The 72089-nt window shown below is 40.7% G+C and overlaps 1 protein-coding gene and 1 pseudogene across 2 annotated transcripts; both read right to left on the reverse strand.

Moving 5' to 3' along the window:
* Nucleotides 1-9490: 9490 nt before the first annotated feature.
* Nucleotides 9491-29405, reverse strand: LOC146681037 (major facilitator superfamily domain-containing protein 6-like). Its single transcript, XM_085448120.1, has 7 exons — nt 29112-29405; nt 25593-27096; nt 20255-20352; nt 17943-18104; nt 17680-17778; nt 16627-16913; nt 9491-10381 (listed from the first exon to the last, which is right to left on the reverse strand). Exons 2-7 carry the CDS (start codon nt 27092-27094, stop codon nt 10157-10159), a joined length of 2373 nt encoding a protein of 790 aa, XP_085304246.1. The 5' UTR covers nt 27095-27096; nt 29112-29405; the 3' UTR covers nt 9491-10156.
* Nucleotides 29406-30445: 1040 nt separating this feature from the next.
* LOC146681038 (uncharacterized) lies at nt 30446-38116 on the reverse strand (annotated as a pseudogene). Its single transcript, XR_014918236.1, has 2 exons — nt 38059-38116; nt 30446-33718 (listed from the first exon to the last, which is right to left on the reverse strand). The product of XR_014918236.1 is annotated as an uncharacterized LOC146681038 (transcript).
* Nucleotides 38117-72089: the final 33973 nt, after the last annotated feature.

Raw genomic sequence — 72089 nt, forward strand, 5'->3', positions numbered from 1 at the left:
GATTTTGGTCCATATCGACATGACAGACAACATGTTGCTGCATAGTTACCTACAGTTTGCTGATTTTAGCTTACAGGAGTGGCATTTGGTGTGGACTTCTGAGGCTGTAGCCCATTGGCTTCAAGGCTGCTAATAATGTGTCATGAGTGTAAATAATATAATATATAATAAGCGACTTCTCTAATTCATGTCACTTTCATTGACACGTATCAGTGCAATATTTACTTTTTTCTTTTGGACTAGACTTTCTCGATTGTTGTTCTAACTTAAGAAGGGATTGATGTAAATTTTATCAGCTGTGAACTCATTTTTCTAGTTTATTCCAACACCGCATAAACGCAAAATAAGCCAACCTGTGTCTTTTATTGATTAGCTGATTGGCCAAGCCGCAGGATGAGGGAAAAATCCCTTTGGGATTGTGTCAGAAAGGGCATCTCAGTTAGCACTGGATAAAATTAGCTCTATAAGCTAATACAGAAAAAAAGTGCTGCTGCCTCAGGGAATCCCATGTTAAGCTAGCAGATAATGACTAAAAATACTGAGTTAATTAACATTTCTATAATAGTTAGGTTTTAATAATACATGAATATGATAAATGTTTAACTTTATTTTCAACATTTGACAAATGAATGGTGACACGTGTTTAACCTCCTAGGACCTGACGTCCACATATGGCGACATCACATTTTGGGTTGTCTAGACCACAATACTAAATTTGCTCTTTCAAATGAGCCACATTGCTTAAAGGGGCACAATTGTTTTTTCCCATTTTGCTTTTTGTACTCAGGAAAAATGCTGCTGTGTTCAGACACCCAATAAAGAGGTTTTCACATCATTACTCAATTTTTTTTCCAAATGTTTTACTGAATTTCATAAACATTTTCCATATAAAATACTGCAAAATTTCAAACATATAAAGCTGACTGAAGCAGACAGCCTCTGCTAAGTGTTAGCTAGTTTATTACCCAGCCAGTAGTTAAAGCAAAAGCAGATAAAGTAAAATAATAATTACAAATAATAGATTTAATATTTATACAACATTTAGCTATTAATAGTACATAAAATTGATGAATTGAAGAATCAGAATTTAATTTCAATGACTAACAAATGATGGTAAATATATATGACAATATAAAAGAGACCGATGGCTAGCTGAGCTAATTCTATTACAAATTACTGTTTACATTAGTATAAATTAATGATTCTATTACTTTAATATAGACACATCTTTGAAGGAAATGAATTTAAAATTAATCCTTAAAAGAGTCAGAAGCACAATAAAAAAAAAGTAAAACACACAAAAATGTGATTTAAATTACACATGTAAGATTTTTGATGCTCATCTTTTTAGTTTTAGTTTTAGTACAGTCATCATCTTTATATTTAAGTGTTTAGAGAAAAGGAAGAGAGTCAAGGTGGACTTTTTAAAAGAAACTGTACTGCGTTTGATCAAATGAGCTCCAAACATAAAGACTATAGAGGTGCTGCTTTGCATTGAAAGAGTTTTCTTTTTTTATTTATTTACTTTTGCTGGAGATTGGTCGTCGTTTGTTTTCTGTGTAGCATCACATGGCAAACACAAACAGAAACTGGGATTTTCTTGTTATGAAATTTTCTCACGATAAAGAACTGTGGTGCAAACTATACGGAAATTCACCACCTCATGGGACTTCTTTTTGTGTGTAGCACTAAAATGAGCCTGTGTTCTAAAATAGGCACAAATTTCTCAGTCTAAAAAGAGAACAAGAGGCATGCAGCCATGTGATATTTTGTCTGCAACATCCTGCCAATAACATGACTGGCTGTGGTCTTCAGTCTGACTCAGACTTGACTCAGGTGGTCCCGATCACATCGCTGCATGAGGTCTAACCGGGGGTCGTCTGGGGGGTTTTGGAACGGAGTCAGCGCCGGGCTCATCTTTAACCCGTGACCTACTCTTCTGTCTGCTCAGTTACACTTCACAGTTTAGTCATTTAGCTCGGTGGTCTCCAGCAGTTTGCCTCGCAGGGCCAAGAGTCTGCAGGTTTCTGTTGTGAGCAAACACTGTAGCAGAAGCAGCAGCAACAGCAGCTAGTTTCACTACCTGGTACAACTCAGAGAGCCTCAAATAGTCAAAACAAGACGTGATGGTGTAGCTGTGGCTTTGGCTTGGAATAAATGAGTGCAGTTACTCATTATATGTTTAAGTATCATTAAACCACATTAAAATGTGAAAATTATGAGCATATTTTATAACTGGTAAGGATATTGTCTTCTTCTATTATCTCAACAACATTCAGTCATTACTAATTTTTAGACTTTTCCTTAAATGCCAAAACCTGTTCCCTTATCAGGCCTAAAAAGTCCTTCAAATTATGCTAAATTTTGTCAAAAGACGTATTTAATGAGCAGATCTTACTTTACTTTAAAAGGTCATGGACTAAAAATATGCTACTTTCAGCACATTGTACAGTAGGTACTGAAATAGGGTTTCAGCTCAAGATTCCCTTAGAGGATTCCCAAACAATTTATTTCTTCTCTTCGCCCTTCAAAGTTTGCTTATTATCGTTCTCTTACATACCTCTAAAATTTATATATATATACTGTGTGTGTGGAAATTTGATGAGGAGTTAGGAGCAGATCTTGCTTTATTTTAAAAGGCCACAGGGTTTAAAAGGACCTGGTGCCTCACAGAGGTCGAATGCAAATATAATCTAATTTCCTCAGGTTTCAGTGCATCAAAGTCTGCATTTCTGAAGTCTAATGTTTACTGTGTTCATCAGCAGTGTGCTTGTTTAGGCATGTAAATACTGTTGTAGTGAATCTTTGTGCTACGACCCCGGTTGGATGGCTTGATGAATGGATTTTTGGATGAATCGTCACTCTTTGATCACTTTTGGGGAACTTTGATGCGTCTGATACAAAAATGCGCTGCTGATGGTTTCTAGCTACAAAAATCAAGAGTGACTGGAAGAATAAAGCATGATCAAACACACTCCAGTTCAACGCTGTAGCTTGGTGTCAAGCTTGAGTTGATTTAACTGAAATATTTTAGGGTCTTTTTTGGGGAGGGGATTACTTTCAGGTGTTTACTGTCGTCACTGTTAATGAGAAGCAACCCTACCGCAGTACTTCTATGTTTTAAAAAGATGTTTTTTGGAAAATCCAGAACCTGCATGTTCTGATAGCATACGGATACAGAGACCTGGTATTTGTCCTTGACCCTTCTAAGGCAGGAGTGTCAAACACAAGGCCTGGAGGCCTGTATGCCCTACAAAGACACTAGTCTGGTCTCTTGGACAGCTTTGGAAAATGTGAAGGATGGCATAAATATTGGACTTAACTATATTTTCATGAGTTCTACAGCTTCCTCTACCATTAAAGTCCTCCCCCATGGTCATTTGACACCAAAGCAACATTTTCTGTCTGTAATTATAAAACTCTCTGTTTTATAATTACAGAACAATCTGAGCAATGAGCTTCCAGAACTTCTTCTGTAATTTTACACGTTTATTTATGTTTATAACTATTAAACCCAAAGTCATGCAAACAGATTTCTTTCATTTTCTATTCTGAAGAAAAACTGAGACGTACTGTTGAAATTGCACTTGTTCGTTTATAATTATATATCTCTGATATCTAATTGATCAAAATGATCAAAGTGGACCTTATGTGGAAGAAGGGTATGCCTCTCTCTTTACTAACCTGTGTAATCAATACTCTTCAGCTGTGAACAGCTGTGCAATCGATAATGCTACAACACACACAAACGCACGCACTCAAATTTATTTATATTTTTATACTGTTTTTTGTTAGAAATTCTCTTGTTTTATTTTTGTACTAAGAAAAAAGTTTTAATAAGATAATGAGACTGCTTACTCACACTGATTGGGACTCCACACTGGTTTGTACTTTTTGTATAATGACAATAAAGATTGTGATTCAGATTTTTCTGACGTGGCCCATGATGTATAATCAGTTTGAGAGACTGAAACTAGCCAATTAGAAAGCGATAACAGTAAAGGTGACTCAGCATTCGATCACTTTCTTCATTTTGATTTTCAAAGCCTTTGATGCATCTACGATGCCTCTCTAGTGAATTGCACCACTGATGGTTTACAACCACTAAAAAGAAGAAAATCAAGGGACTGAAATAGAAATAGTTTGGGAATAACTCAGATCTGTTTTAGCACCTTTCTATGGGGGTCTTAAAACCACTTTCGAGAGCCTGGTAAGCTTCCTTGGTAAAATCATCATAATGATGAGAAGCAACGCTCACCCAAACACTAAACCATAAATTCTGATAGCTCAGGGTTAGAGGCACTAAATGTATTTGCAACCCTCAAATTTCAGGACTGGGTATTTGTCCATGGTCTCTTAAAGAGGCTGGGAGGACACTGGCTGCACACACTTCAGATTTTAAAATGCTGGAAACTAGAATATGAGAGCAGAAAAAGGGGAGAAAAAGAAACCTAAATTAAAGCAATGACAGCCAGCGTGACTCATCCTCTCATTACTTTCTTCACTGCGATTTTCAAAACAGTATTCAGTCTCTGATGACATCATATGATGCATGTCTCACAAATCAAACTGCTGATGGTTTCCAACCACAAAAATCAAGAAAGTCAAGGGACTGGAACAACAAAGATTATGGGTTAATGTGTTCATGCTTAATCCCATGAGGTCTAAGTCACCATCTTTTCTAACCCTGACATGATTTTATTTATTTATGGTTCTTTTAAAATTGCTTGGCAATCAGGGGACACATAACCTTTTCTCTCTTTTTTTTGCTTCTCACCAACACTCAGGGTTAGGGATAGACTGCACTTTGATCTCGTTTTTAAACTCGGGTTTATTTAAGCCAGAACTTTTCAGAAGATTTTGAGGCTCAAAACTCGATTCATGTGTCCGGGAAACCTCCTTTAACCCTCTGGAGTCGTCATAATAATGAGACGCAACAGTAATCCTAACCCCTACCTCTGTGTTTTACAGAAAAATAAAATAAAATAAAAAGAAGGACAATATTTTTACTACTATTGTACTGATAGCACAGGGTTAGGGTTACTGAAGGCTTGTAGCTGTATTTGCAACCCTCGACCATGCACTTGTCCCTGATCCCTCAAGGAGTCTCGGTGGACATCGGGCGCCGTCGTCACCTTGACTCAACAGTTCCTCCTCAGGGTGTCTGTCTCGCCTCTCTGTCACGGCACAGTGAGGCGAGGGAACTAAAAATAGCTTCAGGTTGTATCTGGGCAGCAGCTGGCCAGGACTGAATGCTCTTTAATATCAATGGTAATTGGTACAATTAAGAAAATAGGCTCTGGATGAGGCTCTGTAGCATGTACATTAACATTAGCTTTTGTTCTTCAGCTTAAAGGGAACAAAGCAAGAGCAAAGGAGCAGGTTAGGGGAAAAAGAAAGATGCTAAGATGGTGAGGCGGTGAAAAATGACCTTCGGGGTGTGAGGGCCTTATTTGACTCCTGAAAATTAGGAGAAAGCTGTTAGTTTACAGCAAAATGTGTTTTAATGTGGCTTTTGGGGACCAAAACTAAAAACTGGCAGCATTTATTTGCATTTTTACCCCCTCCTCCCATTAGTCAAATAATCAAGTTGCAAGATGCAGTAATGACCAACATGCACGACTCTCTTTGTTCAACTAATTGGAAACGTCTGCAGGTCAGCGCTGCAGTAATTCCCTGCAATTTCCAGAGACATGTCAGGGAACAGAAAAGCCGGCCTCTTCTCGACCTTCCGCGCCATTTGAATTAAAATGTGTGGCATTGTTCTGCAGCTCGCGGTCATGACACCTCAGAAGAAAAACAACACCATTATACTGTTCATTATTAAGGACCACGCAAGACAAAACAACAACAACAGCATCAACAGCACCGGGGCTGATGAAATTTCTCCACGGATATCAGACAGGCTGAGCGTGCCAAGACGGGTTTTGATTTTATTATTTCTTTTTTTCTTCCTTTCCTTTCCTTTCCTTTTTTTTTTAACAACAGCACATAGTCTAGTTTTTGAGGAAGCCTATTACTGTCCTCCCACACACACCCATCAGTAGCAGGCGCACCACGACCTCAATAACCCTCCACACACATATAGAGGCTGGCAGAGTCCATTTAAGACTCTGTAAATGCACCAGAGCACTACTGCCATCAAGTGGCTGCTTTAGCACACAAACGCTGAGCACCAGTGCAGAAATACCTCAGTGTGAATGCTGCACACTTGCACAGATGAACTATGAAACATTAAAGTATTTAAATCAATCACAACACCCCTCATTTCAATAGAAAAATAGTCATATAGATTACACTGGAATCATGTGGCCTTTTACCTTTGGGGTACTTTTTACTGGAGTAGATTTCTGAATAAACGTTTCTACTTTTACTTACGTGAAACCTACTGCAATAAAAATTGCACTAATTTTAGCCACATTAAGGCATGCTCCTTAGAGGAATGTTTGGTTTTTCAGGTGATGTGGTCTTTCTGGCTTCATCAAAATGTAGATCATCTCTAACTCACTCAGGGCGTCAGGTCAGCAGCAGATGTTGAGGTGATGGTTTTCAGCCGGATTGAGTGTGGCGTATCCACTCTAGGTTGGGATTAGTTGCTTTCGCAAGACGAGGAGTTTTTGTATCGTTGGGTCTTGTTCATGAGCAAAGGGGAGGTGTAAGCTTTGATTTACTGGTGGAGTTATAGTGCTGTGCAAAAGTCTTGAGCCACCCCTCATTTCTTTATACTCTGACTTTCCTGTCATTGTTTTTTTTAAAGCGGCCTTGAGCAATGGCTCTCGAGACTTTCCGGTGGTCTTTTAAAGTTATTCTTTGGACATTGGCTGCTTTTCACTTATTTTCAGTCCAGTCCTTTTACCCGACCAGTTTCAGAGAAATGACTTGTTGATTGTTAAGCCGTTTAACACTGACCTATGAGTCATTTAAGTATTTTTTAAAAGGCTCCTAACTTAACAGACATTCACAATTTGACTCACTCTCCAGTTTGTGTCTTTAGAGAAATTTGGGGCTTATTCTCATATCTGGTTTTTGATTCAGTGCAGTTCATATACATTAAAAATACCCCAGAATATTTCAAATTACTCAACACCAAACACACCTGTGAAAGAAAAGCAATATAAGGCTACTCATTTACACACTCATTTACATCAAGTTAATTAAAACTGGATGATTACTGTAATAAAGGAGTGATATTGGCCATTTCCAAAAGTCCTTTAATTGACCGCACATCATTACAGTACATCGAATAGCTTCGTCTTTAAGGCTTTCCTACACATACGGCACAAAAACACTCAATACTGAAAACTATTTGGCACGAAAATAAAAGACAGGAAGCAGAGAGCGTGTCAGCTGTTGGCAGTGTAGTGTAGCACAGTAAAGGGGTCTTTGCTCAACATCGCATCATAAGAAGTTAGAATAATAATGATGATTAAGAAGAGGCACTTCTTCATCACAGCTCCTTCAGTGAGCTCTGACGAGAATTAACACTCAGCAGTTCCTCCCACGAGACTTCAACAATCTGATTTGTCAAGGAGCAACAAAGGTAGAGGATGTAACGTCTTTATGTGGACCAAATCTGCTTTTCCTACATTTTTGCATCCATCTTCTGTTCCAGTGGCCAAAACCCACGTTAAACATGGACAAAACGTATGTACAAGCAACCCTTTTGAGCCGCAAACTCCAAACGCCATCTTATCAGTTCTTTTGCTCTTTATGATATCAGTAAGAGCAGACGTCCTTACATATTATCATCCCTACTGGGGATACACTAGGTTTGAGTGTGGGATGCTGCAATGCCTTCAAATCACATCAGGAGTGTTTTAGAAATGTAATCTTCTGGGTCTTTTATTTTGAAACTTTATCTGATTTCTACGCCCGAGCATAGAGACACTTCTGAAACACGTCTGCTGGAATCAAAGCGCTTAAGTGAGTGCAGTGTATTCCCAGGCTGGTCAAAGGGATGAAGTGAGACCCATTTTAAGATAAATACGGATTATTTTGAACTGTGAATCATACAAAGCTACTCTAGTAGAGTCCAAGAATGAAAATATTCTTCCCATTTCCAGCTCTGTCCATTTTTAAGGTACCCACAACCTGAAACGGCACTGAAAAAAATAAATTAAATGTATTTAAGGAATTTGAAAAATACAGTTTTAAGTATTACAGCGATTCCCAACAGACAGACCACAGATGTAACCAAATTATTGTAAGCTTATGTAAAAAATACATTAACAACCAACAGTACTTGTTTTTGTAATAAACAGTTTTTCAGATAGTTCTTCTAACCACATTATAGCTATATCAATGTCAACTGTCATATGAGGGGCAAACTAATTTACCATCCCCCTGAACGTGACGGAGCTCGTTCTGGTTTTCTTTTATGTCTCGGTTATTCGCTTTATTCCCGCGACATTTGAGACATGAAATATGGAGATTGTGTTAACACCACACATGATAATCTTGCGAATAATACGGTGCCATTAACTACCTGAACTGTAATTATATTTCATGTGGTTGCCTTTGCATTAACCTGAATCATTCTCATTGTACAGTTATGGTTACAGACTGTCTACACTCATTTTATGCTTGAATGAATTAAACCCAATTTTAATAAGCACCAGTTTATTATTTGCATGTCAGAATCAGAGAAGTTCTCACAGGAGAAATCATCTATATCTTCAAGAAATTTCACAAATTAATTTTTACTCACGCACTGTGAAGGTGTGCCGTCACAGGCTGTGCGTATTATTATTATTATTTCAAATTTTTATCACCAAAGTATTAGAAAATCAGTAAAAATCTAATTTATTTATTCTCTTTAATAAACTTTATTTTTACTGCAACTAGATTTGCCTGATTTTTATGCACTTTTTCACCAATATATTTGCAGTATTTGCAATTTGATTCATTATTTTATGCAACTGTTTTATTTCAGTTTCCTTTTTTTGTGCAACAGTGGAAACGTAGGGGAAGAACACAAAAAAAAAAAAAAGACAAAACTTTGGTGAAAGTGTGCACATGTAATGTATAATTTACTGTTTGTTATTTACCTCTAAATTTACATTGTTGTGCCTCATCATGACTCTACAAAGAAAAGGAGAAAGGAGAGGTCATTTCTATGAGGAGGGAAGAGAAAGGTGACATTTTTTTAAATTACAGAAATCTTTGGGGATCGTAGAAAGAGCTCCAGAACAACAGACATTAGTTAACTTTTAGAGAAACATTAAAATGATACATTAACTTAAATGGGTTAAACTTCCCCAAGAAAAAAATAAACACTGATTTTTAGAAAAGCAGGCCCTCAGTAGAAAAGATAGTCTCCGTTTTATGTGCATTAAAAAAAATGTTTCTGATTTCATTTGTATACTAAGTAATCACAGGTTGAATTTAAACTTGTTGTAAAGCTTTTCTGTTTGCTGTATTTCTCATTCAGTATGTGGTAGTTTTCACGGTTAGTTACTTATGCTGCTGCTTCAAATTAAAAGCACTCAGCCAGACACAACTGAGAGGCTTTTATTGTGAATTTAGCTCCACACATTCGAAGCGTGGCCATGAAAATGATCTACGGCACATTCAGATTGAGAACTCTTGTATTACAGTAGAATTAACAAAACAAAACAAAAAAAAAATCCCTGCCACAAGTTAAAATCCCATGAAGTCATTTGTGCTGTCGTCCAGTCAAAGCTGCACGTTGTATCATTACTTCTTTTAAAAACACTTCAACAGTTTTCTTCCCATTTTAAACGTAAATTAAGTTAAATAACATATCAAGAGGCACATTTACAAATGAAGGAATTTCCTTCACAGTCCACTGGAAGGTGTTGCAGTGCGCAGAGATCAGTTTCAAACCTGCTGCAAAAACCATCCATTAATGAAGTTTAGAAACCACTCCACCTCTAGAATTAAACCATTCCCAGCTTGCTTCCAGTATTCAAGGATAATCCCCCATTTCACAATCATATGTACACACTACACTAGCTTTTAGAATAATCTGGACACAGTGTTTATAAACTGCAGAGGAATCACTTCACCACACAATAGGATTTTAACACTGAACTAGAGGACAGATGAACTTGTTTAGACAGGTCACTTTGCAGTAATGAAACACACTGGGGTTAAAGCCCTCTGTGTGTGCATTCAATAGTTTTTAAATGAACACTCAATGTGGGTTTTCTTCTGTGAAGACCGTATTGTCTTTGGGCGCTCCTCCGTCTGACGCAGGGTGCGTTTGGTCTTTGTCAGAGTCTGTGTGTGAGGTGTGGGCGGTGTCTGCTTGCGTGGGAGTTTCCGTGGTGGATTTCGGCGGGTGTGCGCCGTCATCGCTCGAGTTTCTGTGCGAAGTTGCCACCGCCTCGTACTCAGCCACCGCCCGCTCATTATGCACCTAGCAACATGAGAAACAAAAACATTGAGGGCGGCTGGCAAGAAGCCAGTTGAACATGTGGCACAATTGCCGAACAACAGTTTAGGTTACATCTGCTAGATCATGTCTAACTGCTTCCAACAAAATGCTAGCAGGAAAAACCTGCCTGAGCTGTTACTAGCCAACAAAGACATGGATACAAGGGTGCTAATGCTAACACTAGCTGTTTACATAACATGTTAACTATGACAAGTATTTAAGAATTGGGTAACCTTCCCTGAACTTCCTCTGCTACTCTGACTGCCTCCAGGTCATCTTCAGACCTCAGCTCTCTCGTCCTGGCTCTGTTCCAGGCGCTCTAAGGAGCCTACACGGTTCAGGCTGGACGGCAACATCGGTGCAGTCTGAATGTGTTTGTCGGTGGTTAATGAATAAAAAGATTTCCCACACTGTTAGTGAGGCTGCACGACTGCAACGACACCTCTGTGCTTGAATTTTAAAGATTTGAACCAAATTTCAACCTCGATGAGTTTCTCGAGTGATGTTAAAACTATTATATAGAACATGTCATTATTGATGTTGTTTCTACATTTTAGAGCCATAAGCAATGCTCAGTGTGTTCAAATATGACTACATTAGACATTTATTCTGACCCAGGAGGAAAAAAACTAGAAGATGGGTCTGGTACCAAAATGTAGGTAAAAATGAGACCCTTCAGATGCTAAAGACCCTTTAAAGTTCACCCGAAACTTTAAAGGGTCTTTTTGATATTTTCTCTGTTAAATCATTGGAAAACAGATCGAACCTCCAGGATACCAGTTCTGGTTCCTGTTCCTCTGCTGGACACACATTAGAATGTTGTCATTTAACTACAGATGATGCTTTTCCATGAGATCAGATTTTTGGCTGTGGATGTAAAATTGATTTGGCTTCAGTTTTTAAAAAGGGCATAAATGTTTTTTTAAATAAGTAAATCTCATTTACTTGAATGTATTACAAATTGTGCATCTGTATGTATATTGAAGGCCTGTAATCACCAAATAGTCATAGTATACGTAACTTCATTAAATAGCCTGAAGTTATTGTACAAAAACGACAAAAGTGGCTCCTAGATGTGAGCTTGTGTTTACTCCCAGAGCTTACTGCAGTGTTTTACAGTTTCATAACTCCAGTATTGCAAACAGACTCTCACTCCCACACTATTTAACTTGTAAAAAAGACATTGACTTGTAACTAAAAATGCTAGCCCTTCGTCATAAGAAGCAGCTGCGATCACACAGCCACTGAATACTGCACACAGGTTTAATGTAACTTAAATTTATCAAGGACAGATTAAGAAAATTTAATGAAATGCTGTCATATGATAGTAAATATTGTGGAAAAATGATTAGAAGTAGGAGCTTTAAATCTCCCTAAAAGCCGGTGAGGATACGAAAATGAAGAAATTTAACTGCATTAAAAAAAAGGATCAAAATATTAAACAAAGCTAGCTTTTCATTATAAAGTAAATATATGTCCACCATATGTTTCCATTATTTTTAACATCATTGGTGTTTGTTTTCGCAGATGTGGGTGTTTTTTTTTTGCAGTTTTACAGATTTTTTTTTTGTTTATATCTGTTGGTAAAAATATTTTAACTGTTAAAATTGAATTTAGTGATACAAAAGCTGTTATAATTTTCATCCTACATTTGAAAATTGTAGGATGAAAGCAGCTTTAATGAAAATCTTGTGTTTTATCCCCTTATAGGGGATTTACTGCTCAGCATGGCTTTTATTTTTTTTATTATTTTACTGTGTTTAAACTAAACTCAGAGCAAAGTGCAGCTACGAGTCATATTTAATCTTCAGATCAAATTGATTAAATAAGACTGACAAAATCTGATTTATTTGCTTGCACGGCTGCTACATTATGGAAAAAAAGATATGCTCATTTTTCCCATAGCAAACATTACATCATTTTATCTGCAATTGTAATTATTAACTTAAACATTACACAGTTATTGTGGTGTAATCGCAACAAGGAAATGGGATACATTTAATTCTGTTTCCCCCCCTCTTTTGGATAGTATAATTCTTCATAAAAACTGTATGCATGGTGATTTGTTTTTATAACTCATCTATCTGGATACTAAAGTTAGAGACAGCACATCCAAGTAGTTTATGCTGTGGTTTTGGTGAGTTATATTCCAATTAGTCTGTCACTTAGCACAATTAACAGGTTGTGTGATGCACCCATATAGTCTATGGTAATAAAAGCTTGTTAGCATTAGTTGAGAACGCAGTGTTTCACTGTTTGGCCAAGATGCCAACATTGAGTCCCAAAACAAACAGGTGATATTTAGGTTATTTTTTTCATTATTTTTATTTGAAAGGGACTGTGTACAATACTAACATAAATGTTATTTGAGCTACTGTACTAGAGTTAGCTTAAAGCTCATTTGCATCTGCGATACTTTGGCAGGTCACATTTTTACCTACTTTTATGGTCACACAATAAAAAGTCTAAATTGCTAAAACAGTATGTGAGTGAAAATGCACCAACGTTAAGAAAATAAGCATGCGATTTTTATAACACATTATTTTATGCATATCATCTTCTTTTCTCAGCAAAGAAAATGATATAAGTATTTTTTAACTATGAAAATTATTAAATGCGTTTTGGCCAGAAAGTCTATAACAGTTGTGTTTTAAAGATATATTATATTTAAAAACAGAATATATTGTTTTGGGAAATTCTGCAGACACCAGTAGTGCCATCAAAGCAACAAAAGACTGAAGTAGCTGCTTTACCGAGCACAGATTATCTAAATACCTCATCAGTCAGGGGTAAAGCTCAGATCAGCTCCCGGCCACAAAAGCAGACCTCAGGCCCCACCCCCAGAGGGTGGGGTTGGAGGTGACATCACCGGGGAGAAACCCATACATGTAAGCGCATCACATGATGTCAAGAGTCAGGTGTGGGCGGTTCACAGACACACAAAGACGTACATGCATGTACACGCCCACACATACACAGGTATGCCTGAGTCACTGTTATCACCCCATGCATGAGAAAACACACACAGAAAATCCTGAACTACACCCCCACCTCACAGACGCACACACACAGTAGTTTTCCATCAACCTTTGCACGCAACACCATCTCACCTTTCTTCAGTGTGTGTGGGCAGCCAGTCAGGAGGAAGTGTCAGATTAATGAGTTAAAGCATGAAGAAGAGACATTTCAGACACAACAGATGGAAACAGTGAGTTACTATTACACAACGCCTCGTAATACAGCAGCTACAGCGGCATGTGGCTATTAAAAAAAATTACACACCGTGTAAAATGTCCACAAATCAAAAGCCTGCCCTGATTTAAATCGTGCTGATGTCTATAACTGACAGAGCTCACTTCTAACCGTTTTCTTATTTTTATACTTGTCGATCAGTCTGATTTGTTTTTAACTCCTGTTTGGATCGCCAGTAAATTCCTCATCAGGAATATCCTCTTTTAACCAGACAGGCTGGCTGCTATTTTTAGATCTCTTCCTGAAAGTCACAGTCTGACCACTTACACACTACAAAAAGCAACTCGTGCCTCGGGCTGACCCGGATTGCATCTAATAATGAATGCCAGGTCTCGGGCAGTTTTCAGCTTAAAAGTCATCAGTTTAGAAGCATTAACGCTGGCGTTTGGCTATGTTGAGTTAAGGACTTTGTTCAGTTCTCACAAAAACAACAGGGTATAGCAGATGGTGATGATAAATCATGCAGATAAGATGCTGTAGGTTTGAAAATGTGCTAGAACAGGAGCAAAGATCACCCGTGAGGGGAAGAAACATGAAAAAAAACAAAACATGAATAAATAAAATAATCAGCACAAGAAGCTCTGACAGGCTTCAGACTTTTGGGTTCTTGTGAGTTTTTAAACATGTAAACCGATATACAGAAAATATAGTTTTGAAATTTGCACTGTTAAAATTTTTTATACAAGTTAATTCTATAAGAATTCATAAACTCTGAGGAGACGAGCTGCAGAAGTCTGAAGAAAATCAGGGAACAGGACATAAAAGAAGTTGAAGCTAAGATAGTCTTTTCTTAACTACATTAAACTAAGCTCAATTAAAAAAATAATAATTAAAAGGTGTAGTTTTAGTTTTGTATTTTCTTGACCCTCCAGGTCAATGTGAAAATTAATAATAAGCACTGCTGAAAAACTGCTGGATTATACTTTCTTTGTTTTATTTGACAGCCAGTTGCTGGTTTCATACAGACACCCATGTCCAACTGTTAGGTTACTTCAGTTAAACTACTTTGAATATGCCTGCTGTAGGCTCAGATGCACTTTAACAGGCTGATTTGGATGATAATGACAATCCTTTTGGTTTCATTCTTGAGGATCAAACCATTTGAGATCGATCCTAAAATTGAAACCCAATTTTTCTGCTCAGATTTCTTTTGGACTTTTTAACCTGTGTTTAGCTGTTAAAAACACTTTCAGTCGAAAATAAGTTTGCTTAAACATTTCATCACATTTAAAGTCAATGTCATGAAGCTTGGATAACTTTCATTAGTGGACTATAGGGCACATTTGAAAAGCACAGATGCAGAATTTAAACTATATTAAAGCTATTAACACCCCTAATAGCAGCATTCATATTAGCAGACCTGCATGAGTGTACGATATTAAACATGCAGAGTGTTGCCTCTATAATGCATTTGTGTAACTCGCAGCATTAATGTTCACACATTAAAGCCTCCTCTTAGACAAAGACTGGCTTCTCTGTGCTGCCTCCAAACTCCAATCAAGAGTCGACTTATTTTTGATCTTGAACTGCTTGTATATCCCACCATTAGTTGGAAGGAACATAATATGGAACAAACCATCAGCCCAAAATAAACTTGGGAATGGCTCTAAGCTAAAGAACAGCAGTAACAGCAGCTTAAGTAGCCCAGATTACTGGTTGTTCAACATATTTTGAGAAAGCTGCTGGTGATAATGCATAGCTACAACACAGATGATTGTCTGTAAAGCTCTGCGTAGGACAACCACGCAGGTCGCTCCCAATGCCGACTGCCACTGCACTGAACACAGGTCTCGCTCACCTCCTGCCCCGTGTACCAGGTTTGCCTCCCTGTGACTTTAGTTCCAGTTTTGGGAAATGCACAAAGTTGAAGGATCAGTGTTCTGATGCAGTGGAGGACATCCAGCTCACATTACAGAGCCACAAGTACACACGGACGTAACAGGCCCTTCTGTAAAAAGCAGCTACACTGAAAACAGTCTGAGAACTCAAGTCTGATCTGATTAGAGATCAGCTGAAGATAAAATCAGGTGAGGCTTTTGATATTCAGGTATCTGCTCTCAGAACTTTCTGATCACCCCTCGTGTACACACTAATACATTTATCATGTTTGATTCAGCGCACAATGACTTCACTCTTACTTTGAAAGTCCGGGTCAACCAGGTCAGGTTGCTGCTGTGGCATAGAGTTGTCTCAGGTTTTATTCCCTGCTTATTCTAACTGAAACTCCACCTTCTGGGATGTGTGGGGCTGACCTCCAGCTTGACAGAACAAGGACTAGCATCACCAGCTGCACTGGAGATGGAGTACGTCCATGAAATGAAGACTACAGCAGCAGCTGATTGGTGCTCCACTATTTATTATCACTAATTAAAAACGGTATCATTTACTAACTAATTTAACAAAGTGTTTAACATCTACACGCAGATCCTGCCTCACCATCGCAACAAAAATGATCCAATTCTCTGGGAAACACATATTTGTTATATGGATGTCAAATTCTCAACTATGCAATCACTGATTTTAGTTTTTCTTTAATGTGGAAATCTAAACGCTTCAGCTCACCTCACTGCTGACAGAGCTGTCGCTACATTTAGCCACTTTTCCGACCCTTTTTGCTTCGTCTTTCCTAAAAAGACTGAGCTAAAAGTCTATACACTCTCTGAAGCCTCTATACTGAGGCTTCAGAGAGTGACAGACGTGCTGCGGCTTTTAGATTCTGTCAGTATAAAGTACCTTGAGGCCCCCGATACTGCGATATGGCGCTCTACAAATAAAACTGTATTAAATTGACTGCAGAAGACAGAAAACTATTCAGGAGAGTCCCAGTTTAATATTCCCACAACTTGAACCAAACATAACATTACTGTAAGTCTTCCGAAATGACCAGTTCTCACATTTTTATCTCCTAAATCAGATTTTTGCTTTTCTTTTCATGTGCTCATGACTAAAACTCTGCTTGGCTACTGTCTGTTCACCTGCAGTGGGTGAGGGTCTCGAGTGCTGTTCTTTGCCAGGCTGATCATCTCTTTGATCTGGACAAAGGCGAAGGCAATGGTGACCCAGGGGGCACCGGAAAGCATCCAAGCCGGCCTGTTCGGGTCCTCCTGATCCTCCTGATGTTTAGTCTTCCTTACTGGCAACAAGGGAGCCTGTCGCACTGGGGCCGGGCTGCCGTCGGGTGCGTGACTCTGCACCAGGTCGATGGTGGCGATCGGGACTGGACTGGAGGGCACAGGGATGTTCTCTGCTAGCATTTTGTCCTCTGGAGGAAGGTGCAGAGGGAAGAAACACAAAACGACGGGCACAAAAATATAGATTTTAAGGATCTGAATGTGTATCATGTCACAGCAAAAGCATCAGTTAAAACAGTTTGTTCTGCTAATCTAGAGCAGGGTATTCCAGACATACTCCTCCATTCCTCCACCTCTCTTGGTCACTCTCCAGAGCTCATGACCACCGGTGAGGGTTAGAATGTAGACCTACTGGTAAATCAGGAACTTTCCTCTCGATCAAAGCCCTCTCATTACCACATTATCTGTAAAACTGCACCAATCCACGTCACTCATGAACATCCTGACACACTTAGACCCAACCCCAAGGGACAAACCCAGCAAAAGCAGTGGAAACATGACCAGCCGTGATTCAACATCCGGCTCAAAATATCAACAGGAAGCACAGCTTTTGTTTACTGCGGATCACATAGTTTCAGCTTTAATTTTTAAGCTGCTCCTTTATCCACAAGAGGCTAAGGTCAAGGCATTAGTGTTTCCTCCTGGGATCAAACCAGGAATCTTTCACTTGTTAGGCAAATCTGTACACCTCAACACTATGGAGCTACTTTTCATCAATTTCCTTTTAGAAGGTGATTATTATGCTGTGTTCTTACACTTCTTATTAGACAAGATTAGTTAATGCTTTAGTTTTCTAAATATTGCAGACACTATAAACCTGCAATCTACTTAGTGACATACAAAACAAGCCTAATGTGCATATCTGCGATCTTGTTTATTTGTATGCATTTTTCCCACCTTTGCCTTCAGTGTCTCCGGTCAGACACTGGATGAAGGAGAAGATGAGGAGGATGACGAGGGAGGCCATGCCGATTCCTCTGAACGTATCTGCAGCACCTGCAGAGCAAACAGAGAAACCATTAGCAAGGCGAACTCATATATTTCCTGTGTTTCCTACCCTAAAGCAGCTCAAATAAACAACTTACACTACACCGGTACTGCATTTAAACATTAGCCAGTGTGCTGCAAGGCAATTTCCGCCTCACGTGCTCGTTTCATACCAAAATAATTGACGAATACTCCTCCGACCATGGCTCCGCAGCCGCGACCCAGCCCGAGGTGCAGGCCCTGCAGAATTCCCTGTGCCGACGTCCTGAGAGCCGGCGGGACCGCGGCGCTCAGGAAGGAGATACAAGCTGCCCAAACTGAGGCATGGGTCACACCTGGAGGACAAACAGGGACATCCAAAGGGTCACAGCTGAATCTGGATCTAAATAAACTCAAGCATCCTGATGTAATCAATTAACTCCAACATCTCAGCTTTAGAGTCATTACATCAGCAGCATGTGTTGAACAAATACAGGCAGAGCCTCTGAAATTATTATGTTTTTTAACAATTGGCCAGATTTTCAACTTAAAAACACTTTCAGTCGAAAATAAGTTTGCTTAAACATTTCATCACATTTAAAGTCAATGTCATGAAGCTTGGATAACTTTCATTAGTGGACTATAGGGCACATTTGAAAAGCACAGATGCAGAATTTAAACTATATTAAAGCTATTAACACCCCTAATAGCAGCATTCATATTAGCAGACCTGCATGAGTGTATGATATTAAACATGCAGAGTGTTGCCTCTATAATGCATTTGTGTACCTCGCAGCATTAATGTCCACACATTAAAGCCTCCTCTTAGACAAAGATTGGCTTCTCTGTGCTGCCTCCAAACTCCAATCAAGAGTCAATAACCTGCAGATATTGACTGCTGCATTCTTTCTTATTTATTTTTCTATTGTTATCTATTATCTAAATCTATTTCTAATTCACCTTTTTCTTCCTGGCACTTGAGTAAGTGAATTGCTCTACTGTGGAATTTAAAAAAAGTCTATGAAAATTTGGCTTTTCATGCATTGCAAGATCAAATATCACAAGTTAAATTATTTGTCCTTACTTCTCCACTGCCAAGTGTCAACCATTTGTGGACTCTGGAGAATAAATAAATGCTGACATATATGTTTAATTAACCTGCAGTGACAGTTTTATTTCTTCACCTCAGCTTCCTCTCTGCAGACCAGCTAATCGCATCGAGGTAAAAAGCAGGCTGCCTCAGCCCTCCCTGTTTTTACACCACATGTGTTGCAAATGCTAAATATACTTTTAGACTTTTTGAAATTGTGTCATACTCAGCGTAACGCTGGACCAACAGGTGGAGCACTCAGAACTGAAGCCCCGATGCAGCTTTCACGTGTTTATTCTGCGAGGCAGAGGTGTTTTCTCAGGGCGGATGTCTCATGCAAACCAGTGAGCCACAGAGAGCAGCTGTTCACTGCTCAAGTCTTCACTGTAGTTTTATTGTATACACTGCATTTCTCACCTTACTTTGCATTGCTTAAATAAAGTCAAAGATAAATTAGAAATACAGTGTTAATAATCTGGGATGCCAATTCATATGGTGTGATGGGAATATAAATATAAAAAAAATATCAAATTAATATATAATAAAAATATTATATATATATTCTATTCAATATTAAAACTATTAAAAACAGAAAATTAAAAAACATAAAAACACAAAATAAAAAATACAATTTAAATAATTATATTTACAAAAATACAAATAAAAAATGGAAAAAAACTTAAATAAAAATACAAAATGTATATCTAGTAAAAAAAATGTTTTAAATGTATGCATAAATCCGTGTTGCTGCTAACTGTGGCTTTAGTTTCCACTAACTGTGAATCTGAAACTGAACTGACTGAGTGAAGACTGAAGACAGATTACTGCTAAGTGTTCTGTAAACCGCAGCAGCTCCCGAACAGGAAACAAACCGCTCATAAACAGGACCTATGACATAATATAATCAGTCTTTTCCTTTTTAAAACTGATCAGCCCTGTTTTGAGAAAGCTGCTGCTTGCACAGAAAAGCCAGCGTTCATTATCCGGGCTGAAAAAAGTGACACATGGTTTGCAAGTTTGCATTCGACTGATTTGTGACTCCGAGAAAGACGACTTTTTCTCTGTTATTTTCAAGTCCGGCAGCGCCCTGCACATGCTTTCTGACAACACCTCTGTTAATATCCTCTCTGTATGTTGCAATGCTGCTACAATAAAGGAAATAACACAGAGTAATACAGATCGTGCAGTTGAGAATCCGGGCCGTTTCCCTTCCCTTCAGTTTTTTCTCGTACTTTACAGCTTTCTGTCATCTGCTGCAGCCCTGACAGCCTTCTGCTAACCAGCGATACTGTAGGAAGAGAAACGCTGTCTGATAAGGCGCCATGCTGGACAAACAAAGCCATTTCCTGGCCTGCCCTGTCCTCTGGGTCCTGAAGTCCTAATACTCCCTGCAGACACAGACAGAGAAAGGGTTACCTTGAAGGATCTCCATGGGCAGGACGATCCAGGCGTTCTCCAGGTAGGAGATGTACAGGTAGCGAGCTGTGTTGCAGGCCAGCCCGATGTACAGCACTCTAAGGAAGGAAAGAGAAGAAGCATGAGACTTGTTGCAATGAATTACCAACTCAATCCTGAGCTGTTGTTTCTTTGCTTTAGTGATGTTTGGTAAGACTGATATGCATTTTTAAATCCTAATAACATCTTTCCAAGGACTGAAGAAATGTCTTCAACTGTTTCTATCCTGTAAGCATCCCGATTCTTAGTTTTACTGCAAGTATGACCATTAGGATGAACTGGTTGTGATAAGGCCACACCTTCAGTCAGTATAATCGTTCATCATTTGAATCTTTGTTTAAGCTTTGTTCTTTTTTTTTCCACGTCAGCAAAGACAACAAATTCATCCTGTAACTAAAAACGAGCAACAGTTCGTCTGGATCTGCTTGCCTTTCTTCTTAAACCCAAACCTGCTGCAGTTTGGGTATCAGACAAAAATAATTTGTCCTATTTAACTGTTTCTTTATTGCAATAAATATTGAAGTTATGACCCAATGGTACAGAGCATAAATGCTGAAAAACTGACAAACACTCAAGCTGGTAAAAAGTCTTTAAAGTCAGCTGACTGAATTATCCTGGTGGTTTTTTGTTGCTACAAAAACAGGAAAAAGTATTTTCGTTATACGAGCCTGTATTTAACTGTTCGCCTCATTAATCTTTCTGTTCTTCTTCTGTGGTGCTGTTCGTACCCATCAAGGAGGCTTTGTGCTGCTATTTCGAGAACAATACAGCACAACACGCACCGAGTTCATCGCGCTCATCACCGGGATTATTTTAATGTTTGCTCATCAGCTGAAGCGTTACTGAACACACAGACACACTCTGTTCTCTGGGTGTGTGAACACTGAGCTCGACAAGCTCTCTCGCTGAAAACAACGTTACAGGGAAAGGTCGTGTTGTCAGCATTTCCCAAAGATAATAACAATGAATGAGAGCTGTTAGGCCTCAGCCACACAGGCCTAGAGATTGGACCGTCATTCCTGGCAACCTCTGGCTGATGGGGAAAAATGTGTATCCCCAAACTGGTTGGCTGCCTTTATTATGAAACTAGTTATAAAGTTTGCATGTTCTCCCCCGTGTCTGCGTGGGTTCTCTCCGGGTACTCCGGCTTCCTCCCACCGTCCAAAGACATGCAGCTTGTGGGGATAGGTTAATTGGTTAATCCAAATTGCCCATAGGTGTGAATGTGCGAGTGAATGTGAGTGCAAATGGTTGTCTGTCCCTGTGTGTTGGCCCTGCGATAGACTGGCGACCTGTCCAGGGTGTATCCCGCCTCTCGCCCTATGACAGCTGGGATAGGCTCCAGCGCCCCCCGCAACCCTGAAAAGGATAAGCGGACGCGAATGGATGGATGGATAGTTATAAAGAGCGCGCTGCACCAAAAATCTTGTTTCGATTGCTTTGGTTACGTGGATGACACCAAATAGTCTGCATTTCAAAAACATTTCAAAGGGGCACAACTCCTTGTATGGGTCGCTTCATACTTTTCACAGCTTCACGACCGCTTAGAGAGTAGTTGGCAAGTTTTTGCAGACAAGTCGGCATCTTCCATGCAAACCACAGGCAACCACAGTAAAGCAATTACAAAGAGGTTTTTGTTGCAGCACCCTCTTTGCGCCCAATATCGGCATTTCCTTCTCTCTCTCTCTCCCTCTCCCTCTCATATTCTAAAGAGTATTCAAATGAAGAAGTATGAATTAAGTTGTGATGATGTTTCAGGCTGCCTTGTTGTCTGATAATGATCTAAACCTCCAAAATATTTCAAGTGTTACAACAAAGCACAGAACAGAAACTTTAAAAATAACAACATTAAATACATAAAGCTAATATATCTGATTTGGTGTGGTGGGAAACTGCGATAATCCTCACAAGAAAGTACATCTTTAGATTCTGGACATTGCGAGTTCAGTCCGTCCTCTAAGATGGACTCCATTAAGTGCTAAACTGAGCCCATCTGAGCAGTAGCAGATGGTCTCTCTGTGCTAACAGGTCGGTTTAAAAGGGTCAACACATTAAACCTTCAGCCCGAGGTCACTTATTGACGTGCTCTCATCGGTTAAAATGAAAGCAAGTGACCACCAGAGAGGAAGCTGCTGCTCAGACGTTGCAGTGAAGCAGGAAGTGTGCTTACTAGACAGAGTCACATCCTGAAAACACAGGAAGATGAAGGGCGTGTTTGCATGAGACTGAATATACACACACAGAGTCACTAATGCAGATTAAGAGGAGCCAGACAGCCTGTGGGCCTGTAAAGGCTGTAACTGTCTTCTGTGAAAAGGTGCTTTCAAAAACAGGTGAAATGTTCTCATTGCTTTAAAATTTCTAAAGGTTTCAATGCATATGAACAGAAAGGAGCTACTGTTAATATATTTAACCAGTGTGCCTGGATTTTACACATAATGAAATAATGACACAGCAAGCTGCTTTTGATTGGCTAAAATGAAACATGGAAAATGGTATTAGGCTTCACAGCTTCAAGAAGCAAAGATGACTTCCAAAAACATTTCTGCTAATGCTTCTAGTCACTTAAAAATCTACCATCAGCTCTGAAAGTGAACTAAAAGTCCCCAGTGTGATCACAGAGAAAGTTAAGGTCTGTCACGTCAACGCAGCCGTATGGCGGCCAGGAGAAGTTCCCAAGGCGCCAATTCTGGAAAGTGCTTACAAGCGTGGACATCTGTCATAGGACTGTATGAAGGAGGAAGATGCTGATCTGAGGAATGAGTTGGATCAGAAAAATGACAAACCGACCCTCAAACAGCTGAAGCTCTCCCTCTCTATCAGCTTCCTACTCCTCGTCTCATGTTGATGTAAAGATTTGAAAACTATTGCTCTACAACATGTTACAACATTTAAAATCTGAGATAGCGAGCAGCTGGATGGTTTTTCATCCTATTGTTGCTTTTTTCCCCGTTTGTTGACATTTATGGCGATGATGTGCCCGATTTGTCTGTCCGAGGCACTGAAATCAAATAGCTTCTGATCTGTGTCCGTGTGAAAATCCCCACTGATGTCTTGCATAAGCACCTCTTCATAGTGAGCATTCCTGTTCAGTTTATTTATATTTTTGCTTCTACTTTAAAGTTAAATCAGTCTAAATATTCCCCAGTTTTAATCTTCTAACTCCCAGTGGAGTAACAAAGACATTACTACTTTCATGCCCTGTGTTTTGCTCATGTACTAACTTATATTATATGCTGTATTTTTGTTATTCTAAATAAAGGAAAAGTGAAATGTGTGTAGTTTAAGATAATCAGCAGCCTTGAGGGGAATAGAAATACTCTGAAACATTATGAATAAAAATTTCGTTGCTAACTGGAGGTCTGGTAACCACAGTCACAGTCATGTCAGTTAGAGTCCCACTATTTTCACTTTTTGCCAGTGAACAGCTGAGTAAATTCTTCTCTTTTGAGGCCTCTAAAAGTAAAACAGAAAGTACTCCACGTCTGACACCAGAGAAACGGTGCTCATCATTCATTATTCAGTTACATTATAGACCTTGTCTAGCTTCTACGACTGCCTCATTTTGTCTGAGTAATTGCTGCATGCTCCCAACTATCAGTGGCTTCGTACAAGGCTTTTGATTAATGCGAGGAACAGAAATATCAGCATGCCCAGCAGGTGTATTTATTAAGTACTTCAGCTAAATTTGCTCCATCTTCACCTCGCATAGACTTGAGAGCTCTTTGAAAGTCAACAGCATAGATGGATCTGTGAAATCTAACCCCTTGTTCTCAGATGTCGAAGCTACCCGAAGGGTCCGACCCTGAATCCAATGGCCGCATTGTCCCAAAGAGGAGCGCTCACTTGTCACAGCTCTGACACCAAACACAGCGAGGCGATGACTGAACTGTTTGGACCCACCATTAATGCTATGAATGCACAGTTTAAACGGTTGATCAAGAGTTTTTGCTTTTAAAAAGTCTTTAAAGAAAGCATGGAAGTTGTTTTTGGTCATTTATTTGAGAAGATGGATTTTTTTTTAAACAGCTTACAGATTTCTTTGATTTAATGGTGGAAGAGTTAGATCAGAGGCAGCTGAACACGAGGAAAAAGGAACTCATGCTCCAGCAATGGTAATACAGATGAACTGGCTCTTTAAATAGCCCAGAAGGAGAGATAGTACTGTGTATCTAAGGGGGAACATCACCTATGTGAAACCTAACAGCATGATAATAAATAATTAGTAAATAATTCATTACTTCATTAGTTAATTACCAGATGTTTCTGTCTTGGTTCCCATGATTATCAAAAACAAAAATATTTGGGACAAAAAAAGTCAGAAAAAAGTTCAAAGTAAACGTGATCTCCAAGCAGCCTTAACCTCCTCAGACCTGGCGGCCACATATGTGGACATCACATTTTGGGTTGTGTAGACCAAAATACGAAATTTTGCTCTACAATAATAATAATAATAATAATAATAATAATAATAATGGATTGGATTTATATAGCGCTTTTCAAGGCACCCAAAGCGCTTTACAATACCACTATTCATTCACTCTCACATTCATACACTGGTGGAGGCAGCTACACTTGTAGCCACAGCTGCCCTGGGGCAGACTGACAGAAGCGAGGCTGCCATATCGCGCCATCGGCCCCTCTGGCCAACACCAGTAGGCGGTAGGGTAAAGTGTCTTGCCCAAGGACACAACGACTAGGACAGAGAGCCCAGGGATCGAACCCTCGACCTTCCGGTTACAGATGCGATTCCCAACCCCCTGAGCCACGGTCGCCCTACAAGGGCCTGATATCCACTTACGAGGACATTATACTGCCACTGTTCTATCAAAATTATAACGAATGTCTTCATTTGTGGATCTCATTTATTTTAGGTTAAAAAAAAAAAAAAAAAAAAAGATCTGCTAATTCTTTGTTTTTACATTCATCAGGTCCCAATCAGTCCAAATAGCAAAGAAAAATTAAAGCATGCAATGAATGAGTTTGGGTCTTAGGAGGTTAAGGAATATCAACACAGGAAGCAGCTAGCAGCAACATACAACAGAAAATGTCAATGACAACAAGCCACACAACCACTGACGACGCAAAGTGTGCGAAACCTTTTAAAATTTTTAAGCAAGCGACTAAAGAACAACCAATGAAAGTGAAGGATACACTGGCAGTGAGAGAGTGGTATTACGGTTAGCCAGGCAAGTGGAACCTGGGATGCTCTTTAGCGACCAACTACTAACTGATGTGTGATGAGAAAATCTCTGTATATGTAGGAGCAGCTTTGGTGCCTTGTAGTGTTTGTTCTTACCTGATGTGTCCCACGAGCTCGATGAACTTGTGGCTGGTGAAATATGCAGCGAGCTCTGAGATGTGGCTGAGGACGGAGCAGACCCCAAAGAGCGTGGTGGTCCCGCCCAGGTCCTCCAAGTGCCAGTACAGGAAGCTGAAGACGAAGCCGTAGCCAAAGCCCATGAACCAGGCGACAAAGAGGACGGAGCTGTAGCGCACGCTGCACAACAGCTTGAGGAGGTCACTGTAGTGGAACTCCTGGGTGGTGTTGGGGTTGCTGGGGGTCTGCTCTGAAGTGACTGACTCCCTGTCAGTGTTCGCCGAGTCCTCCACCACCTCTGGAACTTCCTGCTGGTATTCACCGCCTTTCTCAAAGTAAAACTGAGTGGCCACAATCAACGCCACACCCATCAGAACACCAAAGACAATGAAGGCGAGCTGGTAGTTGTGAAGGCGAAAATCGGGCACAGCGCAACCAGTGCCTTCGATCGCCACGGTGATATGAGTGTGGTCAATCCAGATGCCCACCAGCAGCATTGCCAGACCCCAACCCAGAGAGCCCCACATCCTCTGCAGGCCGTAGCGGTCGCGGGCTTTACCGAGATACTGCAGGGTCACCGTGTCCACGATGGTGACGGCGGGAGCGCTGAAGAACTCGCCCACGATGATGACAAGCAGGATGAGCAGGAAGATGGACTCCACCTGGTCCCTGTTGTAGATGATCTGGTACTTTTTCTCAGGTGCTGGAGCAGAACTGGTGGTGGTCTGCAGAGTGGTGTTTGGTACGAGCTGGGTGGTGTTTAGTAAATTAAATGGAGAGTATGTTGTGGTTATGTTGGCATCCACACTACGTTCTAGCCTGTGGAGCACGTGGGAATGCTCCACATGCAGCTCCAGTACGTTTCGCCGACTTCTGGTGTGGTTGGTGGAGTTGCTTGGTTGTGTTACATTATCCTGAGGCTGGACCGTTACCACGGGTGGAAGCGGCGTGGAGAGAGAAGCTCCCTTTTCCTCACATATCATTTCCGCAGGTTTGACAAACCCGATGCCGCAGTTGAACATTAACCAGCACAGAACGGAAAACAGCAGCACAACTTTTCCTTTCTTGAAACGGTCCGCCACTACACCCCAGAAGGGGGCGCTGCAAAATTCAATGAAGTAGCGGATGCCGACGAGTAGCCCGCTGCGGCTGGCTGACATGCCGAGCTGCTTGTAATACACGGCCAGCAGGGGGTGCAGCGAGCCGTAGGCGGCATAGAAAAAGAAATAGAAGACTTTGGAGATGAGGAGGTGGCTGTTGATGCGGAGGCACGTCCTCTCGCAGCAGTCCATGGAATTTGGCTGTGAGGCCGCCACTGCTGCCACCTGATCACGTGCCATGTCAGAGCCGGGTCCTGGTGGCGCTGTGACATCCTCTTGCTGGGCCATGGAGAGGGTGTTGAATGGCTCAGCGAGGACATACTTCCTCTTCTGCTCCTCCTCATCATCTGTCAGGATGGCAACCTTGTCGTCGGCTGGCATATCTGGAAGATAAGGAAATGAGGGTTAGAGCAACGCCAGAGTAACCAAATGAGGCTAAATTCATCTTGTAACTACTTCACTGTGAGACATCATTAGTAGTTTTCTGCTAAAATATAAGTTATACCAGAAATCTGCTAATAACACCCAGAAATAACCTGAAAGATTAAGAGAAATGTTTTAATATTAAATAATTTTTAAAACAGAAAAAGAACATTTGTGGATAACTTGTTTGACTACGAGAGAAAACAATAAAAAGAGCAAACCTTGATCACGACATGTCTTTGTATTTCTGTGAAAGGGCTGAGTTCTCTGGAGACTTTCCAAAAACAATACTTGTCTGACTGTGGCCAAAATCAAACAACCGGTATAAATAGATCTGCCTCTGGAGGAACATTTAGGCAGTTCTGAATACTGTAGACAAGCTGCTTTAAAAAAAAACCCATCTATTCAGAGTAGCATTATGGAATATTAATTTAAGGATTACGGTTTAAACAGAGCTCCTAACCTGAACCTATGTTGGGTAATATAATCCAGATTATGGCTGCCCTCTGCCACCCCTGTACACCATCACCAGGTCCTCCTGTCTCGGGAAAGCCAGGACCATCAGAGGTAACCCCTGCACCCCACCCACCACCTGTTTGACCGGTTGCCCTTTGGTAGTCAATCAGGTCCCACACCTCCAGACTCACAAACAGCTTCTTCCCCTAAGACGTTCGGACTGTCAGCTAACACCGCACCCCATCCCTGCACACTCACCTCACCAGCCATGGTCTGAGTAGCCCTCATCATTCAGACCACTAACAAATGGACTCTATACTCAGACCAAGTCCTTCGCACTACTTCTATGCTCTTTGTTCTCTAACATGTAGTTATTTTTGATCTACACCTGGTGTCAAATACAACCAAATGGTTAAAAGCTATCAAGTAATCTGGTTCCAGATGGGACAAAAGTCTCACAGAATCTGAATTTGAAACTCTCCTGGATGTTTTCTTGATTACATAATCTATAGATTAAAAGAGTCTAAATGCAGCAGGTGATGGTCTAGATCGAGTCTAATGTGGTCCACTAGCCAAAAGAAAAAAACTCTCTTTAATCATATGTTTTGTGTTACAGACATGTCAAACTGTTTTTCAAAACATTTATTGAAACGGTTTGGTAATGAATGATAATCCAGATTAGAACAGTACCAAGGTAGTGGTACATGGTCTAGACATGGTGTCATGAGGTCTACATGCTAGAAAAACTGTGAATCCAAGCATTCAGAGGTAGAATAAAAGGTTCAAATAGTCTCATTCTGTGTTTTAAATGGCCCTGACAGGTGCTAGGTAATATAATCCATACTAGAAGGGGCTAAATGTGTAGAGTATCGTTCAAATTGGTAAAAAGCAAAGAAATCATCATATTTCTGTGTCACAGTATTCACATATATTAAAACAATCTGTACACTCTCCCATGTCCAAATTAAATCAGTCTAAATGGACGAGTTCCTGGTACTATAATCCGACCTGTGTAACGTCAGTGTTTGTGGATGTACTTTGAAGGTGCTGATATTTTGTTTTTATACAAAGACGGCCAGGTTAGACTCCCTGACGGTCCCTAAGCCTTACTTTGAGATCCACTTGTGTATCGTGACAACAATAAAACTGAAAGCTGAGCAGCAGTCACCAATACAGATATTTCAGCAAACATACGACCTCTGGAGGTCCTCAGACCTCAGTTTGTAAGCCGTCCATCTATCAGTGATGGTCTCCGCGGAAGTGTCAGACATGTTAAACAAAACTACGGGTTATCTAAATTGTATAAAACAAACCAAAGTCGGAACGTTTAAGGGGTAATTTAAGGAAGTGCTAAGGAAGTGCTGGCGCTCATTTAAACCCGGTTAAACACAAAGGAAGTGTCTCCGAATGTCAGGACTTCTACCATGTAACCTAAATTAAACGTTTTAAACATGTATTTCACGAGACTCAATTTAAAATAAAGGACAAATTTAACGACAACGCAAACTAATGTTCTTACCTGCTCAGGTCACCGCTCCCATTAAACTATGACTGCGCAGTTTCTCTTCAATTTTCTCTCTTCTCCTGCGGACATTTTTCACAAAAAACGTTCAAACTACCGCTTTTATTTTCTGTAAAATATTTATAGTCTCCGACATAAGTTCATGTTTTAATTCGGGGGGAATTTCAGGTCTTTCTCGTCTCCGCCTGTCTTTGTATTGAGAACAACGGCAGCTCGTCAAACCGGAGCTTCCACCTGTCCAGAAAACAGAGACGCCGCGGTCAAGCCCGCCATTGGGACCTCTACGACAACAGGCCGAGACTTCCAAAATAAAGCTCATGCGTATGCGCTACCTTATTCTGTTTTATTAAATTGTGTTTATTTTTAAATTATTGAATAGTTTGGAGTAATTCCTCTCAGAAATATAAAATAATAACCTTTAAATTAAATTTCACAATTAAATGAAAGACTGAATAAAGTTCATTTTTGTTTTTCTATAATTTACTGTTTGTTTTGTTTTTGAATTATTAAGTCTAAAAAATGTTGTAATCTGTTCAAGGAACACATAATAAAATGTTACCATAAGCACATTGGTACAGTATTTAGAAATAAGGGGAAAACAGTTTAAAATTAGAAATTAAACATTTCTTAGTGGATCTTGGGGAAGAAATTGTTTTAGAAAAGTTAACATGTTCGGTTTTAGAAAGTTTAAAAAAAACATTTGTTCATTTTATTTAACAAAAATGTTGCTACTTTTGTGTGTTTTGTGAGCCTACTTTTTTCAAAGCTGATGGCACCGTTGTGCTTTTAAGTTTTCGTCACATCCGGTAGTTGCCAGGTGTAAATTCTGGCAACTTGATACCACAAAGCGACTCCGCCTAAACGTCTCCAGTGCCTCAATTAAAGGGGAAAGTGCCATTAATCGCAGTCAAAACATACAAAAACACAGCAATAATTCATTTTTAAAGAGACACAGGCAGTTCAAAATGACTGTAGGACTCCCTGAAGGCTTATTAGTCTACAACAATAAAACATTTTTCACCATAAGGAGCATTTTGCATCTTTCTTATGATCAATATCAAATTATTATCCAATAATCATACAGAAACTCTCTTGTTTAATGCACTCATGCCCAGTTTTAGAGGAGCTGTAATCAAACCTTCCTCTTTAAAAGGCTTCATATTATAATTTAGCTGTAAAGATCATGAACTGTGTAAACTGGCTCTATTGTTAAGTCAGAAATGTTCCTTCATGATCACCATCAAGTCTGAAAGGTGTCATGTCGTTTTCCATTTTTCTTTGTGACAGAAATTAATTGGTTCAAACACCGTGACAATCAATGAGATGGAAAGGACTTTATTTGTACACCTTCTTTGCTTTACAGAACAAACAGAGCAAATGCAGAAGAGCATAATTCATGCCGTATTTAACAAAGGTGTAAAGACAGGTGGGTGAGGACTGCTGGCTTTAAATACAAGAGCAATGAGAGTTCCTGGAAGGCATCATAAAGTTACATCACCAGGAAACCACACACTCCACCCAGCCGCTTGAAGTAAATAACGTCTCATGTCACACAGTCATTTTCAGAGCAGTAAAAATCTGTACCTAAGGAGCTGTAGTCATACACACTCATGATTATTGATTTAAAGATGGCCATACCAAACTTAAGGCCATACCACCGTGAGCACACCTGATTTCATCTGATCTCAGAAGCTAAACAGGGTCAGGCCTGGTTAGTACTTGAAAGGGAGCCATCTCTGATTGCTAACTCGGAGGATGTTGGTCTGCTCCAACTTTCCGAGTGGGAAATCCAAGTTGAGGGGATGTTCCACAAAAAATTTCCAATTAGGAACTTGGAATTTCTGACTTCCAACTAATTCAGGAGCCCGGTATAAGCCCCAGCACACATAAAGACCCCCGCATGGGCACCTTACAGCCAGCAGCTGCAACCATTGGAGTGAGAGTGTGTGTGCAAATGTTAGACAAGGTGCTTAGGCATAGAAAAAAGCACCTGTATGACTGTGTGGTGAATGAGGCTTGTGGTAAGAAAACACTTTGAGTGCTTAACTAGAAAGCAGTCTTTGACTACCGGTCCAAACAAATGGCAAAGGACATGCCTCTTTGAAGAAAGGTTGATTGACTGGTACTTAAATAGTGCTTTCTACTCTATTTCAAATAGGTGCACTTCAGAGTTCAGCATCTTACCCGATCTACTTCAACATGCAGACTACAGGAACTGTGTTTGGAACGGGCAACCTTCACGATTAGCTGTTAGCCCACTCTACCTTGTGACCCACAACCACTACCACAACAACAACAGTAGTAGAAAAAATGGGCTTTGTTTGGTGAAGTCCTGTGAAAGCTCCAGCAACAGGAGATTGAGGACAATTTTGTCTAGCCTTTCATGCTCTTGAAACTGCTGCAGAAAAGATAGACTGTAATGGATTATCTCTAATATAGCTGTCAGTCAACTGGACCTTTTGATTGTGCTTATGCTGTTGGTGCCTTTTGGAGCATTTTAATGCAATGATCTATTATATATATATTGCTAAATGGTTGTGGAAATCACTTCTGTTCTCTGTGTGTCTGCAGGCTTAACCGCTGGCTGGTTTTTGTATAAATCTATCCTTGAGCTGGTTCCCTCTTATCTGTGTGTATACATGTGTAATCAGCAACCTTCCCTTCAGTCATAACAGACATGCTTTAAAGGGCGTTTTGGGAGTTTTTCTGGGAGGGAACCCTCCAAAGCTGGGAGGAGACCGTGGGGAAGAACATTACTTGTTTCAGATCATCAAATACATTTAAATAATAGACAAAGATAACCCAAGTATGAGCATCTACCCCCCCCCCCCCCCACACACACACACACACACCCAAGTTGACTCTGAATATAGCCTTCCAAAAAAATGTGGTTACTCAATGTCACTAGTTACACCCAGACCTGATTACGACCACACCAGTTGAATCAAGAAAATAAAATTGAACCTGATTTCAATATTCTCAAAAAGAAACACATTATGTCATGATCTAAAGAAACAGCTGACAATCAAAGTCACTGACATCTAACAGTCTGGAAAGGGTTAGAAAAAGAACAAAAGAAACCTACACAGCATTTCATAAAATCAACATCATAGCAACAGTCAAACATGGTGGTGGTAGTGTGATGGTCTGGAGTTGCTTTGTTGCCTCAGGACGACTTGCTGTAACTGATGGAACCACAAATTCTGCTCTCTACCAGAAAATCCTGAAGGAGGATGTCCGACCATCAGTTCATGCCCTGAAATCCTCAGTTAAAAACAGATTTGTTGTGACCACAACCCAGCTTCACATATGTAGAATGCAATGAATGGATGGATGGATACAATCTCTGCTGCCTTCTTGGCCAAGTCACTTTTGAAAAACAGGTTTTTAATCTCACTGAGGCTTCTATCTGGACTTTTTAAACTCCACTTCTAGTCTAGCTATGAGCACTCTTGGTTGAAAATACTATCAGACTACAGTGCGAGAAAAGAAAGAGTGATATATTTAAGTCAGAAACAGAAGTTGCTTCAGTAGTCTGACTCGTCTGAAAAGTCTCCCTGCTGCGTCCAGTGGAATCCCTTCTTCTTCCTCCTCCTCCTCTTTCTCTCACCCATCAGCATGGCAGCCAGCAGGGTGATGATGACGGTGATGGTTATGATGAGCACAGTGACCGTCTCAGCAATGCACAGCTCATCATCCACGTTTATCAGAAGGTAGCCCTGGAGGTCAGGTGGCGAACTGCATGTCAGGTTGTAGTAGTCATCCAGGAAGAGCCGCTGGATGCTGTGCAGCTTCCGGAAAACTCTCTGCAGGTCACAGTCGCAGTTCCAGGGGTTCCCCTCCAGCAGGAGGTGGGTGCTGTAGGTGTGGATGCTCAGGAAAGTCTTGAAGCAGATGGTGGTCAGCTGGTTCTTGGCAATGTTGAGTAACGTCAAGCTGGCAAGTGGCTTGAAGACACCAGTCTCCACCTCACTGATCTGGTTTCCGGCCAGGTTGAGGACTTCGAGAGAGCGCAGCATGGAGAAAGTGCCACTCCTCAGAGACGTCAGCTGGTTGTCCTGCAGGTGGAGCTGTCGGAGGAGGCTCATTGAGGAGAACGACCTCATCTGAATGGTCTGGATGCTGTTGTTGGTCAGGTTTAATCGCTGGATGCTGTCCAGGTGCCGGAAGGTCCGGCTGCCCAGGGTGGTCAGTCGGTTGTGGGACAGCTGCAGCTCCTGCAGTGAGGCTAGGCCAATGGAGAATCCCTCAGAGAGAGTGGTGATCTGGTTCCAGCTCAGATCCAGCTTCTGGAGGAACTCCAGTTGTGAGAAGGCCCCATCCTCCACCACGCTGATGTTGTTGTTCTGCAGCAGGAGTACCCGTAGTTTGCGAGTGGTGTTGAAGGTGCGTTCGGGGATGATGGAGATCCAGTTGTCAGACAGGTCGAGGCGTTCAGTGTTGGGAGGCACTCGGCTGGGGAGCCGTGTGAAGGAAGCCCTTGAGCATATGGTGAACTTGAGGTCTCCAAGACAGTCACAGCCCTTCTCACACCCAGAGCTGTGAGACCTGCAGGATGCCTCCGTCACCAGCAGGAGGAGCAAAACCAGCTTCATGATGGCTCTCTGAAACAACAAGGAAGGATTTTACCACTCAGTGACCTCTTTCAGGACTGTGACATGGATACACAAATCTCATACTGTGCAGGAAATATATATAGATTTAGTGTGAAGATTTGTGATTGTAGTGATTAGAAGAGGAAAAAAATGAAGCATTATGTTTCAACTATGTTTTCAACTTTTTACATTTTGAACAAAGAGTAACCCTTTAAACTCTTTTGACTATTTTTCTTTGCAGAATTGGTAGGGTTCATTTAAATTGGTTGGTTTCAGCTTACATTGTACCAGTACCACTGATAGCAAAACAACCCCAGAGCATGATGATATCACCACCATGCTTGACAGCTGGTATAGTGTTCCTAGGTTTGAAAGTCTCACCTTTACTCCTCCAAACATACTTGTGGTCAATGTGGCCTACATCAGCGGTCCTCAGCCCCCGGGCCACGGACCGGTACCGGTCGTTTGGTACTGGACTGTGAGAGTTGAGATGTGAAAGTTATGGTTTTTAGGGTTTTTATCGTTAACTCGGTTTCCCTGGGTCTTTTCCAGTGTTGTAGTTGTGTGGCTTATTTTGAAAGAAATTAGGCATTACCATAGCGACCAGAGAGCATTAAGGGGCAGAGAGGAGGAGGTTACTCTCAGTGTTGTCAGCACTGCTAATAAAGTTACACAATTACACAGTGAATTCGTGTTTATTATTAAATGTACAAAATACCACAGTTTTTGTCTTGGTCGTATCATTTTATTTTGTTGTATTTATCCGCAACACCTTAAAGGCCGGTCCGTGAAAATACTGTCTGACATTATACTGGTCCGTGGTGCAAAAAAGGTTGGGGACCGCTGGCCTAAATAGCTCAATCTTTGTCTCGTCTGACCATAAAGCTTTAGGTGAGTGTATGTACATATTTGAGCCTGTGTGGATTAGAGGAAATCCAATATAAATTCAAACTTGTGCAGCCAATTCTTGTTTTTTAAAGTTATTAAAAATATATCCTGTACAATCATTCCCCGCCTGAAAAAGACAGTTCAAAGAAATCATTATAATACCAAAATTACAGTTACATTCTTGCCCATAAGGAGCAGATGTAAATTTCTGACTACAGCTGTATATTTCTGTGTTTCTGACGAATCGACATTTTTATAACTGAGAAAAACAACCAAACAAACAGATAGCTGGAGATCTCTACCTATAAATGCTGTTGCCTTCATTTGTTCTTGAATGTACAGTGAGTTAGACCTGAATCTTCTTTGTTTTTATAAAAGTTGTAAATGCTGACTAAAACAACTGTGGGAAAAAAATAATCCTTTTTTTTTTCATCACAGGAGCTCTAAACTAATCTTGTGACCCTGTGTGGGAGCTCGACTTCAAAGCATAAATCCACTAATCTACAAATGACAGCTTTCAGCAGGACTTCTTTACAGCACTGAGAATTTAAAATTTTCATAAAGACATATGCAGTACTATCTGTGATGAGATAAATGAGAAATCCAGCCTAAACGGCTAAGAGAGAGAGCCACTGTACCTTGATGACACTGCAAACTTTTTAAAGGTGAATTTTTAGATTTTCTCATTTAAATTCATTCAAACTCATTTAAATATCCTCCAATCTGATCTATGATCAGAAATGGGTCAGGGAAAATATTCCTTTATTGTAAAAAACAGCAGTCAGATTTAACTAATCATCATTACAAAACAGATGTTAAAAAATCTGAGATTTTCCCCCCACATTCAATCACAGCTCTGCCATTCAACCAGGGCTGTTTAAATGAACATTCATTTAAACACCACTGGGTGTTAAAACCAAATCAGACAACTCTAACAGAAACAACAAAAACCCTTTACTAACTGTCCAAATAGACAGACCACCTTTGCCATAAAGAGGTTGCGCAGGAGTAACAACGATGGGGGAAAGGAGATCACGAGGCAACACATGGGGAAAAAACATGAACATTTACAGGCGACAAAGAGGAGGACAGGACTATTTATACACCGAGGGCTGATGGAGGAATCACTCAGACAAAAGAAGTAAATATAGCACAGGTTCCAAAAAACTCTAACCCTCAAAGTAAAACAGGAACTAGTCAGAGACAAAAAGAGTTGCATCAACTATGAAGACATACACAAGAGGACTGGAGGACAAAGGCATCAAGCGTATGAGACACTAGAAGAAAAAGGTCAACTTTACACGCAGTTAGAACTTCACTAATACAGAAAGTAATGCTCAGTAAAACCTAAACTGAAACGCAGACTCACTTAAAAAAAAACCCCTGAGTTATGCCCCACTCTCATTAGTCTGCAAAGCCAGATTGGGTCGCGCCTGGGCTAATCTGTCACATTGCGTCAGAGATCATTTAAATAAGAGCTGCTGCAGCTCTACAGAGTTAAAGAGATGCTGTAATTACACATTTTAGAAGGTTTAGTTATACTGAAGCTATTTTTTTTTATTATTTAATAATGCATACTGGACATCTGAAGCCTAAGAGGTTTTTATCTTTTAAAATGTTCAGTAGTTTTGATTTAATTTAATTATTAATATATTTTTTCACTTTTGCTTTTTGGTTGCAGTGCTATATATTATTTTGCAATATTATTTTTCCTAATATTACAACACTTTTTGTAATTAAAAATATAATGAAAGAAAAAAAAATAACTAAAAAGTTGCTGATTAGTTCTGGTGAAATTTTGCAGTAAAAACACAATTTTTAAGTGAGCTTCTGCCCCTAGTGGGTAAAAAGGCACTGCACGTGGACCTTTGGAAGTAATTAAAAGTTAGTATATTTAAAAAAAATCTAGTTTAACAAATCCACTGGATATAACAGGAATCTCTTGGTTTTCTGACATATTTTCACTATTTTCCTGAACTTGTGTTGCAGTATTTGAATGAGAAATAGGTGCAGTGATTCATTTAGTCTTCAGACATGGTTCTCCATTTTGACAAGATGTTCAAGATATCAGCTTTTTCTCCCTGTTTCCTTCCTTAGGCATGGCTTCCTTCCACTAACACCATTTCTGAGGCTTCAGTGAACAGTAGATGAAGGTCCAGGTGCATCTCTCAGGTTGTTTTGTATGTCTCAAGGACAAGACTTTCAGATACTGTAGATAGTTTTCTTTAGACTGAGACTTGTTCTTTTGTTATCCACTTTTGCAGTTTCCTCAAATCTTTTAAGGTCAGACTGCACACCATGCAAGTTTTCAGCTAAAAGCTCTCTGAGAATCACCTTCTGTCAAAATTCAATTAAAGAAATGGGAAAAAACTATGTTTTTAACAAACAAATAAAAAAAACATTCCTCCAATAACGGTCAGTTACAAGGACTGAAGTAAAAGTGAATGAAAAAACATCCAATGTACAACATAAAACTGTAAAAACTATCAGAGAACGATTGATCAAGACCACTTTAAAAAATGACAACAAAGTCTGGCTGCTTGGAAGCAAAATGCAAAGACATGACAAGCTGTGGCCGTCGGGAGGCTAAAGTGAAGCTGTTGATGGAGAATCACCATAATTAAACTAACTGACAAAAATATTTATCAAAAAAAAAAAAAACATGGAAAAATATTTTTCATCTTTGCCTGATGTGATGATCAGAGTTGTGATTAAAGGATTTTGGGAGTTTTCCAAGAAAGATTTCCAGGAAATAGGCTGCTGACTGTGGAACTGAAAACTATTCAAACATCTGCCTGCAGGTGCAAAACACAGAGTAAAAAAAAACAAAACTCCTTTTGTGCAAACTGTCAGACTTTGTAAAGCCATCAGGGGGCCGGACTGATTCGTCATAATTTAGTAAAAGCTGCAGCGTCTCTGCACTACTCCTCTGAAATGGACAAACGTGAATTCAGACGTCATGTCAAAAGTAGTCTGATAGATTTTAATAACAACAGAATTTGAACATAAATCCTATAGAATAGAGCACCGAGAGGTTTAACAGCATGTTATAATACCAGAGAAGCATCACTGCTCTCCTGTGTCACCAAAACTGATTTTGTTGATAAAAACAAAAAACTAATAATCATCTATTCATTAAAAAAAGGAGTTTATTGATTACAGATCTGGGAATGAATAAAGTTCATCTGAGTATAGAAAACTGGGTGCAGCGAGAAAGCAGAATCACATACATGACTCGAGCACTCTCACAGTTTTAAAAAAGGGTCCCCATCAGGGCGACGGCAGTAAAAACATCCTTTAAATGAAACGAATGCTCAGCAGACTCATTCACTATGTCGTCCTCTAATAAAATTATACCTGAACATGAGAAATAAGAAGAATGAGGAGCAGATGCAGCCTGTGAAATAAAAACCTCCAAAAAGTCTGTGTTGTCTGACCGTAACAGAACGGTTTCATCTTACCAGCAGCTGCTGCTCCTGCCTGCCCCTCCGTCCGTCTGTCTACCTGCTGACAGTCGTCAACATCCAGCCAGCAGCAGGTGGCGAGTGGACGTGATGGAGCAGAGGGAGGGGCGGGTCTTCACGGTCTGGAGAACCCGGCGAGCGACAACACAAAGACAGAGTGATGGAAAGAAACACGGAGAGGGAGGGAGAGGAGGCAGGACTCGTCAATTATTCACCACGCAGCGCTGTTGGTGTGCTGTTGGTGTGTGGTGTGGTGTGGGTGTGGGTGAGGAGATGGGAGCTTTAAGAGATTGAAGCCAAACTGGGCCACAGAGCAGAGAATTAGGAGGTCTGGACAGATTTGATTGACCGCAGGCGCCGCTGTGTTTATCTCCCCGATGTTCCTGCATGTTTACAGCAGGGTTCGTACACACAGCTGCATTTAAGTGTGGAAAAAAATTGGATCATCAAAGAAAAAATGGAAAAAATATGTCTTCAGTTGTAGTATTTATCATTATAACCACCCTGAGGAGGCGTCGGTGCATCCACATACTGACCATATACCAAATGAAAAGAAAACAACTGAAAACAAACCGAAAAGCAAAAAACTCAAAACTAAATCAATATATAACAAATCTGTTTTCGAGATTTCGAGATCAGATGTTCCATCACAAGAAAGGGTGATTTGTGTGCTTTCATGATCAGTGTCTGCGTCTTTTTTAAAAACTGGATGCAGAGGAAATTGCAAAGACACTCTTTGCGGATTTGCTTTAATTCAGACACACTGGATGATTTTCCAGCATGAACAGCCTGTTTAAGGTCACGTCAAAGCTTCTCAATCTGGTTTAACTCCAGACTTTGACTCAGCCACTCCAAAACCTTCATTTTCTTTTTTTGGAGCGAGTCAGAGGTCGACTCGCTGGTGTGTTTCTGATCGTTGTTCTGCTGCAGAACCCAAGTGCTCCTGAGCTTCAGAGCATGAACTGATGGTCGCACATCCTCCTTCAGGATTTTCTGGTAGAGAGCAGAATTCATGGTTCCATCAGTTACAGCAAGTCGTCCTGAAGCAGTCAGTCCACAGAACATTTTCTCTGGGTTGATTAGGTGTTCTTGGTAAATATGACACCAGCCTTTGTGATCTTTTTGGTCAGCAGTGGTTTTCTCCTTGAACTCTCCCATGGAGACTATTTTCCCCAGTCTCTGTCTTATTGTTGAATCATGAACTTTGACCTTAACTGAGGCAAGGGAGGCCTGCAGTCCTTTACATTTTGTTTTGTGACCTCCTTGATGAGCCATCGAAGCTCTTGGAGTAATTTTAGTCCATAGCTTCACCACTGTTCCAGGTTTCTTCTTTGTGTGGATAATGTCTCTCACTGTGGTTCACTGAAGTTCCTGAGCCTTAGAAATGGCTTTGTAACCTTTTCCAGACTGATACATGTCACTGACTTTGTTTCTTAGCTGTTTCTTTAGTTCGTGGCCTGATGTGTTGGTGTTTGAGATCTTTTATCCTGCTTTACTTTGTGAGACAAGCTATTTTTTGGCTTGGGGGTTTCTTTGTCTAATATTAACATATGTTGATGGGTTGAAATATGCACGCTTGATAAATATGCAAAAAAAAAACCCCAACTAAACTAAGAAATGAGAAAAGGGGGGAAATACTTTTCCATTCCACTTTATTAACAGTTCACTATAATTTATATACAACGACTCAGCAAGTTCACTTCAATAATAACCAGAACTCTACAAAGAGCAGTGCAAACTATCAGCCCCAAACCCAGCAGACCCAATGACGCAGAGAGTGATTTAACCCAGTGAACAAAAACAATACAATTTGAGCTCAGGTTTCTCTCTGAAAACAGTAATTCAGGTCAATGAGACAAGGACGAAGGAGCATCAGTGTGTTTTGGTATGAGCGATAACTCCCTCAGGACTCCCATGATGTCCTGAGGACTGAGACTCAGGTGGAGCAGGAAATGAGCTGGTTTTATTTTCATTTAAAAGCCAAACAGAGTTTGATGTGGTGTGCATTAACCTCTATCTTGTTAGCTTTTAATCTGCACAGAGCAACAGTTTGTGGATTTTAAGAAGTTTTATGTAACTTGATAGATTCACCAGAGGTTGAAACTTCGGAGATGATCGTCTGTTCTCGATGTTATCAAGGTGGATCACGTTTTAAGCAGCGGAGCAGATTATGTTCCAAATGAGACATAATCATGTACCAATCCACCACCTAGTGACCAATCAGATCTGTGTAAAACAGCGGCACCGTTCCTCAAAGTGCCCTCAAACTTCAGAGTCCAGAAACGATCACATCAAAAATCTCTGTAAAACTTTACTCCCGTTTGTTTCCTTCTGAATAAAAACCCAGAATCTTTACCAAGAATCTTACTTGATGATCTTATTTAAATATTCCAGGTATTATTGTTCATAATGAATACAATAAAATCAACAAATACACTTTTTTTCATTCATATATTTACGAAAATACAACAATGACTACGTCTGTGATCACTGTTAAATCTCCTCTATATCTAATTCTGCTATCAGTACTTCCTCTGTTCCCAGTACACAGTACTACCAGTACCAACACTCCTTTCACCTATATTGAATTTACTTTTACTTCCTCCTTGTCTCACAAATGTGTCCAGCTGATTGGGTGTCTGTGTTAACAGCTGTCAGACAATCATGGAGCCGGAGGATTACAGTAAGACAGAAACCCTGACAGTGGAAGATGAAGATAATCCCTGAGGAGGAGGATTAGCTTTATATTCTTCCCCTGCTGCTGCAGAGAGGAACATTAAAGTCGCTCTTTATTTCACTAACCAATTTAGTTTGATTATCAGTATTTTTCCCGAGCTGCTGTGCTCATTTTTCATTATTCTCTCTTCTTTTGGTAAATTGCTTTCAAACGGTTTTACAGCCATAATTTCTTTACACTGTATTCATTATTTGCATCAGAAGCTGTAAGTGAAACACGCTGTGATATTTACTGAAGGCTGTGAGCAGATCTGGTGTAGTTTCTGCTGCTGGCCACCAGAGGGCGAAGCAGGTCTGTTAGAAAAGGATGAGACCGCAGGCGGAGCAGCAGCACGAGTAGTAATGGTTCTCAAAATGTGGCTTTTACGTCAATAAAACTAAAATTGGATCCTTTTTTTAATTTTTAATGATAATTTTATTGATCATGATGAAAACTGTGGGCTGGTGGGAGTGAACGTTTTTGGCTTTGAGTTTGAGGACCACAGGTTTAGATCAAGCATCAGCCTCTGGGGATGAAAAATTAAAAGAAGCTGACAGAAGTTGCAGTTCCACTAATCACCACCTGGGGTTCGTTAGTAAACAATTTTTACAGCCCAATGTGAACATTTGTTTTGGCCTCTATTGCTAGCTTTACTGAAACTCTTTCTTACTTAGGACCGATTAGCATATATGTGTACTTGCATGATCTTCTCATTTACGTGAAGGATGTGGCTTCCTTGGATAACTCTGTGTTCAATCGTCTTGTCCAAGTGTGATAATGTCCAGCTCCAAGAAAACCAACCTGATGGTGTTCAAATCTGATCTTTTCTACAAAGAGCGGTCAGCTGACATCATGTGCACTAAGAAAACCTACTGGAGCTCATGTTAGAAATTATTGTGAGTTATGATTCTTTTCCCTGAGCTGAGCCTGTATTTCATCCACCTGATGAATCCCACTGTAACCCCTGACTGAACGCTATTTACCTTTTATGTGTGGAGGTAAGGTCACCCTCTACAATATAGGCAGCAGAAAATAGCTTTTTTTAAATTCACTTTCGCTGCTTATGTCCTACATAACAGGTCAAACCGAGTACACTCATTAGAGTTGGAATTTAAATTTGAAACATTTTTATCCTCATTTATTAATATTACTTTATTATTATATTAATACAGCACAAGGTTCAGTTAACTTAACAAAAAGTTATTCGACTACTTTTTACTTTCTTACTTTGAGGAGATTTCAGAGCCTGTACTTTTTCACCTTTACTCGAATAAAAATATTTGCTTGAGTATTTTTTAACACAGGTATCTGTACTTCTATTTAAATAAAGAAAGTCTCTAATTTTAGCCACCTCTGCCTGGGAATGGGAATAGTAGTTGTAGCACAAATATGGCAGCTTCAGCAATGAATCAAGTCTGTTTTAGTTGATGCCTAAGAAGACTAAAACCAAGCAGCTTCAAACACCAAACCAGCGTTCTTAATGTCCTCAGCCTGCAGCACATGATGAACCTGAATGATGAGTTCACCAAAGCAGAACAAAGACTGCTGCTGGAACCTGTCCTCTGAGGCGGTGCCATCATCCACCTGTGAGACGAGGTGAGACGAGGTGAGTACTTATTAATCCTTCTAAAAACGCCTGCTTCCAGCTGTGGAAAGAGGCGCTAGATGAAATTAGAGGGCTTCACACACTCAGTATAGACGCACAACTCTACAGGACAGGACCATCACTCGTCGCTCTTATTGTCAAAACACTAACATGCAGGTGTGTGTGTGTGTGTGTGTGTGTGTGTGTGTGTGTGTGTGTGTGTGTGTGTGTGTGTGTTGCACTGAGGTGCCAACAGCTCCGACAATGGCAGAGTGACGTGGCGGCCTGTTCACGCCCCTCCTCAGATCCGCCGTGGCAGCTCTGACTGGGTGACAGGAAGAGACTCGGAGAGGTTGTGGAGGTCAGGAAAACACGGGGTGTGCCGGCGGGAACAGATTGTCCCTGCCGCTGTCAAGTCTTCAATCAGGTCCTCTGATTGAAACACAGCGAGTGGACGCCCAGGGAAGTGATGACGAATGTCTTTATTTATTAAATACAAGTGACTGTTAATTACTGCTGTCCCCCTAACTAGTAGGCTGAATAAGGGCGTGAAGAAGACAGGGTGTTACGTGGAGTTAAAGTAAATAAATAAATATAAAAAAAAAAAATTAAATGAAAAACACTAATTAATCATAATAAATGCTAATGAAATAAAAGGTGTAAGAATAAAAATAAATAAATAAACTAAAAATTGAAATTGTGGGACGAGAGGAAGAAATAAAGTAATTCTAACTAATGATCAGAAAGAGCAATATTAACAGTAATGAAAGAATTGATGTTTAAAAAGATACATTTAAATGGGTGATGGAAATAAAAGATAAAAAATAATCAATAATGATGACAATATAATGTAAATAAATACAAATATAAAAACAATAAATAAATAAATAGCAGAATAAATAGTGAAATTTGTTATTGTTGACAACTGTTGGAGTCAAATTGTTGAATGTTGTCATTGTGTTACTTAAATTTGTAAGTCTTAGTTCAAACTGTAGGATCAAAGACATTCCTTTGTCTCTGACCACCTCTCCAGCCAGTTTGTTGGTGGGGGAGGCTGAAGTGTTTTATTATAGGATAGATAAACAGATAAATACTTATAAACAAATTAAATTTGTGAGGCAGTGGAGAGACATAAACAACAATAAATAAAGCATAAAAATAACAAATATTGATAATAAAATAAATACAAAAATGTAAAAAAATATATAACAAACAAAACAATAACAATCCCATTTTAATTTTGAGGATTGATCAACACAGTGCTCGTTTAATTAAAAAAAATGAAGAAAATATTTAAATACAAAATTTTAACCACTTAGTTCTTTTATCTCGGGTGCTGAAAAAAAAGAAAGTTTAAAATCCTTTGAAATCAGAACACTTGTGCTGTACGTGCTGTGATGATGTTAAAGAGTCTGATGGAGGCTCCTCGCTGAGTGTGAACCCATTCCTCTGAATAAACATCATCACTTCTGTCATCGTCACCATCGCCACCTTCATCATTTGTCTGATACTTAATTACTGCTGAGATCAGAACTTCATAAACAATCTGGCAGATTTTTACACACATCTATGGCTGAGTACTCGTGCTGGTGTGACTGGTTTCTGCTGCTATTATTATTTTTTAATAATGATGTGCTATGTGCACATCATAGTCACAAGTACTTGAGCTACACTAAACCTGGAACCACAGTAAAACTACTGCTGCTACCTTTGAAAAACTACAACAATGGGTCAAAGTGATCAGTCTAATAGTAATGCTGTTCAGTGAAGTGTTCCTCTGTTCCTCCCGTCTGGCAGCTCCATCTCCAACATCCTTTTTCAGATATATCCACTATCCCTCCTCTGCACATGCCCAAATCATCTCAGCCTTTGCCTCTCTAACTTTGTCTCCAAACCGCTCAATCTTTACGTACTCATTTCTAATCACGGACATTCTGGTAACTACCAATGAAAATCTGAGCTCGGACTTCCATGTTTTCTTTTTCTTTGCAAATCTCTTTTTATTAGCATTGCTTTTTTTTTCTTTTTAACAAACAGAAAATACTTAAAGAACATTACATAGTAATCCAAAAAAAAGAGTAAGAACAAGATAAAAACAACAACATAAAAAATTATAAAGACGAAAAGAGGCAGTGGAGGAGTTACAGTGAGTAGGAGATTAGCTCGGCCGCAGAAACCCCATTTCAAGTTAGAATTTGATCATAATTTTGTGAAACCAAAACCTTCATGTTGAAAATTTGTAGAGATTAGAACGTTTGTCCACATAAAGGACAATAATATCGGTTTCCGCCAGTGAACACCTCGTACAGATTATATGCAGGTCTAAAGATAAAGTACACATATAATAATAATATTAATAATAACAATAAAAGTTACATCCATAAAAATCCACAGGGGAATACATGTCGTTGTTGTTGAGAGTAAAGTCAATTCTTGCGTCAGAAATGATCAACATTGACCACTTCTTCCAGTTCTGAGTGAAGAGCTGTAGTTTAGTCGTAATGCGAAAGTTATTTTCCCATACATACTTTTTGAATTATGTTTGTCCAGTGAAAGTTGGGGCCTCGGGCTTAAGCCACAGCCTAGTAATGGCTTTTCTTGCTGCAGTAAGAAGAAGCTTAGTTAAATATAAGTCCTCTCTTTTAACTCTATCATCAATATTTCCTAAAAATAAAGCAGTACAGTCCTCAGGGACCTTGTAACCAAAGACTTTTTGTAAGGTATCATTCACTGTTGTCCAGAATAATTTTAGAACAAGACCAAAAGATATGGGAGTGGTTAGCTGCCACTTCACCACAGCTTCTCCAACAAGGCTGCTGTGTGCCCACCTGCTTGCTCCTAATGTGAGGAGTGATAAAAAACCTAATAAGGCATTTCCAATTAAATTCCCGCCACTGTAGGGAATTTGTAGACGTTTGAAGTGAACCACATAACTGGTACCATGTTTCATCTGTAATTGACAGTTTTAGTTCCTGTTCCCATTTTGTCTTTACATATAAAGAGGTAAATCTTTGATTCTTCATCAAATTAGAGTATAATTTGGATGATAGTTTAGTAGTTTTCTGCTGGTAGGCGTCGCACATCGTTTCAATTAGAGGGTTAATCATCTCAGCCTCAGCTATCTCTTTATTGTAATAATCTCGAAGTTGTAGATATCGAAAGAAATCCCGGTTTTCCAATTCAAACATGTCCTTAAGCTCTTGAAAGCTCCTGACTTTGTCCTTTTTGGTAATTAAACAGAGAGCAGTTAGGCCCCTGTTGGTCCACTCTTTGAAAGCCTTGTCATATTGTCCTGGTTTAAAACCCCAGGCTCTCCATCTCAACTTCCTCTGGCCATTTTGCGGTTTTAAATGTTTGACAATAGAGCACCATATCTGTAATGAAAACTGGGATATGGGATCGAGTTTTGACTTAATAATGTCAGTTAAGGTATTTTCTCCTAACAGTGTCTGGACATTATAGTCCGTGCTATCTTGTGTCTCAATCTGTTTCCACTTTGCAGTGTATGAATTATCACACCACAGGCATAAAGGGCGTAATTGTGCTGCCTGGAAATATAATTTAAGGTTTGTCCTTTGGCAACTGCAGAGTGGAGAAGCGTACTCTTGCCTTTTTGCCTCCCCATATGAATCTCGACAACATTTTATCCCAGGCCTTGAACTGTTGAGATGGGATTTCAACCGGCAGTGCCTGGAAAATGTACAGCAGCCTTGGCATTATATTCATTTTTATCACATTTATTCTGCTTCTAAAGTCCAACGGGTATGTTGACCACCTCTCCAAGTCTTTTCTAATATCATCCGTGATCGGAAAATAATTTGAAGTGTACAATGCAGCTGGGCTTCTTGTTATGAAGACACCCAAATGTTTTTAGTTTTCCAATTGATATTAAAGCCTTCTTTAATTTCTTTGCTCGGTACATAATTGAAGTGAATCATTTGTGTTTTTGCGATGTTTAGTTTATATCCCGAGCATTCATGAAATTCTGCTATTACTTCCAGAAGCTCAGGAAGGGAGGTGTTCAAGTCCCTCAGATACAATATTACATCGTCCGCAAATAATCCTATTTTATGCTCCCTTTTTCCTATAAAGACCCCTTTTATTTCTACCTCTTGTCATATTGCTTGAGCCAGAGGTTCAATATATAATGCGAAAAGTATGGGACTTAACCCACATCCCTGCCTTGTTCTGCGATGCAGGCTGAATCTTGCTGATAGGGATCCATTTATTTTAAGTCTAGCTACAGGTTGGTGATACACTGCCCTTATCAATTTTATTGAGTCTTGAGTGAAACCAAATCTTTCTAAGGTCTGATACAAGAATCCCCACCCAACCCTGTCAAAAGCCTTTTCGGCATCCAGACTAATAAGAGCTGCATCCCATTTATTACTATCAATGTCCTCCTGATATTGTCCTGTGTTTGCCTCCCTGGAATGAATCCACATTGGTCGTCCTCAATTATATCGTTAATGAACAGTTCGATTCGTTTAGCTATAATTGAAGTGTACAATTTGTAATCTACATTTAGGATAGATATCGGTCTATAATTTGCACAGTTATCTCTATCCTTCCCTTCCTCAGAGTTCAGAGTTCTTAGCAGGATAGGGTTAAGCTTCTCCCGAAATACCTTCTACCATTCTGCGGGGAACCCGTCACTGCCTGGGGATTTGTTGGCTTTCAGTCTATTGATTGCCTTATTCAGTTCTTCTACTGCGATTTCCTTAGTAAGTACTTCGTTTTGGTTTTTCCCGATGGTAGGTAGATCTAGTGAGTACAAACATTTTTTTATTGATTGTACATCTATTATTTCCTTCTTGCAGATAGAGATTTTGGTAGTAATTGTTGAAAATGTTTACTATTTCTTCCGGTTTAGTTCCAACTTTTGAGTTATAGGGTTTCTAATTTTGTGTATTGCTGTATCTATCTGCTGTTTTCGCAGTCTGCGAGCTAATAATTTGGCAGATTTAGGGCCTAGGTCATAATAATTTAGTTTCAAATATCTTGCCTTTCTTTCCGCTTCCTGATTCAATAAATTTTCTATTTGCATTTTAACCTCTAAAATTTGTTTCTGTGTTATGGGGTCCTTTTTAGTCCTGATGATTTGTTTCAGCTCTTTTAAATTTTTTGTCAGCTGATTATATTTTTCAATTCTTTTTTTTTTAACAAAAGAAGCTTTTGCTGTCAAGCTTCCCCACAGAACAGCTTTCATTGAATCCCAAAGAATTAGAGGGTTCACTTCTCCGTTGTCATTCTCTTTAATGAATGTATCTATTTCTTGTTTAATATCATATGTAATAGATTCATTATTCAGAAGCCCTACATTAAGGCACCAAACCGTGTTCCTTGGAAGTGAGTCCAACTGAATTGTAAAAAAAAATCGCATTATGATCTGAGACATCCGCTACCCCGATTCTACAGTCTAACACTGTGTGACATTCTTCCTTTTGCATTAGAAAATAATCAGTCTGGGTGTGCACTGAGTGTGGAATTGAGTAATGTGTGTAGTGTTTTTGTGAAGGATGCAGTAATCTCCACCCGTTTCCTCAAGTGTCAAGTTCAAGTGTCTGCCTATATGTGTTTTGCATCTAGTTTGACTAGTTGTGTCCAAATTATAATTCAATATTACGTTGAAGTCTCCTGCACAAATACAAATTCCCTCTGCCTCCACTGAGATTAGGTCAAAAAGATCTTTAAAGAATGATTTGTGACTATTTGGTGGTGCATATATACAGACAAGAGTCAAGACACTATTTAAGGTTTTGCCCTTCACAATGATGTACCGTCCTTCTTTATCTTTTATTACTTTAAAGAGTTCAAATGACACTATGTTCGCCATAAGAATGGCCACCCCTCTTTTATGGCTGTTGATATGAGAGCTATAATATGTTTTTCTATATCCAAGTTTCTTTAATTTTTCGTTCTCTTGTGGTGACAAATGGGTTTCCTGCAGAAAGATTATATCCTTATTTTCTTTTTTAATTTTTGTTAATACTCTGGCTCTTTTGATTGGATTTCCCAGACCGTTAACATTAAGCGACATCAATTCCAGACACTGTGACATAGTATAGGCTACTGTTGTGAAAGTAAAATGATCCTCCACCACTGACCTCGAAAACAAACAAAACCTAAACCAAAACACGGTAGGACAAATAGATGAACAATTACAGAGAACTGTAGAATTCAAAACTCGAACAACATTGCAATATGACTCCCAATATGAGGTAAATGACACACCCCCACACAATGATGAGAGGGAGAGCCACACCGAAAGTGAGGGCCCTCTCTTAGAATCAGTGAGAACCCCGATCTGAGTCACACTCATCCTATCTTAAGTTGTTGGCTACCTCAAGGTAGAGCGATTATACACAACTAGAACCATAAAGAACATATTCATTATTCAGGAAAGGCAGATATATATTTGAAATGTTCATCTGCCCCCACACTGAAATAGTTTCTACAAAGTCAAACCCTTCTCTGAAGTCAAGTTGTTCTGCGCTGGAACTCTTGTAGTTTGTCGCACACTCTCTGAGTGGCTCCGCTGTTGCTTCTCCGGGTCACTGGTTGCCATGGTGACGCTTTCTCCAGTTGCTCTAGTTGAGACATAGGGTCGAGTCCTCCTCTTTCGCGTGGCTCCTCCACTATAAATCCCCTCCGCGGCATCTCTCGTACCGCATCCGCCGGACTGTGAGTTTTGTGAACGGGGATTGGAATCGTATGCCCTTTTGTTTAAGTGCGCTTTTCACTTCTCTATATGCACGATGCTGTTGTACTACCGTAGCAGTGCAATCATGGTCGAAACCGATGGGTTTGTCTTTGACGAGGATCTTCTTCTGCCATGCGTTTCTGAGGACGGTTTCCTTTGTTTTGAACTGAAGAAAACAGACGACAATGGAACGGGGAGCGGCATCAGCACCTGGCTTAGGACCGAGGGATCGGTGAGCCCGTTGTATTTGTGGGTCAGTGCCATCAGGTATTAGCCTCTCTTCTGATCACATTTTCAACAAAGCTCATTACCGAGCTGTCCTCTTCTCCTTCGGGGACTCCGTAGATTCGCAGGTTATTTCTTCTCGATCTAGACTGAAGGTCTTCTAGCCTTTCGGTTAGTTTCCTCTGCTCCATTAGCGATTGTCTCAGCGCGTCATAGGCCACCGCTGACCAGCTTTCAAGCCCCGCCACTCGTGTTTCAGCTTCCTCGAGTTTCTCGCCGTATTCTTGGACCGCTAGCTTGTTAGCCAAGAGCTGTGGGTTTGTGTCTTCTTTGAATTTCTTTAGGTCGTCTTTCAACTCACGCCTGAAGTCTTCTTTGAATGCGTTGAAATCAGCTTTCATCTCCGTCCGGAGGTCAAAGATTTGTTGGCTGATATTTTTAATGCCCTCTTGCAAAGATTCGAGATTGGCCCCCGCGCCATTTGCTTCATCTGAGTTAGCCATATCAGCGTGCGTGTCCTCTCGTTCTTCTGGAAAATACTGTTCAGTTGGTTCATGTATCTTCTTATTCTTTTTCTTTATTCCCCCCAGTATTGTTTTAAACATAGAAGCAGTCGGAAAACTTGAAATTAAGGAGGAATTCGCTCGACCTTGAGGAGCTCATTCTGCTCGCTGCCAACCAGAAGTCCGGACTTCCATGTTTTCATCAGCACCACTCCAAAATCTCCAAACTGTGCACCGTAGAAGGTCTCTATCATCTTGCAAACCATCACTTTGACCCTGTCATAAATCATCTCCACCCTGCATGTGCTCTCTTCTTCTCCCCTCTTGTGCACTGTCTGTTGCTTTGAGTGGCTGACCCCAGGTATTTAAACTCATCTCTTGTCCATCACCACTGCAAACAAGAAGGGATTCAGAGCTGATTCATAACCCATCTGTCACTCCTTCTGCACACCTCACCAATGTCTTGCTGTTCTCATACATGTCCCGCATCACCGCCACATACTTCCCTGCCACCCCCATGGTTTTATTATTCATACATTACTTCCAAAAATTATTCTTCTCACCTTCCAAGCGCACAATCTTCAGTCATAAGTATATTTCCGTCTCTATCCTTAATCATCCTAATCTGTTGCAGATCTTTTTCAGCTTGATCTCTCAGTCTAATCAATGACTACAGGTTCTTTTCTCCTTCCTTTGATTTCAGCTTCCCATACAACTCACTATAGGCCATTTCCTTTCCTTTTGCCAGCTTTCTCTTTGCTGTACGCCTAGCCTCCCAGTACTCGTGTCTACTTTCTTTAACCACTATGTCCTGGATCTGCCCCAAGGTCTTCTGCCAGTTGGGTACACCCAAAACACCTCATCTAGAAGACATCCTAAGCAGCTGCCTCCTTTCAATGTGGAACTCCTTCCAAATGACTGAGTTCCTCATTCTACCACTTATGCTGCTTGTATGTTCTTATTATCTCAGTTTCTACCCACTGTTCAACCAGTAAATGGACAGCTATGGTTTCAAGCTCCACTGTCTAAATCTGTAGGGGTGGAGTACATTTACAATCCTTAGGGTGAAGATTTGGATCGTTTTCATCAATGGAAAACTTCATGAAGTGTGATAAAGGAGAATTCCTCATAAGCACTTAGGAAAAGAGAATCCGGCTTCATTCACTCTAGCCACTCTACTAACATTAATCAGGGTTTTGTTTTATTCTATTTGCAGCCTGGTCACGGATCTCAAGTCTACCATCTGTAACAACCAAACAATTCTTGTGTGAACTCTGACCTCTGTGTGCGTGCACGTTTCCAGACAGAGGTGCAGGCGGTAAAGAAGAAAACACCTACACACACACACACACACACACACACACACACACACACACACACACACAGTCTGCGTCTCCAGTGGTCTGAGGTTGTCAGGGTGGATCCATCAGACCAACAGGAGGGAGGCGGTGACCTCCAATAATGCTCCTCACTTCATCCCTTTCCCAGCTCCTTGTTTTATTCCTCCTCTGCTTTTTAGCTTTTCCCCCAAATCCTTTCCACTTTCCTCCTGTCCATATTCTTTTCCTGCTTTCCTCCCTCATTCTATTTCCCAACCTCATCTGTTCCTCTTCAGTCATATCTGCTGCATCTGCTTTTTTCTTCCTTTCCTGCTTTTTTCTTCCTTTCCTGCTTTTTCTTCTCCGATTCACCCATTTTTTTACTCTTTCCCTCATGCTTTTCATTTTTTCTTCATATTCCTGTTTTCTTCCTTTTATGATGCTTATTTTATTTTTCCCTCCTATGTTTTCCTCTTCCACCTCTTACCATAATTTTCTTCTCCCTTCTTTCCTCCTATTTTCCTTCTCTACCCCTCTTGTGCTTTACTCATTTTCTTCATCGTCTTCCTTCCTCTTCTTCTCAATTTCTTACTACATTTCTCATCTTTTTTCTACATCCTTCCCAACTTTCCTCCTCTTCTTTCCCTTTTCTTAATTCTCCTTTCCTCCTTTTCCCCTTTTTTCTTGTGTTTTTCTAATTTTCTTCATCTTCTTACTCCCTCCTTTCCTTTCCTTTTCCTCCTTGTCTTTCTACTTCTCTCCTTCCAGTGTTTCCCATTTTTATTCATCCTTCTTTCTTACTTTTTCCTATTTTCCTCATTTTCTTTGTCCTCCACCCTTCTCCCCCCTCTTTTCTGTTTCTTTCTCATTACTCCCTTATCCTCTTCTTCACTCACCTTCTTCCTTTCTTTTTTCATGTCTTGGATTTGCTGTTTCTGCTTCTCAGTTAACTTTTCTTTGACTTCTTTCTTCCTTCTGGTTTTAAAACTTTCCTTCTCTATGAAAACAATTCCATGGTCTGTTAAAATCTCTTTTTTTCACAGTTTTTAATTTCTTCCCTTCATCTTTGTTTCATATCTTGTCCCCCTTTTGCTTCCTTCTCTTGGTTTCCTCTCTTACTACTTTATCTTGTATTATCCCAAAACTCATTCATCGCTCCACCTTTTCTTTCTTCATCATCTCTCTTCTCCCCTTGTCCTTTTTTTTCTCTTCATCTCCACCTTTCTCTCTTTCAGCCTCTTTTCCTCTGCCCTTGTTTCACCTCTTTATTCTCCATCCTTTCATTTCTTGTATTGATGCTCTTGTCCTTTTCCTTGAATCCTTTTCTTCTTCTTTATCAACTATCTGGGTCAAGGTTGTGTAGCTGCTCTCTAGTCTGGACATGTGACACGCACACACACACACACACACACACACACACACACACACACACACACACACACACAGGCACTGCTGTGATCGCCCCTTGAGATGTCAGAGCTTTTAGGTCAGCCTGATCTGTGAGCTTCAGCAGCTTCCTTGAAAACCAAAAAGCAGCAGGATGCTAAAAACTCTTCTGAATTATTCAGCATCATCGTATCAAAGTCAAGACAACAAACAGCAACAACAAGAGAAGCTGTCAAAAACGGAACAGCACGTTCACCTGTTGGTGCCATGAAGGATTTATGGTTCCACATTTTTCATATTTGAGTTTAAACTCTCTTATTTTGTGCAGGGAAATCATTCACAGGTGGATATAAGCATAAATGTTAGCACATTTTAGAAATGGCCACCAACTCCGGCCATAAAATGTAATTTCTGCTAAAATAGTTAGAAGTGGACTTCAGTTTTAAGCTTTAAGGCGATTCCCCACCAGCTTGCTCAACTCTGGGCAATCTTCTCCAAATCCCTCCAGGAGTGTCTCCAGTGTCAGAATTCATAGTTTCTCTTCATATTTTTGTTTCTCCTCCATGGATAAATGATCTGAGTAGTCTTGGCTCAAAACACTTTTGTCCTGCAGTACTACCGACTGTCCAGTACTGACCATCATGATGAAGTAATGTTTTGCCAAGTCAGCAAGTTAGTCATGGGACTGTAAACTATGAACTATGAAAGTTTGTCTGCAGTCTTCACTTGTAATCTTTTGCACAGACAGCTTTCAGAGTGTAGTATAGCTTTCACACCGGTGTTAAACATCCTCAGCTTCAGAATCAGAAAAGCACTTTGAGTTTGTTGTTTCTTTCCATCACATCTGCATCCATTCCACTCATGCGTGTCCCCCATGCTCCCAGTAGATGGGTAAATGGGTGGACCTCTTCTAGGGAACCTCTGCCTGTCTGCTTCATCCTCATGATCTTGGTCTTACTCTCGCTGATTTTGAGGCTTAATAGTCTGAAATTACTGAGAAGCTTCTTTGAAACTCATGTGTACACATTTTTTCAGAGCACCACGGAGTGGGTGTGTGGTTGAGGGAGTAAAACTGGTAAAACAATAAACAAAATTGGTAGGAGAGCCAACCCAAAGTTGGATTTATGTAAGACAGCTAACCTAGGAACTGTAACTGGTGGAGATAGCGAGACCGCCAGGGTCACCGTGGATGGTCTGCCCGCCCAGCAAGCGTAGAAGGCGACGGAGGGAAAGAAAGCAGAAGAGGGGATGCCGGTCGGGCTCAGACGCTAGGCTACGCAAACATCCACACCGGCCAGCACTTCCGAGCCTTTTCCTATCGAACGCCAGATCCATCACCCACAAACTTGACGAATTGGAGCTACAGATAGCCAACACAAGCTTTGCACGTAACTGCAGCATTATTCTTATTACGGAGACGTGGCTTCACCCGCTGATTCCCGACGCTGCAGTCGAGTTAGCAGGCCGCACGCTACACCGGCATGACAGAAACAGCAACTCAGGTAAAAGCAGAGGAGGGGGGCTATGTGTTTACGTGCATAACGAGTGGTGTTGTAACAGCAGGATCATTCACACACACTGTTCTCCTGATTTGGAGGTTCTGGCAGTCTCGTGCAGACCTTTTTACATCCCGAGGGAGTTTACAGTAGTTATTGTGATAGCTGTTTATATACCGCCGGATGCTAACGTTAGCACGGCTCTCAGCCTCTTGCTCAACACCATAAACAAACAACAGCTTGCCCACCCCGATGGGGTTTTTATTGTCGCCGGCGACTTTAACAAAGCGTGCCTAAAGACTGTGCTTCCTAAATTTATCCAGTTTGTGGACTTTGCTACGAGAGGAGAACACACTTTGGACCATGTCTATTCAAACATCAGGCATGCTTTCAGAGCGACACCCCTCCCCCACCTGGCTGGATCTGACCACCTCTGCATGTCCCTCACCCCCACCTACACCCCCCTGCTGAGAAAAACAAAGCCCCAGACAAAGACAATAAAAACCTGGCCTGAAGGAGCCCTTTCTCAACTGCAGGACTGCTTCTCAACAACTGTATGGGATTTATTCTCCAGCCACAACCTCCAGGAGTACACGGACACTGTACTCTCGTACATCAGGAACTGTGTTGACAATGTCACCGTCAACAAAAGGGTCAGGGTGTTTCCAAATCAAAAACCCTGGATGAATAGCGAAGTGCAATCCCTCCTAAAAAGCCGCAACACTGCCTTCAAGTCAGGGGACAGGGCTGCGTATAGGGCGGCCAGGGCAGACCTGAGTAGAGGCATCAGGAAAGCTAAGGCTGCCTATAGGAGGAGGATTGAAGATCACTTTGCTGACAACGACCCCAGAAAAATGTGGCAGGGGATCAATCACATTACCAACTACAGAAGCAATAACCAGGCAACATCTAGGACTGATGCCTCACTGGCTGAGGATCTAAACCGTTTCTTCGCCCGCTTTGAGACGACCAAGCCCTCAGCTGCCACACCACTTCCACCCGCCCCCAGCACTGGCACACTAACACTTAGGGAGCACCAAGTGAGGTGTGTTCTAAGGTCAGTGAATCCCAGGAAGGCGGCAGGTCCTGATGGAATACATGGAAAGGTTCTCAGAGCATGTGCTGACGAACTGACCGGAGTCTTCACTAAAATCTTCAACCTTTCCTTGTCATCAAACACCGTCCCGCCCTCCCTCAAAACCTCCACCATCATCCCCATCGCCAAGAAGACAGCTGTGGCCAGCCCAAATGACTACAGGCCTGTTGCACTTATGCCTGTAGTGATGAAGTGCTTTGAGAGACTGGTCTGTCAGCACATCAGGGCCGGTCTGCCTCCCACTCTGGACCCCCACCAATTTGCCTACAGGACAAATCGTTCCACCGAGGACGCTATCACCATAGCGCTCCACACTGCGCTGAGTCACCTGGAGCACCGAGGAAGCTATGTGAGAATGCTCTTTCTGGACTTCAGCTCAGCATTCAATCATATCATCCCGGAGATCCTGGTCCAGAAACTGTCTCACCTGGGACTCTCCACCCCCATCTGCCTCTGGATCAAGGACTTCCTGACAAATAGACCACAGTCTGTCAGACTCGGCCCCCACCGGTCCAGCACCATCACACTCAGCACCGGGTCTCCACAAGGATGTGTTTTGAGTCCCCTCCTGTTTACGCTCTACACATCCGACTGCTCCCCTACCCATCTCTCAAACACCATCATAAAGTTCGCGGATGACACCACAGTGGTTGGACTCATCTCAAGGGGGGATGAGTCGGACTACAGAGATGAGGTCAACAGACTGACTGAGTGGTGTTCAGTTAACAACCTCCAACTGAACACCACGAAAACTAAAGAACTTATCTTGGACTTCAGGAAGGGCAGAGCAGACCCGGCCCCACTTTACATTCACGGGCGCTGTGTAGAGAGGGTACACTCCATGAGGTTTCTGGGCGTGCAGATATCTGATGACCTCTCCTGGACTGCAAATACTACAGCGGTGGTTAAAAAGGCCCAGCAGCGTCTCCACTTTCTGAGAGTGCTCAGGAGGAACAACCTGGAGGAGAGGCTGCTGGTGACATTTTACAGAGCCACCATAGAGAGCATCCTAACGTACGGCATAACAACATGGTATGCAGGGTGCTCAGCTGCAGACAGGAAAGTACTGCAGAGGGTCATCAACACAGCCCAGAAGATCACTGGCTGCTCTCTGCCCAGCCTGGAGGTCACTGCAAACTCTCGGTACCTCAGCAGAGCTGGCAATATCATCAAGGACCACTCTCACCCCAGCAACCAACTGTTTGAACTATTACCGTCAGGCCGACGGTACAGGTCACATAAAACCAGGACAAACAGATTCAGGGATAGCTTCTTTCCCAGAGCTATCACCGTAGTAAATAAGCACAAAAACAATTGAACCTATTCCATACCGTCACTGTCATTATATTATGCTGCTATTCATACTGTCATTATATTAATGCTGCTATCCTGTATATATTGTACATACTATTGTTTGAGTACTTACGATTGTTTTTTTTGTACTTTTTATATTTTACATTTATATTTATTGTTGAAACTTGCACCAAGGGAGTGGCACTCCAATTTCGTTGTACTCTGTACAATGACAATAAAGGCTATTCTATTCTATTCTATTCTAATGAGATGCAAGAAAAGAAATGGAAGGAAGTGAACAGGTAAAACCAATGAACTCAAAGGACTTTCTTGTATGCAGCTTTAACCTAATGTTCACAGACCTGGGGTTCAGCACCTTGCCCGAGGATGCTGCAGGTTGGAGGAACCTAACTCTTGATCTGAAGTCATTGATTAAATGGCCTCTACGACCTGGATAAAAGGTAGAAATCTTATGAATGTCTGGACTACCATGGGGAAAAAATGTCCTTTTCTGATGTGTTCTATTTGTGCTGTGCCTTCATGCGTTCATTAAACGCACCCTGAGAATTGAGTCCACTCTAAAACTGAGAGTTTCAGAGTGAGCGAGAACTTTGTCCAATAAAGAAAGTCTGCTTCTTCTGAGGGGGGCAGAAGGTTTGGTTTTATTATCCGACAACCTCTCTACACTCCTTGCTCGCTGGGGTCGCCAAAATAATGCGCTGATCCAACCCGATTTGTCACACTGATGAGAAAGAAGATGATGAGAGCCATGTCACACATAAACTGGGTGGTGTGTGAGCATTTGAGGCTGGGTTGAAAGTCAAAGCAGGGAAAACGGAAACACGAGGTCCTTCTTTGTCTTTCTTTCTGGTCTCCTTTTACGTTACTGCATGGATAGATAACATAAATAACATGAAGGGTGTACGGCTGCATTCAAATATCTATTTTCTAAAACTGATCTACCATTTTAGCTCGAGGGCATGACGCGTCTCTCACTCTGAGCAGTGATCGTCACGCTTCACTTCACCTCGTTACAGACTTTGTCATGTAGAATTAGTGACTCTTCATTCACTCTGAAAGCAAATGATGTCCTGCCTTTAATTTAGACTACTGTTTGAAAATGACTCATCTATATTGAATTATCTGTGCTTTTTTTTTTCCACATACAGAAAAGTCTTGATGGGCATATTTGCTTCAGTCAATAATTTCGACTTGATTTTAGTAGGTAAAGAATATTTCTGCACTAAGAGCTCCAAAGAGTGATGGGAATGTTTACCTTCCAAGCCTACATTTAGTAATGCTGTTCTTAGACTTGGATGTATAGTGAAGCTTTCCATGGATTGTTGGTCAGGTAACTCAGAAACAGAGTTTCTGTAACAGTGCGCTCTATGTACCACAGAAATCTGACAAAAACTCAGATCTCTGTTTTGTAGCACATTAAGGATAAATTTTTATTCAGTATAAGTACTCTTCTAAAAAAAAAAGCTCTAGGATATTGATATTATAATTGTATAAAAATATAACATTTTAGAGCCTTTTTACTTTGGTGTATTGTTAGGTTTATGTACAGCACACTCAAAATACACAAGCTAGCACAAACTCCATTTCTTGAGGCACAACATTTTTTACAGTGTTTTGTTTTGGGGTTTTTAAAGGTTTTTTTTTACAAGTTTTTTTTTCAGAAAAAAAAAGTACATCAATGATTTAATAGCTTGTAGAAACACCTCCACTGAACTCTGTTTTTTTTTTGTTTTTTTTTACAGTATATAGCACCTAATCACAATAACAATCGCTTCAAGATGGTTTATATTGTAAGGTACAAACCCTACAATAATACAGAGAAAACACCAACAATCAAGTGAGCCAATAGGAGCAAGCACTTGGTGACAGTGGGAATGAAAAACTCAACAGGAACCTAAGGCAGAACCAGGCTCAGAGAGGGTTAGCCATCATCTGTGACTGGTTGAGAGTGAAACACCATCAACAGCAATAACTTAAACTAATAATTTTCTGTATGAATTTTTCAGTCGCTCACATTGTTGTGGATGAATTTTTGTCTTTACAGCATTGTTTCAGCTCCTTGTGGTTCATGCACAGCACAGCTCTCTTAAGGTCCCACCTCAGCATTTCAATCAGGTTGACGTCTGGACTTTGCAACTCTTTGATTCTTTTCTTTTTCAGTCATTCTGTTGCAGATTTGCTGCTGTGCCTGGGATATCAGACAGATGGCCTTACATTAGAGCTGACACGCTGTGTGTGGTTTTGTGCATTACGACCATACGTCTTCACTTTGGTCTTATCTGTCCAAAGGATAATGTTTTGTAAAGTCCTCTGGTTTGTTCAGATGCAGCTTTTCAAACCTAAGCTGTGCTGCCATGTTTTTGTGTTGTTGTTTGTCTTGTTTTTTGTAGAGAGTAGAGCAGTGGCGGAGCGGGGGGGGGGGTGGCTTACTGGGCTTAAGCTCGGGTTGTTTTTTCAGAAGCCCGGGGTCTTTTGGAGTGTAATTTTTTCATAGTTAGATGCCTGGCTGACAACTGTATAAAGCAAAAAACTACACACAATATTCGAAGCACATAGTGCACACTGTGGGAATTTACAACTGTGCGTAAATCCCCCCTGATATTGGTATGATCCGAGCTCAGGCACTAAGCGGGGCGGGGCAGCTGCTGCCTGCGAGTGAGCTGTTGGAGAAACGGAGCCAGGCAGACAGAGAACTGAAGTTCGACCAGGTACCAAAGCAAATCATTCGTACTGTACAAATAATGTAAATATGACGGTGTATCACGAAAGATTGATGTCAAACACTTGACCCATATTACATTACTCGCTCTTCAAGGGAATCAACAAATGGCGAAATGAAAAGCCGAACAACAACAATGCTGTTTCTTTAGAGAGTCTTAGCTTACATGTGTGTTTATTTCATATTTTCAGTTGTTACCCTCCACGGCTAAATAAATCGGTTTCAGTAATGCACTGATATACAAGAATGGACATAAGGGGCTTCTTTCAAAGAAAAAACTCTGGTAGTATTTTATATATTATGCTTTGTATGTTGTTCAGTATATTTCTATGCAAAACAAGAGGAACTTCAATACACAGCAGTATATTCACAGTTGAAACCAGATATTTACACTTTATGGAAAACACAAGAACATTTCTTTGCTGTACAACATCAATTTAGAGTAAACTTGTTTTGGATAAATATTGAAATATATTTTGAATTAGTTAAATGTCAGAATAAAGAGAGACAGAGCTGTCTATTGTTTTATCACTTTCATCAAATTTAGGAGTACATGTACACTAAGTTTATTGTTAATTAATAAGAAAACTCCAGACGACTCCATTCTGAGCTGAAGAAGCTTCTGATAGGTTAGTAGAGTCCATGTGAGTAAACTGGTGGCACAGCTGTGGATGCATATAAGGCAAAACACAGAGCCTGTTTCTGTGAAATGGGAACATCAAGAGATGTCAACCAAAACACCAGGAACAGAACTGTGGAGCTCCATAAGTGTGGCTCAAGTTTGAATACAATTTGGTGCCATTTGCAATTAAGAAACACAGATAGTTTCTCTCTGTTACAGGAAAAATGATTCTATGTTTCTTTACCTTCTTTTAAATGTACAAAGATGCCTTTTGTCTGCCCTCTGCCTATGGTTAGATTAGTTTAGAATTATCTTTTTAGACTTTCCCAGCAAACACATCTTGTTTCTGGGACATATTGTTTTAGATTGTTTTATCTTCCCTAGCCCTCTGCTGACGAGACTAGCACCATATATGGAGTTGTTTTATTTTATCTGTTTATTATTTGTTATCCTGTTCTCACTGTCTCTGTGCTCTGTGCCTATAAAAATTACCAAGCCACTGTGCATGGTGTGAGTTGTTCTTAGCAGCTCACCCGTGTACACGTTTGATAAAGAAAGTAACTTTGTCTCATTGTGTCTTTATTTCTCCTGGGTTTTTTACAGAGTTTTCCCCCAACATTTCTTGGTCCTTCGGAGCCGGAGCGCCTCCATCGTGTCCCATCTCCGTGACCAGTCCACGTTGCTCGCCTGTCGACAGCTCACATACTAGGTGTGTGATAAAAGACCAAGAGCGTTAAATTCGGGTCTTGGCCAACGTCTTAGAAAGCGACCCACGGTGGTGGGGCCCGATCGAGGTGGACCAGACCCGGCGACACCGACCAGGTAGATACAGACACACTGACACAATCTTGCGTAAAAGCGTATTTTAAATTCAGGGAATTTAAAATAGCGAAAGTAGCTCGTCGCGACTGGAAGCTCCCCACCTCTGTGGGTTTAAAGTAGCTCGTCGGCTGGTAGCTTGGAGCTCGTCGACTGGAAGCTCCCCACTTCTGTGGGTTAGGTTTGGAGCTCTGGGTAGCTCCCCCAGCTGGGTCTAGACAGGGTCTAGGGAATAAGTAGCTCGTCTACAGAAAGACTGGCAGCTCCCCTTATGATAAGGGTTCCGATCGCGCGAATAGGTGTGAATGTGAATGTGTGTGTGTGTATTGTTTTAATTAACAGAGCAAGCTGAATTTTCACGGTCCAATAAGAGACTGAGCTGCTCCTACTGTGTTTTTCTTTTACTGCTATTCACTGACGTGCTGGTGAGTTGAGAGAACGGTCGAGTTCCGTCTCGTAAAGTTCACACCGCTTTTGGAAATAGTCCGAAAGTAGAAGGGCGTGTGAGCAACCACTCTCGTCTCTAATACCAGCGAAGGTGATAGCAGCTGTATTGTGTATATATTACTTAAACAAAAATAAGTAAATACATAAATAAGATGGGTAATCAAGCAAGTGAAATTAAAACTCATTCCTGCTGACGAGCAGTGGTGAGAAAAGAAAAGTCCAGACGCCGGACAAAAACAGAGAGAGATTTAAGAAAACAAAATATAAACAGTCAGAAGAACAGAATCCAACTGCCAGTTTAGTAAAACCAGAAGACGAGACACTGTGCAGTGTCCACAATCCTTTTAGTAAACCATCACTCACTCCTGCAGCCGCATCTGCAGCAACACCCATATCAGGAAGAACATAATAATCCCTTATTAAGTGAAAACTAGAGATCAAAGTAGTTTGAGGTAGTTTAAAAGGGTTGAAAACAGACCCCACTGAGTAGATATAAATATAAAAAGTACGAAATAAAGATAAACAGTACGAAATAAAGATAAACAAAGGGAAAATTACAGTAGAAATTATCTTTAGAGTATTTGAAATTAATAATAGCAAGGATAACAACCTGTAAAGTGATATTATCAATGAAACACAGTTGGCATGATGACCATGCCCACAATGTATAAAATGAATATAAAGCAAATAATTCACACGAAAATATTTTAATAGCATAAATAAAGTATATTAAGGCTGTGTCATTGTTCAGCCAAGGACAGTGTGTGAAAAGGTAACTGTCTCCACCCTGGGAAAAGGATGATTCTGCAGGTCATCTGAAGCCCTTGATGGATACAAAATAAAATATAAATAATATATTATAATAGAACTGCCTGGTCCGCCATGCAACAGAGAGAACAAATGTGACCGCAGATTGGATGAATTCTAAATTATCTGTTTGCTGAATAAGATGATCCTAACTATCAAATTGGCTCAGTAGTAGTATAATGGTACACACTGATAAAATATTATAATATGCTATTGCTGTTATATAAGACAAAGAGGATAATATTAACAATGACATAATATTAATATGAAGAGGCACCTTAATCGGTTATGATGTGAGGTGGATAATTGTTAAGCAGTAGTCTGCATCAAGCTTAAGGTTTGCTGAAACTCAGTGTAATGACATGTGAGATGAAGACAATACAGAGAATAACTAAACTAATGAAGTGCATAGAGGCACTTGACCAGCTTGAAACCTATCATCCTAGAATGACACATTGCTGAGATATAGAGCACACCTATAATAACAACCAATAAGCAAAACCCTGTAGACAACAGCTACAACTACAGGATTGAGAAGCTGAATTAAATATGTAGACACTGCTAAGCTGATGAGCATGTTACACATTTTCTTTTCTTTTTATTTATTTGTTTCTTTTAGAGCAGAAGCTGCTGTAACACACCCAAAGAAAGACTCTAGGTCTGACCAACCGTCTCAGTCGTGGGCAAAAAGATGTCAGTCAATAAAATTCTAAAAGATAATTTATTGACAAAAAATATATCAAGAGATAAAAGATAAAACAGTCCAGTGTCCCACTTAAGAATTGTATAAAAACACACAGTCCCAAGGCCAGAGCCAGCTATGCCACACGGCCAAGTTTAACAGGGTTAGAAGTTGTCCTTGGAGACCCACCACCCTGCAAGCATATAGTCAGTGGTCACTCAAGCCTCTGGAACTCTGCTGCCTTTAGGCTGTGGCATATAATAGGCCCTGGACTGCACAGAGAGACAAAACAACACAGCAGTGTTTGTAGTGTGGGCTATATGTAGATCAGTGCAATCAAGTACACCTGCCTCTAATTAGTCCAACCCCATTCCAGCCATTGGCTCACCAAAAATGTGACAACCACAAAACCACTCCCAACCCAGTGCAACTTCACACAATAATATGGAGCTGAATTAACACAGGCACATTAGTCTACCATGTTACAAGCTGCATGATATTAAAAGCCAACATATGCAGACTTCTGCCTTGTTCGGGTGGCAGCATTTTTCTTTTTTCTTTTGTGTCCTGACACGTTTATGTTTTTTGTTTTTGTTTGATTATTTTGTTGGTTTTGGAAACGAATTTAAACGAACTTGTGACCATACTTGAGAATCACAGTGACACATAGTGATTAGGCATATGATTGAAAAATGCCTAGGTTTAGAGCTGTGAGCTATGAGCTGTGAGCAATGCAAAGTTAAATATATATATATATATATATATATATATATATATATATAAATAAATGGGAAACAACCCTAACTTGAAAGTTTGAAATGTGTGAGATCCATGAATTGTTTGAAAAACTAGAAATTACTTAAAATTGCCTTACGTGAACATGTAGTGTTGCATCTATTCTCCCAAACCAAGAAAAAAGAAGAAGCATTCTGTAACTTAAAAATAAGGCTGACGTGTTGACAACAGGCTAAAACACTAATCCGCAGGTGGCTATCAGGAACAGAGAGGCGAGCAAAGTCATAAACACCAAGGCTGCAGACAGCCACGCAGAAACAGCAGATAACATAGAGACAACGCCTGCTAGAACCGTGGAGAGGAAGGTCACTTCACACGAGATTGTAGGAGTAGGCCACAGAGAAATAATGCAAAACAGTTTTGAGGCAGCCACTTAAGAACTTATTTGACCTTACAGCACAGGCCGAAATTGTGTAGGTTACGCAGTAACCACAGATAGTAAAATAATAGAAGCAAAACCACTCTCTTCTTCATGTTCTGCACAGAGCGCTGAGCTGATAGCTGTGATACGCGAAAGTGAAATACACAAAGACAAACTAATAAATATACATACAGACAGCCAGTATGTTTTCTCTGCTGTACATCATTTTGCAAAAAATTTGGCATAACAGAGGAATGATTACACCAACTGGAAAACCGGTTCAGCATGCCAACCTCTTACAAAGCCTACTGACTCTTTCATTACTACAGGCAACAATTTTGCTGACAGAGCAGCAAAATAGGCGGCACAAAAGACAAACATCACATTGATGGCAGTAAACACACATCAGATTCCACTGGATGTGTTGAAAAATGAACAAAAGCAGCAAGCACAGCAGAGCAGGCAAAATGGCTAAAACACAGTGCAGTTCTGACAAACGACTTAATGATGTGTTATGGCAAGCCAGTGTTGCCAAAATTCCTCCACAAAATGGCGGCATTAGTGACTCATGGCTGTACGCATTTGTCAACGGGGGGACTGACCAGTATTGTCAACTCTCATTTCTACACTGTAAATTCTACACTGTAAATTTTGAAACCTCAGCAAAACAATTTGTCAGAACGTGCATGACGTGTCAAAAATATAATGCTCAGGGAAACCTGAGACCACACAATCCATATGGACTTTATTGAGCTAAATGAATGCCAAGGGTAAAAATACACCCTAGTGGTTATAGATGTATTCTCAAAGTGGCCAGAAATCTACCCAGTGAAAAAGGCAGATACAATTTCAGTAGCAAAATGTATGTCTAAGTTGTAGGAAAATAAAGAGATGATTGTAAATGACGAAGAATGTAATGATGTCTATCAAGTGTCTTGCAGATCACAGCCCGGTGACTGGGTTCTGATCAAAGTGCTCCAAAGGAAAAACTGGAGCTTGCAAAATAGCGGAACGACCATCTTGCATCCATCAGAGCCAGTAAGTGAAGCCATCTAAACACAGCTGACGGCAGGCTTGCCCACTTGTTGTGATCTCGCCCGGTGGAGGGGTCAGCTTTCCTGGCCGGGGGGTCTACTCGCGACAGGAGGGTGTGTCCCGTCGTCATGAGGTGGTGGCTCTTAATAACTGCAGTGGCCCTGACCATGGCCGGGCTCCTCATCTTTGCTTCCGTGAGGGACAACAAGTCACGCAATATGAAGAAAAGGCAGACACTGTATGACAAAGGAAAGTACACCAAGTTTCCCCATGGCTATGCCACTAATTTCTGGTGGCAGTTTATGAACACTACAGCTCACTTGAATAATAAAACTGACTGCTATGCAAATACATATACACTTTCTGCCCACCGAGGAATGAGAGGAAGTGTATGGACTGTTCACTCAACGAAACCTGTGCCAGTAACGCGACACTGATGAGCCTCAACTGTCGCTCCAACTACAGCTACCGAATGATACTACAAACAAAGACTCATTACCAGACAGGATGTGCACGGACGGCACCAAGCAGTAAAGGTTGTAAAGTTTCGCATCTGAGGAGGAGTGAAATTCTTACAGAGCTTGATCCCCGGCATTGGAGTTGCCGAGGTGCGGGATCACGTGGAAATCAACCGATATGCTCTGCTACGACACATCAACTTAACTAAGGCCCTGGGAACGGCCTTAGCAGGAGAACAGAAGGCCATCAGAACGATGGTGTTGAAGAACAGACTGACACTAGACCTGCTAACAGCATCACAAGGAGGAGTTTGCAAGCTGATCGGGGAAACATGTTGCACTTTTATCCCTGATGGATACGAAACTGGAGGAGACATTTATGAAGCTTTGCAGAATTTGACCGCTCTGCAAAAATATGTCACTGACCACACACCTGGAGCAGCTACAGCACAAGGCTGGCTGGACTGGCTGTTCAGCGGTTCATGGCTGGCTGCTGTAGCAAAGCCATTTTTCCTTCTAGGTCTCATCATGATAGCACTGCTCATATTAGTGTTGTGTGTGTTGCCATGCCTAAGAGTAATGATTTCAAAGATGATAACAACTACAATGACTGCTTATGTTGCCGTGCCTGAAGAAGAACAACATCCCGTTGCAATTCTGTTAGAGGAGAACTTGTAATAACTGCTAATGAATGACGTGGTGATTAAAAATGACTTGTCAAGTGATCACGCACTGATTAAAACATTAGTAGGTTATGCAGGTTTTCATCCTTTTATTTTTTGAAGTTCTCATCCTTTTATTTTTTGAAGTTTTCATTTTAAATATGAAGTTTTCATCATTTTACATATAAAGTTTTCAATTTAAGGTTTGCATCATTTTAAATATAAGGTTTTCATCCTTGTATTTTTTGAAGTTTTCATTTTACATATTAGGTTTTCATCATTTTTAAATACAAAGTTTCCATTTTAGTTTTCATCCTTTTATTTTTTGTAGTTTTAGTTTTATTATTTTTTCTTGTTTATTCCACTTGTTATTTCATTTACTATGATTTTCATTTACTATGTTTTTCATTTTATTATTTTCTTTTGTTTTATTCTTTAGACCAAATGACTTCCATTTCTGCTATGCTGACATTTTGAAAATTAAAAAATTGCTTAAGATACTTAATAAATAACCTTCACAGACAATTGTTGTATACATTTAAAATAAGTTAAAACAGGAGGGAATGTTACAGGAAAAATGATTCTATGTTTCTTTACCTTCTTTTAAATGTACAAAGATGCCTTTTGTCTGCCCTCTGCCTATGGTTAGATTAGTTTAGAATTATCTTTTTAGACTTTCCCAGCAAACACATCTTGTTTCTGGGACATATTGTTTTAGATTGTTTTATCTTCCCTAGCCCTCTGCTGACGAGACTAGCACCATATATGGAGTTGTTTTATTTTATCTGTTTATTATTTGTTATCCTGTTCTCACTGTCTCTGTGCTCTGTGCCTATAAAAATTACCAAGCCACTGTGCATGGTGTGAGTTGTTCTTAGCAGCTCACCCGTGTACACGTTTGATAAAGAAAGTAACTTTGTCTCATTGTGTCTTTATTTCTCCTGGGTCTTTTACAGAGTTTTCCCCCAACACTCTCTTTACTCTTAAAGTTAACAAATATGTTTTTTATATTTATCAATCTAAAAAAAATAAACATTTAGTCTGATTTGATGTTACAATTAAAAAAGTGTTTGTGTTTTGATCTGAAGAGTTTGTAAATATCTGGTTTCAACTGTATATTTGATGACTGTCAGCACAAAGAGGGAGAGAGAGGACAGAACAGAGATGAACAAGAGCAGGTGAGACACACATGTTAGTCAAATGGTTGTTTACCAAAAGTATCACCGTATCATAGGTACTCATGTATCTCGTACCGAGTGTTTCTTTTTAGGTTTCTTATTTTTCAAGTTATATATTTATTAAGTTATGCAGGCTTGTTTGCACAACAAGGCTAAATAATTATATAAACTTTTCTGAATCTGTACTTTGGTAAAATTAAAAAATAAGTGTAGTGCAGGTCTATGATGATTTTTAGTGCTGCTATCATCTAGTTCTGATTCTGGTTCTGTCTTGGTTAAGTCCTCAGTAGTCCTGATTTTGAACTGTTGTAGTCCTGTTTTAATTCTGGATCAGTTCTGGGTCTGGTTGAATTGGGGTTTAGTCCCTGTGTCTTGATACAGCCCCGACCTTGTTCTGCCTGGCTGCTTAATTAAAAAACTAGTTTAAGGTGTCCTGCATATGTGATATATATTTTTCCCTATATGAAGTCATTCTTTTTTGAACAAAACTCAAAACAGAGCCTATTAATCTTTCAGTCATTTCTCCCCCCCCCCCCCCCAAAAAAAAAAAAAAAAATCCCACATGCATACTACCCTTTAGGGCTAAGCCCCGGGTGTTTCAAATGTCTGGCTCCGCCTCTGGAGTAGAGGCTTTCTCCTGTCAGTTTTTCTGAGCATGCTCCACATCTCCAGGTCTGAATTCTCCAGACCAGCATAATACAAATACTTCTTCTTTTATACAGGTTCTCACCTTTGCTGATTATTAATTTTAATTCCTTAGGAAACATTAAAGGTGTAATTAGTTTTTCACTAAACTGCAGTTAAGTTTATAAAACACATCTACACATCTTTTTGTAATTACCCTCTGTGGGACTTAACTCTATTTTTTACCATTAGGGGGCAGTGTTTTCCCAACAGGTTTGATGTTTTCAGATGTGCAATGCTGAAATGAAATTTAGATATTTCTTTTTATGTTTTGGTCCCTATTGTCATTCTTTGTCACCAACATTGCTCCACATATAACCTTACTGTGGGAAGACAAGCCTTTTGGACCCATGCTTCATGCTTAAATCACCTTGATGAGGCAAATTTTGCACTTACATAAGCATCAGGTGAAAATCACCTGGGGGCTTGGTGCTTGGTGAGTTCAGTGTTCAGTGTTGTCTGTAACTTAAAATTTTGCAACTCCAAATTGCTGTTATAATGTGTGTGATTAATGTGTGTGATTAATGAGGAGATTTACCATTTGGCGGGTCCTAGCTGCCAGCTGTCAGTCAAATATCGGACCCTACAGGACATCTGTGGAGATTTGACCCAAGCATCACGCTGAGGTCGAAACCTGCACGCTGAACGCTGACACTCACAGTAAAGGTCAGGACAGTGGAGCACAGGGCTCTGGAGGGTTGGTGACCTTTCAGCTCGCTACATGTGGACTCTAAGTGAACCAGGTTTTTAGGAAGCAGAGTGAGCAATGGCCCGACTGTCCTGCTGTGAGAAAATTAGCCCTGTGATCCATCTGCTGGTTCATAAGACAGCTGATGGTTTGACCTCTACAGGAAGAACTCTGTTCTTGTGAGGAAAGGGTTGCGGTTTATCCCCGTACCTTAAGAGGAAACATTTATATTCTGATTGGAGCAATCGCTTCCTGGCTACCTCCTTTTCCTGCTTTTCTCAATAAAAGGCTTTGTGATTGCTGCTATTATTTTGAAGGTGTTGAAACAGTCCGTCTGACCATTTATCCAAAGTTGGGCCACAGTGCCAGCAGACTAAGCAGGTATTCCAGCAACATTTTCTATCTCCTCCTGGGGGATCCTCAGGCATTCCCAGGTCTGATTGTCACGGTCCTGGATCAGTGACCCAGTGTTTTGATTTTTGTATTATTATTATTATTGCTATTCTTGTTCCCCAGTCAGTCGTGTCTTATGTCACGCCTGTCTCTGTGCTCCATGTTATAATAAAGCAGCCTCTTTGAGTTCATTCCTCCGTCTGAGTGTTCTGTGTTTTGGGTCCTACATCCTGCCTGCCACAGCTGTTTCATGACAGAATGACGCGACCACACAATGGATCCAGCAGCACTCGCCCCCTCAGAAGAACTCCGGCAGGATATCATTCACTCTGTGGACCAGCTATCTACTGTATTTTCCGCACTATAAGGTGCACTTAAAATCCTTTTAATTTTCTCAAAAATCGTCAGTAGGCCTTATAATTCAGTGCGCCTTATGTATGAATTCTGGTTGTGCTTACTGACCTCGAACCAATTTTATGTGGTACACGGCACTCAAAAAATGTTTTAATACGACTTTGGTAAGCTACAAAGCCGCAGCTGGAGCATTACCGCTACCATAGTCAGGAGCCGTAATGGAATCTGGGTCCAAAACTCCGTCTGCTCAGGTCCCAAAGTCAAACGAACACTGCGGCATCACTGAGAGTTAAAAACCATCTAAATTCTGTCATTAATGAATCAATGGTACGGAAGTGGAGGAAGCTAGAAGAATGAGTTGAGTAAAGTTTGATCTGATTTTGTTTCGCCTAATGCGCCTTATAATCCGGTGTGCCTTTCCGAAAAATATGGTAACCAGTGGCTGGATTTTCCTGAGGAGGAGTAACATCACGCTGCAGCTAACCGGCTACAGCGATTAGTTTCTGGTTACCCCTGGCTACTGAATTCTCTTCACCTGCTAATACAGGATTTTCTTCTCAATACATTGCACCTTCATTGCCCAACTCCAACCGCTCACCTGCCCGGACTACCGGAAAATTCGCAGTTCGACCCGGCAGAGGACTCCCAGCACAAGCCACCGGACGTAACGCCACCCGAAATGTCGGTTCCTCCTTTTTCCCAGAGAAAGCGGCGTTCACGCCGCCGTCATCCTTCGCTCACCGAGAGAGCTCCAGTGGTCAGTGGAAGTGACTGTTTTAAGCACACTCTACCCGTGGGCGGTCAGCTCATGCCAGCACAGGCTTTCTGCAAAGCATTGGGAATAATTTTCGCTCCACCCAACTTTTCCACACCACAGCAGGGGAAGCCATGTCAGAGCTGTTCCACATCGCCATCAGCTTTCCCTGCTGCTACTGCTCCCTCTTCTAGGAGGAAGAAACTTCCGTGCCACCGGCGGTCATCAGTAGATGCGGTGAGTCACAAAGACTTATGTATTACTCCATCCAAGCCTGGTGAAATAGAGACTGTATATTCTGAGGCCATTTATTTAGGAACTATGGAGGTAAAAGACTCATTTCATCTCCCTCAGTCGAAGCCAGGAATTACAATTTCTGAGGCTGTTTTTTCTGAGGCTAATTTCCCACTCATGCTTAAAGAAATGTTTTTTGTGTTCCTCCTGGGCATAGTAATACAACAGACTTTGTTCATTCTGCTCTTTCCAAGCCTGGACTTACACACTCTATGTCAGTCATCCCTGAGTCTACAAACACCATGACAGCTAACTCAGGTTATGTCGAGTTTAAAATCGTAAGACTGTTTTCTCCGAGACCACATTTTCTGCCTCTGTCGATTATAAAGACTTTTTTCATGCTCCATTTGAGCCGGGGACTATAACAACAAAAAAACTGAAGGCTAACTCAGAGACTGAAGATTCAGAAACTGTGCATGTAGCTGCTAAGGTAGCGTTTCTAGAGACTGACTCTCTCTCCAGGGCTTCCCCAGAGGCCCTGGAGAGACCTCAGCTGACTCTGGACCTTTGGAGGCTATAGAGCTAGTGCAGCCCGCTCTACCATCCGTGGCAGCTCAAAGTCAAAGTAAACTTTATTGTCATCTCTGCTATATACAGTACAGTATACAGAGAGACGAGACGACGAGGCTCCAGTTCCATTCAGTGCAAAAGAACAACAATAAATATAGGAAGAGTAAGAATAAATATACACTATAATACTAAGGTAAGGGGAGTAAATATACACTTGAGGTAAAAAGAGTTAATAACAGTGTAAAATTTACAATTTACAATTGGGATTTAAAGTGACCTTGACGTGGTTTAAAATGACCAACATAGCAGCTTTTCAGATTACAATGTGATAATAAAGTGATCAACATGAGCAGTTTCCTGAGAGTAGGATTTTCCATAGAGCAGCATCTGTATTTACAAAGGCAGTAGTATGTGGAGTGCAATAGAGTCAGTCAATGGTTTGTGTGGGTGTGTGTTGTGGGGGGAGTGGGGGAGCTGGTTGTGAGTTCAGGAGTCTGATGGCTTGCGGGAAAAAGCTGTCTCGCAGTCTGGAGGATCGGGCCCGAATGCTGCGAAAGCATCCGTGGATGCTGAGTGGTGTGTGGGTGGAGCGAGTCTTCCTGAAGTCAACGATCTCCTTGGTTTTGTCCACATTCAGTGACAGGTTGTTTTTACTGCACCAGAACGCCAGCTACTGAACCTCATCTCTTTAGGCTGACTTGTCATTGCTGCTGATGAATCCAACCACGGTTGTGTCATCAGCGAACTTGATGATGTGGTTAGAGCTGTGTAGGGTGGTGCAGTCGTGTGTCAGGAGGGTGAACAACAGTGGGCTGAGAACACGGCCCTGAGGAGCTCCTGTGCTCAGCCTGATGGTGCTGGAGATGTTGTCGCCGATTTGGATGGACTGAGGCCTCTCTGACAGGAAATCTAGTATCCAGTTGCAGAGAGAGGTGCTCAGTCCCAACTTGCTGAGTTTGTCAAACAGTTTTTGGGGGATAATGGTTTTGAATGCTGAGCTAAAGTCTATGAACAGCATTCATAGACCACTACATAGGTGTCTTTCTTGTCTAGGTGGGAGAGGGAGAGGTGAAGTGCAGTGGAAATAGCATCTTCAGTCGACCTGTTCAGCTGGTATGCAAACTGCACTGGATCCAGAGCAGGGGAGGTTGCTTTTCAAATGTGACATGACAAGTCTCTCGAAGAACTTCATGATGATGGGGGTCAGGGCGACGGGACGGTAGACATTCAGGCAGGATACTGAGGATTTCTTTGGCACCGGGATGATGGTGGTGGACTTGAAGCACACTGGGACAATCATCTTTCTCAGCGATGAGTTGAAAATGTCTGTGAAGACATCGGCCAGCTCAGCCTTTTGTTTCCACTGAGAGCTCAGGCAAACTCAGCCAGCCTGCAAAGGACTGTTTTTTTTATCTGCCCACTC

Source organism: Copadichromis virginalis, linkage group LG23, assembly GCF_057382275.1.
Source record: "Copadichromis virginalis isolate Kocher_CV1m ecotype Utaka linkage group LG23, C_Virginalis_male_GT1.1, whole genome shotgun sequence".
NCBI classification, from domain to species: domain Eukaryota; kingdom Metazoa; phylum Chordata; class Actinopteri; order Cichliformes; family Cichlidae; genus Copadichromis; species Copadichromis virginalis.

Coding starts and splice junctions, on each gene's coding strand:
- LOC146681037 (XM_085448120.1), bottom strand. CDS start 27,094: ATGCCAGCCGACGACAAGGTTGCCATCCTGACAGATGATGAGGAGGAG. Junction 20,353..25,592: donor GAGCTCGTGGGACACATCAG/GTAAGAACAAAC, acceptor TTCCTTCCTTAG/AGTGCTGTACATCGGGCTGG. Junction 18,105..20,254: donor GCCCATGGAGATCCTTCAAG/GTAACCCTTTCT, acceptor TTTGTCCTCCAG/GTGTGACCCATGCCTCAGTT.